Below are 72,089 nucleotides of genomic sequence, written 5' to 3' on the forward strand. Positions count from 1 at the left end.
TTTGTTGTATAATATTTCCTTGTAAAAGGGTTTTATACTCGAGTTTTCGGTTCTCGGATAAGTATTCGATTCCTAGTCACAATGTTCTCGTTTTATGTTCAGTATCTCGGTTCTCATTTTTTTTTTATTTTATTAGATTTAAATGAATAAACATATTTTAATTTTTCTTAAATAAACGAATTGCAAAACATTATTAAATTTAAACAAAATATTATATTTTGAAGGATCTACCGATTTTACTCCACAATCTACCGATTTTTTAAAAAAATTCTACCGATTTTATTTTTTTACGTTTGGGAACACTGTATATATATCTATATATATATATATATATATATATATATATATATATATATATATATATATATATATATATATATATATTGCACTGTTGCATACATATAGGTACATAAGCACCAGTTGTGGCCAATAATTTAATACTAATCAAAGTTCTGATTGACAGCCGTAGCATCGACCAAGTAATAGCTTACAAATATCTAGGGCATGAGATTCGCTTAGGCCGAGATAATCAGACAACTCAGATACAAAGAAGGATATGTCTCACGCTGGCTGCCTTTGGTAGACTGAATAACATTTTCAAGTCTATTATCCCAGTTTGTTTAAAAAGAAAGGTTTTTAACCAGTGCGTTTTACCGGTTCTTACATATGGTGCAGAAACACCGACTATGACAAAAAGAACAATAGATAGAATTAGAGTTACACAACGCGCTATGGAAAGATCAGTATTAGGTCTTACCATCAGAGATAAAGTACCAAACCTAGAAATAAGAAGAAGAACAGGAGTCACAGATGCAGTTAAAAAAATAGCCATGGCTAAATGGGCTTGAGCCTGACATGTTGCGAGATTAACGGATGATAGATGGACCAGAAAGATTCTGGAATTGCGACCAAGGCAAGAGGCATATCGAAGCAGAGGACGACCACCGACTAGATGGACGGATGATATCAAGCGCATCACCACAAACTGGATGCAAGAAGCGCAAGATAGAAATAGGTGGAAAATTTTACGGGAGGCCTACGTTCAGCAGTGAACAAATATAGGCTAATTGATTAATAAAATCAAAGGTAAATAGAGACTATTTTAATAAAGATGTAAATGGGCATCATGTAAAATGGGGGTGTACTCGTAATATAGGCGCCACCTGACGGACGTAACGGCGCTAGTTAAAAGCTTAAACAGGACTCATTATGCGCAATTTTTTTATCAAATTAACCCAAAATATTTTGTTTTAATTTGTTTTCCTTTGTTAGAAGTAAATATTTTTTTGTAATTTATTGTTTTGCTGTTTTTCTGAACATTAATGGCATTGTACCTTTTGTCAATAGCTCTAATTAAGATAAATATACAGCGCTAATCGGCTACAAATTAAAAATAATTGAAATGCCATTATTACTTTTAACGAGATAGGTTTTATTTTTATTAAAGGGTTTTACAGTTTTCCATGAACAGAGAGAAATATGTTGGCCCAAAGTGAATATCTCCTACTAGCAGCTTTTGTCATTTTTCAAGTTTGTTCACGTAATATAGTGAAAGCTCAAGATAAAGGTAGGTACTGTTTTTACAATTTAATTGTGAATAAATACAAATATTTGCATGGTCAGCTTTTGACTGTAAATGCTTTGTATTTTTTTTGTTTTAGTCTAATTTTGATTTTATTAAACTTTAATCTATTGAGCTTAGATTTTACATCTTCTGGTAGTGCCTATCAGTTTCGGATATTGTAGAGCATCATGGCAATCTGTATTTAGCAAACTGCTGCTCTAAAAAGATTAGTGATTGTTGTGTTAAACCGCGTACAAAATTTTTCAGCTAGACAATCTTGCGCCTTCTTGCTGTTTTTTCATTGTGGTTAACAACTAGTTTTCTTTTTACATTCTTAATAAAATGTCTTGGTTAGTAACGTGTTCGGTATAGGATATCATCATGATTCTACGATACAGCCACATTTCGAAAGCCTCAATTTTCTTACAGGTAGCGTCTGTGAGAGTCCACGACTTAACTCCGTACAACAGAATAGGAAAGATATAATATTGTAGTAACCTGATTTTTATGAGTACTGATAAATCACTTCATTTGAATAGCTTAGCAATTTTTTAAAATGCAGACCTTCCTTTTTCTATCCTACATTCTATTTCTAGCGAATGGTCCCAATTTGCGTTGACGTTCGTGTCATCCGCATATCTGATTTTAGTAATGCATTTTCCGTTAATTCTAATTCCGGCTTCAACAACATCATCCACTGCTTCTTTAAAGATTTCCTTAGAGCAGGGGTCGGCAACCACACTACAGGAAAGAGCTACTAAAAAGAATCCCAAGCACCAAAGATCTACCTTGTTTTAAAAACCTTTATTATAGACGTACACTTAAGAGAACAGGAAGTAAAAACTAAACATGGTGAAAACAAATACATCGGAATTTTGTTTTAATGGGAGGATTGACAGTCCATCACGTCTGTTAGTTTTTTAACATCCGGTTGGTAGTTTGTTATTCCTAGCCTAATACACGAGTCCAAATGTTTATCTGTTAGTCGGCTTCTGTATTTGTTTTTAATGAACTTCATGTTTGAAAACGTTGATTTACAAAGGTAGGTGGAACAAAACAGGGCACTAATTTTCAAAGCTACATTGACTAAAATTGGGTATTTTTGTTTGGACACTAGACACCAAAAGTTTTCCCTTTCGCCAACGCTCTTCAAACACAAATCATTCATCAGTGTGACTATTTCTAATTCAGTCTCTGATCTGCTTTCGCTGAAATGCTGCTCGATGGTTTGTGATAAGCTTTCTGCATGTACGGATTAAATACAAACTGGGCAATCGCTTCAATTTTGTTGAAGTCACTAAATCGTGTATCGAATTCATGTCTCAGTCTGGTCAACATTTCTATATGCCCCTCTTCTGTGTAAGGTTGAACGTTTACTACTTCTTTTTCGATTACTTCTTTTAAACAAGGAAAATGTTTTAAATTCCCTTCCAGTAGATTTGTTTCTCATAGTTCAAGTTTCGCAATGAATGACTTTACTTCGGAAATCATTCGAAGAATACTGTTTTCTTTACCCTGAAGCTGCAAATTTGGTTCATTCAGCTTTCCTGTGTCATCGGTCAACAATCCAAAATCTCTTAACCATGCGGGTTCTTCTAATGTTAAGTAGTCTGCAATTAGAGTTCGAAACTATCTTCTCTGCAAAGCATGAGCTCTTACTTGAAGTCACTGAGAAATAGATTAAGTTTACGCCCCATGATTCTCCTATTGGTTTACTATTTCTGATAAGTAATTTCAGTGGCGTAACGGTATAGTTCAAAGAATTATTACACAATTAAAAAAGTAGTAATATTTTTTCGCAAGCTTTAATACAAGTACTTTAGAGTGAGCACTGCGCCGCTAATAGTAGAACCATTGAAAAGATATGTCATTGTCATTAAGAAACTAGTCTTGTATGTACAAGATCGCTCGATAAAATTATAATCGAAATAATTCGTTATTAGTGTGTGTTTGTGTGTGTGTGTTTGTGTGTGTACTACGTGTGGTCCTCCATTGACCCCCTGATCAAATATTAATTATAAAAAGTTGGTGAAAGTTATTAGAAGTTTTGTAAAACTCTTAAAAACCCACCTATATGAGATTTCAGGGATAAAATTGGCCATTACTTAACTAGAAGTTGAAAAATATAGTCCTGCGGTCCCAAAAGGACCCCACGTCGTTGTTTAAGGGTTAATTGTGTTTTTTTTAAGTAAGGTTTTATAGTTGGTATAAATGTATGAATGGTAATATTTATATTTTTTAGATGAAGCCATTACAAAATACAAGTTAACATTTCTGAACGAAACGGTAAGTACTATTTTGTGTCTGTCACTCCAATATTTTTTTAATATGCTTATTAATTATGTATCAATCATTTTATTAGATTTTAAATATGAATTATCCGTACTCAAACAATTTCTGTATGTCAATTTCCGTTATTACAGAAATTTTAAACAAAAATTGATTAGATCTAGCAGTAATTTTTTCTTGCACTCATAGCAGAGGCGAAAGCTCTACAGATACACTATTACGTACATAGCGTTATCCAACCAGCTGCTTGAACGTATTACCAACATTTACAAAACTGATGGTATATGAAAAATTTCTAAAAATTTCTAAAAATTTCTAAAAATTTATAAAAATTTCTAAAAATTTATAAAAATTTCTAAAAATTTCTAAAAATTTCTTAAAATTTCTAAAAATTTCTAAAAATTTCTAAAAATTTCTAAAAATTTCTAAAAGTTTCAAAAAATTTCTAAAAATTTCTAAAAATTTCTATAAATTTCTAAAAATTTCTAAAAATTTCTAAAAATTTCTAAAAATTTCTAAAAATTTCTAAAAATTTCTAAAAATTTCTAAAATTTTTTTAAAATTGCTAAAAAATTCTAAAATTTCTAAAAATTCCTTTTTATTTAAAAACATTTTTAAATTTTAATCAATAATGTTGTCGAAGGAATCGAAAATCGAGTACCCAGCTCTGCTATTTTATGTGAATTGACGAAGGTATTCTATTACTTAAACATTAGTACATTCTTACTTAATATTTTATAAGATTAAAACACATAATTTAGTAAGCCTTTTACGTATGGTATTTTGTTCTCCTCACATCTCTTCTTGTAAGCATTTGTAGATAGGTTTTGGTGTTTTCCTAATTCCCTTTTTCAATCTTGTGGAATTCCTTGTGTATAATTTAATATGGATAAAAAAAAATTAAATATATATCTGAGGCCGTTCCTCATAAAATACCGGCCCGATAAAATACTCCGCAAAATATTTGGAGCTATAAACGACAACGGGCAGTGGCGCAGAAGATATAGTTTTGAATTGTATCAGCTCTTTGATGAGCCAGATGTCATAACGTTCATTAAAACACAGCTACTTAGATCTGGACACATAATACGAATGCCAGAAAATACGATTGCTAAAAAGCTAACCACAGGAACACCTGTAGGAAGAAGAAGCAAAGGCCGACCGCGAATTAGGTGGTTAGATGGAGTTGAAACCGACTTACGGATATTAAAAATCAGAAGATGGCAACATGTTGCCAGAAACCGAACAGAATGGCGGCGAATCTTAGAGCAGGCCAAGATCCACAGAGGATTGTCGAGCCAAAGATGATGATGATGGAAAAAAAATTAATAAAACGTTTATTGTTTAATAAAAACAGATTTCCTTTCACTCCTTCCAGAATTCCTACCGAAGAAATAGTTTCAAATGTGGAAGCGGCACTCCGCACAATTCCTAAAATTCCAGCCGACCGTATCCGCTTTGACGTCGCTAAATGTCTTGATACAGCCAAAATCCCTACTTCCAATATATCTCGTGAGGAATTCATAGCTCTCATAAATCTCCGTTCTCTTTCTGAGATAATAATCCTTCCTGCAGACAAAGGTAATGCCACAGTCATCCTGGATACTCCTTCCTACATAGAGAAAGTAAACGACTTACTTAGGGATACATCCTGTTATAACACAATTTCTCGAGACCCCACTCCTAGAGTCGAACGCGAAATTTCCCATGCCATCAAACAATCCGATCTTTCCGATGATGTTAAGAAGTCCATAGTTCGGAAAAACTCCATCTGCCCCAGAATTTACGGTCTTCCCAAAATCCATAAAGACAACGTACCTCTTCGTCCCATTGTGACTACGATTAACTCTCCTACCTACAAACTCGCAAAGTACTTGTCGAATCAGTTTAAGACCTATACTGGTCGTACCTCTTCTTATGTCCGAAATTCCACACATTTCATCACCTTAATCTCCTCCCTCACGGTCGATCCCCAAGACATTCTCGTCAGTTTCGATGTATCATCCCTATTTACTAATATCCCCATACATGACTCTCTAGTTGTTCTGCGAGATCACTTGACCAATGATAACAAGTCTTTGGTTTTGGCAGATCTTGCGGAAAAATGCCTCCTTTCAACATATTTTTCTTTTAGAGGCAATTTCTACAAACAAATATCTGGAACACCAATGGGTTCTCCCCTTTCCCCTGTCATTGCTGACATTTTCATGGAAGCCTTTGAGTCTTTAGCCCTAGAATCTTACCCCTTAAAACCAAAAGTCTGGTTCCGCTACGTTGATGATACATTTATCATCTGGCCCCATGGTCAACATACCCTTTCTCCCTTCCTAGATCATCTTAACTCACAACATCCGAGTATAAAATTCACAATGGAAGTAGAAAATAATCGGTCCCTTCCCTTTCTCGATGTGTTAGTCACCTCCAAGCCCAATGGCCGATTGGGTCACTCTGTTTATAGAAAAAAGACTCACACGAATCGTTACCTACATGCTTCATCACACCACCATCCTGCCCAAAAGAATTCTGTGATCAACTCTCTCATCCATCGGGCCATTTCGATTTCTGAACCTGACAACCTTAGAGAAGAACTTGGCCATCTGCAAAAAACCCTTGTCGCCAACGGTTACTCCAAGTCCACAATTCAAAATATTACACACCGACATCTACATCCCCCTTTACGCCCTAGGACGACAAATTCAGAATCTTCGGGTAATACTCCTGTGGCTTTTCTTCCGTATATTCGAAGTGTCACTGATAGGATTGGCAAAATTCTTCGCAAGGAAGGTATCAGGACTACTTTTCGACCACCCAAGAAAATCTCACAATATCTACCCTCTCCTAAGGACCCATTACCGCCCCTATCTTCCTGTGGTGTCTATTCTATTCCTTGTTCATGTGGACAAGTGTATATTGGCGAAACTGGTCGTTCCGTCAAAACTCGGATTCAAGAGCATCAAAGATGCATTCGATCAGGTCTTTTCTCCCATTCCGCAGTTGCAGAACACTGCCAAGAAACCGGTCATTCCATATTGTTCGAAAAAACTCATATCATTTCTAAGAGCCCCTTCTTTTATTCCAGGAAAATCCGCGAATCTCTAGAGATCCGAAAAAATCCACATAATATCAATCGAGAGGAAGGATACTACTTGTCTCCCATCTGGAATCCCAGTCTAGAGCCGCCGTCCGGTCCCGCTACCACGATGCAGCCACATGATTGGCCAGCGCGCGCTTCTTGACGTTCGCGCCACGGAGTGTGCCGATACGTCCCGACACGACAGGTCACCGCGACTATAAATAGAGCGGTAGCGGAGTAATCGTCGGATTCACTCCCTGCCTCTCGACGCGTTAGTGTTCTGAGCTGTTGGACGTGAATCCCTGTCCTGGCATTTGGTTTTCACCTCTGGCTGCGTTGAGTAGTTGAGTTACTGTGACCAAATGCCCATCTTGGTAGTTAGTATTCGCCTCTGGTTGCGTTGAGTAACTGAGTTATCGTTGCTAACTACCCATCTTCTTGTCTTTTGTTTCTTTTTTGTTCTCCTGAAGAAGCTACATACAATTGTAGCGAAACGTCGAGATGAACCCACTTTTGGGTCACTCACAAATGACACGGTCCAAACCCGGAAGACGAATAAACTATAATAAAAACAGATTTTTTATTCTTCAAATGTAGACTCTGTTCCGGAGTATTATCAGTTTAATGTTAAAGTATCATTTTTGAAGTATTTTTTATTTGATTTAAGCTTTTATTTTAGCTAAAAAGTAAAATTGGTTTTATTTGCCATTTTTTCAATATAAGAATCTTTGCTCATTTTTTGCTTTTTTCTAAGATAATTTTGCAATGCATATTAATCTTTAATGTACGACCTATTATTGATATTTTTAAGGAGTCCTCTCTAAGAAACGGTCAGAGAAAATGCGAGGAACTAGGAATGGAGTTAGTATCAATTAAGTCAAAGGAAAAGAACGATGCTATTTTCAAGCACGTTTCCAAGATAGGTAAGTAAAAGCATAATTTCTATGTAAGTAATACACAGGAGGGTAATATTCACGAATAACGTACACATTTTTATTTATTATACCATCAATAAATAAATAGTGAAACAGTTGAAATAAAGGTAAATGGAGTTTCCATTAACAACATTAGATATGCGGAAGACACTGTGATCTTAGCCGAAAATATTGAAGATCGTCAGAGACTGGTGACCAGAATAGCGGAGTATGGAAAAGAGTACGGTCTAACAATGAACGTCAAAAATACGAGAATTTAGAATAGAAAAGACTAGAACAAATTTTAACAAAACGAGGAGAGTGCTATGTATAAGGGATTTAAAATTTGAACTAAGAGTTAGGTTGGCGAGGTGCTATGTTTTTTCGACTTTATTTTATGGAATGGAATCCTGGACCTTGAATGCGACATTAATGAAAAAGCTGAAATCATTTTAACTGTGGGTATATAGAATAATTTTAAAAATAATATGGACAGAACACGTCACAAACAAAGAGGTTCTGAGAGAAGGATGACTAAAGAAATAGAAATTTTAAATACAATTAAAACAAGATAATTGGAATATCTCGGATATATTACACGTGGAGAGAAATACACCTGGAAAGATCCAAGAAAAGATAAACATAGGTGGGCGTAGAATGTCATGGCTGCGCAACCTGAGAGAGTGGTACGGATGTACATCAAATGAACTTTTCAGAGCAGCCCTCTCAAAAGTCCGAATAGCTATGATGATTGCCGACCTCCGCCGCGAAAATGGCACTTGAAGAAGAAAAAGATACCATTAAAAATAAAATTGTTAGCCACTTTTAGTCCATGATTAAAGAATAAGAAAAGGGCATAGTTAAGTCCATTGTTGGAATGATGTTTGAATTTTCCGCCAGTTCAGGTTTTCTGTAATTTCTTTCCATTTTGCTGTGGGACCATCTTTTGAAAATGACTGTAAATATGCCAACCAAACGTTGTCAGTGTCATCATCGATACAATAGACGTTTAGTTGTACTGTTCCAGTAATTTATTGTCCTGTTCTAGACCCTTTTATTGCTAATATAGGCAGTGTAATGGGATATCTGGTATTTTATTTAACCTTGGGGACCTTTTGGATGTTCTTATTGTTTACTCTTATATTTAATTGCATATTTCGTGTTCTGCTAACCACCATTACCTTCGTCTTGTCTATATTAATCTTCAAGTGCAGTCGTTCTTCTTCAGTGTTTATTCTATCTATTAGACGTTGTAGCGTTTTTTGGCTATCAGCTATTATGACTGTATCATCAGCATAGCGAAGATTACTAATAGTCTGTCCGTTGATTTTGATTCCATATCGTTTCAGAGTAAAGATTAAAAAGGAGGACTGACAGAACACAACCCTGTCGTACACCTTTTTCGATTGAGAAATATGATGTAGATTTTCGTTCGGAACGTAGATTGACCAACCCTAAGAAGAAGATTGTTTCCCTTAACAAGGATATCTTTAGGATTTTTTGTTGAAATGTTATTCACATTACAAATTTAAACCTATTTCTGTCCTTTTTTGTTTTAGATAACTCGAGCTGTTACTACACCGGAGCTGCAAGGCCAGCAGTAAATCAAGCATTTCTTTGGCCTGACAAAACTAGACTAGGCTTTAGGAATTTTGACAAGAATATGCCAAACAACGACGGTCAACCACTAATAAAGCCAACTATTATAGTAGTTGTAAAGAGCAACGGAACAGATTTGATTTGGAGAGATGCACCTTTTGTTGCTAAATGCAAACCTATATGTGAAAAGATGTCAGATAGAGAAATGGATCCTGGTAAGCAATAAAATGATATTTTCAGTAATTTAGTGAAGTGAAATCTAAAATATTTAACGTACAACATTTTTGCATTGAAGCATTTCGCGCAACACTTTGCGCGCAATCGATCTACTAAGCCTTCTTTATAGCCTTTGGGCCGTGGATGTTCTAGATGGGCAGTGATATTATATTTGGTCTTATATTGGGATTTATAGAATTAATTGTTTGTTTGCAAAATTTTTGTTAAATATATTATCGAAATATTTTAATTTACCTAAATTGTTTATTTAACTCCATTCAAAATTTTAATTGTCTACTGGCATAGGAATTTTAATCAATCTGTGCCTTATATGCAAAAAATAAATGCACACAATAGATTGTCAAAAAAAGGCATATCTATTAAAATGGATGTAAGAAAAACTTTACGTAAACAAACAAAAATAATAAAAATATTAAAAAGTCCTTTGACTTAAAAAAATCCTTTCTGGGTAATTCACAGAAGGTTTTCTGACTAAACAATACATTTTTAGTGCTGCTACTAAACTCAGTTGCTTAGTAGCAGCACTAGAGTCGAGCACCAAGTCCGTTTAGAGATTACGTCGTCTATCTTTTTTGTGGACTAAGGTGGAAATATTCCAAATCGACTAGGGAAGGTGTCCCTAGTACAGTGGGATTCAATTCGAAGATGGACTCATGCTAGAACATGGCCGTATGCACTGCAGACCAATCGCCTAACAACTAAAACCACCCCTTCTTCGGACAAGAAACCCCCGGACGAGTTCAATCGGTGAACAAAACATAGGCATGCCTTGCGCAGTCTATGAATTCGAGTGAAAAAACTAGAAGAAGATTCTTACCTAAAAATGATAAGAACCACTTAAAATAACATCTAGATATAGTATTGTAAAGAGACAAAAACATTAACAGACTATTAAAAAAGAGGGGCGGATTGTGGTTGTTCTGACCACTTCTTAGGAAGAATAAATTTGCAGTAGTAGGGAAAAAAGAAAAACGAGCTTACACATAAAAAAGCATCTTGAAATATAACAGCAGTACACTAAATTAGGAAAAAATCAGAAAAATATAAGCAGCACATTCAACTAAATTTGCGAAAAGTCGAATTGGATATAATAGTAGAAACAAACTCAAAAATAATGAAATCTACCCATATAAGTATCCACCGCTTGTGGCGGTCTACGGAGTGAGTTATACCGGCACGCAAGTCCCCACCTCTTGTAAATGCGATTCATCCTCCTGGTCGGCTTGGTTATCTGACCAACAAGTGATGAAATAAACAATAGAAAAGGCAAAAAATACATTCTTAGATATAAGTACAGAACTATAGAAGTTATAGTGTATTTTTATGTATGAGAGAGTAATAAAACAATAAATTATGTATGCAAATCCCTAAACTGTTGATACGGGTGACTCAATGAAAAACAGATATTTGTCAACAAGTTTACAGAAGTATATAGGAAAACAATTTTAAATTGAGTACGACCACCAGGTATAAAGGTTGGAGCAGAATAGAATACAATAGTTGTGAGGTTACTAATCCCTAAATAAGGTTTCCAGTATCGGAGTGATGGAGGTTAACAGGTACTAATGAATTTGCAAGAAATGTAAGATGTTTATTTTATTGGTTATATATAACCAATAAAAGTTTAATAAGTACCTACCTATTTGCAAAATAAAGTTTAATTCTTTAGATAAAATAAAACGTTTTATTTTATCTGAAATGAGTGCATTCCACGAAGTAAGAGTTTCAACAATCAAACATTTAATTCTTTAATTCCAGGAATCTACGACAGTAATTGACTAGATAATTAGGTACCTTCTAAACTTATTCCACAGAAAATGTGATAGTGGGTTTTTCCATTTTGTATATAGGAAGGTCCAAGTGGCGTATTCAAAATTCTTAACAGTTCACTAAAAGTAGGTACTTCAGTTGCAAGGTGCAGTTTATTGTGTATACTAGTGTTATGGAAAATTTGGAAGTGCCGTATAAACGCCGAAAAATTGGTCCTCTAACAGTTAATGAAAAAACATTAATATTTAATTGTTTTAAATCATTTACAGACAAACGTTTTGAGACCGTTGAGTTAGTTAGCAGTACACTTGGTGTTGGGAAATTTACGATTTACAGAGTTATTAAAGAAGAGAAATGTGGTAGTTTTCAAATGCTACGTAATGCTCCAGGGAAACCAAAATTTCAAATAGAATATCAATTTAAAGAAGGACTTCGACGGAAAGTGCATGAATTCTTCTTTAGACAAGAATTTCCAACATTGGATAAAGTTCTTGTCTCAGTTCGAGATGATAAGGATTACCCAGAAATGAGTCGAAGTACGTTATGGAAACTTTTAAAAGAAATTGGCTTCCGCTGGAAAAAGAATCCCAGAAAGTCTATTTTATTAGAAAGAAGCGATATTGTCATATGGAGAAGACATTTTCTAAGAACCATAAAGGAAATGAGAAACCAAAAAAGAAAAATATTTTATCTTGATGAAACATGGATCAACGAGGGTCATACTCCAAATAAATTTTGGCAGGATGAAACTGTTACAAGTCAAAGGCACGCTTTTGTAAGTTCTAATATAGTGTGTGATAAAAGAGGTCACTTTTGTTTACATACACATAACACTTTATAACACTGAAATAATTCATTTATTTTTTACAATTATTCAAAGTAGTTTTTCAATTAATCTTGAGCACGCCCATGGAGTGGTCGGAGCTACCAGTTAAAATTATGCTAATTACTCTCTCGTTCATAAAAATAAACTATAGGGAGGGCTTCAATGTGGATTGAAAATTGTACAATTTTCTGTGACAATAAAACATATTTCTGTTCTATTTTATTGTAGTATTTATGCACGTATTTGCAAACTGCTTCTTAATCTATGTGTAATGCAAATTATTACTAGATTTTGTATTGAGGGGTATAGAAGCAAAATCAATGTAAAGTCACGTCTATCAAAATTTTCAAGAAACGTGAAAAACTATTACAGAGGACTCCTGTGATATTTTTAGTTTTCTGTTTGATTTACTTGTATTCTAGTATAAGGTTTTATTAGAAGAATACAAAATAAAAAATATTTGAGCTGCAGTTTCGGTATAACATTGGTATTATTTATGGACGTGCCGGAATTTGCAACAAAATTTAGCAACTTTGAATTGGAAATTTCAGAAAACTTCGAAAAAACGTGTTTTTTTAAACTTCACTTAATAAATTATTATAAACATTAGATTCTTATTACTTAAAATATATTTATTTGTTTATATTTATATAATTATTGTTATAAATTAAAAATGACGTAAATTCATAAAAATGAACTTTTTTAACACAACAAATTTTACATCCCAGTTGTTTCTTCTGGAGAAAACTCTTCACATAACTCATTTGTCAATAGTTGTGAATCACTCTCGTCATTATTCAGAAAAAAATGTGTGGCATCTTTATCAACCTTCAAATCGAAATTTTATTGCCAATTAGTTCCATAATGCTTTTCTAATAATTTGCCAATACTCTGGGCATTCCTTTTGTCACTTACTCTGCCGGCTTCAAATTTGTCAGGATTAATCGAACGAATATGTTTTCCTTTCTTACAAAAGCCCTTTGGAACACCGATGGAAGTATTATAGTGGACTTTGCCCTGAACTGTAATTGTATGATCATTTTGCTTCAAAATCCTAAAGCGTTTGCACTGTTGACATTGAAAGTGCCAAGCTCATGGTGGTTTAATAATTTCTGATACTGAGGTTTTATCCTCAGCTCCCCGATTTGGTAATTTCAAAAGAGCTAAGTTTTTTTGACAATCCATTGAAAATACTTCTCTCTCGCTGCTGTTAGTGTTAAGAATTTTGTAAAATGCTTTTGCTTTAAGTTTATGTAATTGCTGTAAAACATTAAGTCCTTTTTTTTGCTCCGCATCTTTTTCTTTCCTTATCTCTTCCTTATATCTTAAGCCAATAGAGCATGCGTCTGTATTAGGTGTTCCAAAACCTATATTATAGTACGTTGCAAAATATAAATGAAAATAATGTTCCTTAACCATAAGAGAGCTATCCACTGATGTGACGTAAAGTTTAAAGAGTTGTCTTATATTAAGATCACATGGTAGATAAGTTCTTTTCTTGATTTGTCTCCTGCAGTAATGAGATTCCAGACATTTAAAACTCTTAGTTAATAAAATTACTCTAAGTAAAGAAAAATATTAAGACAAATATATGGAGGCATAAAAGAACAAGGTTTGTGGCGCAGGTGTTACAATTTTGAGTTGTATAGAAGATTTGGAGAACCTGACGTTGTAAGGTAGCATGCCCGGTAATCAGACGAGAGGAAGATGCCATAGTCAGAAAAGTTTTTGACCGAAGAGGGCCGATCGGACAACGAAGAAGAGGAAGACCGAGACTTAGGTACCAAGAAAACCTAGAAAATGATTTGAAGTCTATCGGAATTAGAGCATGGAGAAGAGTTGCCAGAGACAGGGGCGAATGGAGGATTATTCTGAAGAAGGCTTTGGCTCATAAAGAGCTGTAACGCCACTGCTGATGATGAATAAAATTACTCATAGCTAACTTTTTTTAATTATTTTTTTCTAGAACGCGGTCGCCCTCTCGTTTTTCTAATGTAGTTAATCCCTTAAAAAAACCACTTTACGACACTCTGAATTCTATCTTTTTTCACGCCCAAAATTTGCATAAAGGCTCTTCTTTATACACTAATCCATTCGCCACCTTGCTTTGGTAATCTATAATTTATTGATACCTGTTTTTAAGAAATTGTGCTGCTCACTTCTCTCTCTGCTCATCTTCTTCTTCTCTGCGGTGTCTTAGTCTCACAACATTTTAATGTAAATGCATCTTGTTTAAGTTTTAATGGAATTTTATAATATATTTCACGAACAAATTGCAGATCCCTTCTAGTTAATAAATTGCACTTCAATATTTTATTTTTATGAACATATCTTGGCTTTTCAGGCAAACCTTTAGATGAATATCTAAAAACAAAAAAAATGATTAGTTCGATGCAGTAAAACATTATCTACCTCTCTATGCTAACCTTTTTTTCATATCGACTACCCTTTTGTGTTTATCACGCTGTACAATTCTTTTCTAACTACATTCTGAAGTCGTTTTTTCTATAGAGATACCAATATTATCGTTATCCATTACAACAAAACAAAAGGAAATTTAAGTAAACCTACTTTGAATAATATCCAAACAACACTAAAAACATTACATGGTTAGAAGCTGCCACATGCCATTTCGCAGGAATGGCTAAGTCACGTGTCAGCCCAAACGTTTCGCCATTAGCAAGGCCGGACTTGGCAGTCTTTGCAACTAAATTTTTTTGGACCAGGCAGGTGTTGCAGCTTAAGCGTATTTTCTCGTTTAAATTACTCCAATTTAAGGTGGAATTTGCACCTAAATTATGTTTGAACTTATGTATATACACATACAGAACAAATTCCCGTATCAAACGCAGATTTCACAAAAATGTGACTTGGCGGGTTTTACTTTTATACCCCTCATATACTTTATATTTATAGAACAAACAGAAATAAATATTTTATGTTACAGGTCCGCCACCACCACCAAATCCTGACCATATCACGTTTACTGTGTTTTTTGTAAGTTTTTTACTTTTTTATAAAGACATTTATCTCAAAGGTTAAATATTTGTTCTTGAACAATACAATAATACTCCGAAAAACTTATTTTTTATGATTTAAGAAAGGAGATCATTTGACATCAGTTTCTCTTTAAAATAATTTCTTATTAGACTAGGCGGGATCTGTAGAATTTCAGACCATAATGGACATTTTCCATAGGAAGCTATTATTTTGCTGGAATCACTTCAGGATGTGCCCAATATCGATAATCATGATATATGCCCAAGTCGCAAACCCTGTGCTAAATTTTTTATTTAACAAAATCTGAAAAAAATTGAAAATTTCTCATTTTTTGCTCCTATTTTCGTTTATAATTCGGAAAATATTGATCCTAGTGAAAAAATTATAAGAAGTTAAAAGTTTGGTTATTCAATTTTACACAATATTTCGTTAGCTAATAATTTCGTTTGCATAATAATTTTGCAATCCAGCCTACTGGAAAAAAATCGCAAATTTTCAAATTTATAGTAGGCCCTAAATAAGGCCCTCAGATAGTTGCAATTTTTTTTACATATAAAAGAAGGCTCAAACTGTCAAACGCTTTTTGTAAAATTCAAATCGGTTTACTATGAGAGCCTAGAAATTTTTTTAAAGTTTTAAACATTTTTTAGGCTTATAAACAAATTGAATAACTTTACGAGCTTTAAACATATTAATTTCAAAATTAATACACTTAAAGATCATTAAAAGACGTTTCTTAAAAAAAACGATACATTCGGCTTACTGGTTGCCGAGATATTGAAGGTCAAGGTCAGACCTGAAGATTCTTGTCCTTCCAAAAAAAGAAAAATACTTTAAAAAATTATTGAGGATTGAGTCAAAATAAAGTTTATTTATAAAAAAAAATCCGTTTTTTTCGTTCGCCTTTGTTTTAACAATTTAAATTATTTATTAACAATTTATAAATACATATTTGTTTACTAAAAGTAACAAATTACTTCAATGTATAAATTGCAAGCTCAAGAAAAATGCATTAAAAAAAATGTAATTATTTGTTTAACATACAATTGTTTATTGCAAATTTCCCAATTTTGCAATTAAAAATGGTATTTAAAAATATGATATTTGAAATCCTTGTCGTCCGAGACATCGACTCATAAAAAAAGAGGAAAATTGGTTAACAAGAATCCGAGGTAATGCAATTTTTTGCGCGCGTTATGATTTTGAACTCGCCGATTCACATTTCGAGTGAGTGTCCCCCACCACCACCTCTCATGCATTCCGAGCGACATTTTACGCGAAAACGGTTTTTTATTTTTCTTTTTTATGGATGTTGCCATAAAGCGCATTACGTAAAACTTTTCATATAAAAAGTACTTGACAAGACGAGGGTATTTGTTTAAAAACGAGCCCTCTATCACTTATGGTTACACGGCAAATGTATGCCAACTTTGACCTTTATTATCTCGGCAACCCGTAAGCCAAATGTATCTTTTTTTTAAAGAAGCGTCTTTTAATGTTCTTTAAGTGTATAAATTTTGAAATTGATATGTTTAAAGCTCGTAAAGTTATTCAATTTGTTTATAAGCCTAAAAAATGCTTAAAACTTTAAAAAATGTTCTAGACTCTCCTAGTAAACCGATTTGAATTTTACAAAAAGCATTTGAAAGTTGAAGCCTTTTTTTATGTGTAAAAAAATTGGCATCAATTTGAGGGTGTTATTTAGGGCCTACAATAAATTTGAAAATTTGCGATTTTTTTTTCAGTAGGCTGGGTTGCAAAATTATTATGCAAAACCTATCCGACGGATCTTAACAAAATTTAGCGTCCGTTTTAAACATATTAAAAGGTTCTTCTAGGCGGAATATGGAGCTTATAGGTCAAGTTTAGAAAGTCGAAAACTTTTCTTCTTTTCCAATTACTGCTATTTTTTCAACAATAAACATTAAATTTTCAATTTCTAGCTAACAAAATATTGTGTAAAATTTAATACCGAAACTTTTAACTTCTTATAATTTTTTCTCTAGGATCAATATTTTCCGAATTATAAACGAAAATAGGAGCAAAAAAATGAGAAATTTTCAATTTTTTTCAGATTTTGTTAAATAAAAAATTTAGCACAGGGTTTGCGACTGGCGCATATCATGATTATCGATATTGGGCACATCCTGAAGTGATTTCAGCAAAAAAATAGCTTCCTATGGAAAATGTCCAATCCAAAACAGATCCCGCTTAGACTATATATAGCAATCTATAATAAACAAGTGCCTAATAACAATTTAGTTTCCAAGTAAGAAATATTCTTAAGATTCCAATAATTAGAAACTATTTTTCTTCTTCTTAGTTCAGGCGATGCGCTTTTATCTGTGATACTGGATCATAACACTTTTGTACTATACCCTATTTTTTTATTAAACTCCAAGTCGTTTGGCCTCAACGAAAGCCAAGAGTTTTATCATTGTCATAGAAGATCAATCTTCTAGTTCAATTCTCAGTTAACCAGTGAATTCCTGCCTTATACCACCCAGCCCATTACAATTGCATAGAATGTATATAGCAGTATTTATCAACATTTATATTATATAAATGTTGGATGTAGGATATTTTCCTAATCTAAATTTTTTCCTGGCGTGGTCTTTTATTTCTTTTGTTGTTTCCTTATCAGCCACTTCTAAACCTCTGTAGCATTTTAAGTAATGTCACAAAAGGTTTTTGGGCCTACAAAGGTTTGGTTCGAGCTTTGTTTAGCCAACAAATCTACCAGTTTATTTCCTTTCACTTTTATTACCCGGCATTTTTATTAAAGACACTTTATTATCTTTAGTCAGATTTTAAGTACATATTTGCAGTTCCTTCATCATTCCATTCTGGCTTTGCAACGCTGCTTGGGTCTTAACATCCTCAAGAATTTCTCACCAGTCGTCTATATCCATCGCTTTTCTCTGCCAAACACATATTACCATATTTCTTATGTCTTTATTCTTGTGTCTTCAAGTAGTGATTGCACAAGACCAAGACGACCTCAGCTACATGATGAAGAAACTACAAGAAGAATATACCAAGGCTGGCCTAGATATTAACCTCGCGAAAACAGAGTACCTATCTACAAGTGAAGAAGACATAGAAGATCTATAGATTGATGACAACGTAACAAACGATGACAAAGGAAAGGATAAATTCAAATACCTGGGGTTTATAATCACGAAAAAGGCAACAACAGAGGAAGAAATTACACAAAGATTAGGACAAACAAGAACAGCAATCCGACAACTTAACTCAGTATGGTGGGATAGACACCTAAATATGAAGACAAAAACGCAGATTTATAAAACATTAGTGCGAAGTATTATGACATATGGGGCTGAAAATTGGATCATAAACAAGAAAAACAGCAGTAAGATAGTAGCAACAGAGATGGAATGCCTGCGAAGATGCTGCAGAGTAACAAGAATGGATAGGAGAAGTAATGACGAAATAAAGCAAAGAACATCAATAGAAACAGACATACTAACATATATAGAACAAAAAAGACTAAAGTGGTATGGACATGTAAGAAGAACTAGCGACAGCAGATGGATAAAGAGAATAACCAAATGGAGCCCCATAGGAATTAGAAAAAGAGGACGACCCCGAAAATCCTGGAGGAACGAAGTAGACGACGCCATGAGTAAGAGAGGACTAAACGATGGAGAATGGAACAACAGAGAGAGATGGAAATGGTTGAGCGAGGGAAGGCAGTGAATACTGTAGAATCCCTAATATATATATATATATATATATATATATATATATATATATATATATATATATATATATCTACGGCATTAAGTGAACTCCGCCCATGTTAAAATTCAGGTTCAATTGAGCTCCGTGGTCAAGTGGATACCGATATACGGAGCTCACTTGACAATTCCGTAATATTGGTTCAGTCGATTCATCAGCATGTAGAGTTTAATAATTTATAAAAAATTTTTGGAGCCCGTAAATACCCCTGTATCATAAATGTATATCGCTTAGTTCACGTGTATATATTATAGGGGTCGTTCAGATCTTCTTCATTGTATATTTGAACCATACGTTTATCGGTTTAACTAAGCTCTAAGAGTTTGGCAACTGTGCGATTATACCGTATATTTTCAACATATACCCTGAACGGTTTATATGCGCTCCTTATTTTTATCTACTGTTTGTAGACAGTGGAATGTCATACGCATAACACTGTGTAATAGAGGATATCATATTACCTGGTATAACTACGTACTAAAATGTAACTGGTTCTTTAAAAAACAGGTATGAAGATACAAAAGAATTTGGGCTTATTATTGAATGGAATGTTCGCTTGCATAGAAAATTTTATTTTTTCTGTATTTTTAAAGATGTTGTTTTTTCATTTAATATAATTTTATTAGTTCAATGCCGAACTTGATGTTTTTTTTTAATTACAGAAATTTCGTAATATATTTTGTTTACGTGAGTGTCTTTGTACATTTTATGTAAGCAGCTGATTAATAAAAACTACTTTTATTTTATTCAATCTTCTGCGATATATTGTATAAAGCTTTTTTAATATTTTAGTTCTGGTCTTATTTGTGTACTACATGTGATATCTCGATAGAAGGTTATCTCAAAATAAATATGGTTAAGTGCTACAATAGATATTTTTGTGTTAAAATGGGTAGTAGTGTGCACAAAAAGAAAGAATGGTTAATTTGTCTAACAAGGTATATTCGGCAGCACAAGCATATAGTACAAGCGTCTATGTTTTAAGGGCGGAAGGACGTGCGCCTCATTTTTAGCTGAAGCTTGCGAATAATAATATTTCTGGTCCTCAATTTACCTTTTAGTTTTAAACAATAATCTATGACTGACCCGGTGTGATACAAACTATTTTGAAAACGTCTATGTTGAGGAAATTAAAGGAGCACCCACGAGTTTTTCAGGGGTTTTGGCTGAAAATTTATTCATAGTTTATTTTTATTGTGCAATAATAGGTGTCTCGTCTATATAATAGAAGTCCTAGTATCTACCGGTATGGATCGTTTGTTTGTGTAAATGTTATACAGTGTAGGTGCCTTTATGCTACCCCAAGCGAGACCGTTCTTCATCTGCTACTCTTACCAGTGAGTGATACAAAAAATATTTTCTTATGTTGGCATACGCAGACAATGTAAGTGAGCTTGTTATCTAAGGGGATATCATATAGTTTTTGGAGAAATATTCTGTAATTTAAGGTGTCGTAAGCGGCATTTAGATTGAAAAATACCACCCCTGATACCGGATATTTTTCGTACCCGTCTTTTTTTTGCCAGGTTTAAGCAAGGTAACAACTTTGGCTGGTCTCTAAATTTTGGCTATCTCCATAATTTGAATACAGTTGTTCATCATGCGGATAAGCCATTGTAGAGTGTTTTTGGTCCAGGTTTCGTAATAAGCTTTGTGCTCAGATCCTCAATGTCGGTAGTTGTATTATTTTTCATTAAATATGTAGATGGTGGATCCAAGCTCAACATCGTTAAAAGGTTCTCTCGGCTGACTGGTTTTGTCCTTTCTTACTTTAAGTTATTCTTTGCTTCTTTTGCGACAGAAATAGCATGTCTATATCTATGATGTGGTTTTCAGCGATCAGCTATATACCAAATACCCTAGGTTAGGCCCTATATGTGTTTCCTGCACCAGAGATAAGTTACATTCGTGTTTAGCTCATATGTCTGATAAGTTTAAGTAAAGTAAAGTTTCTTGATCTCTAGATATACCCTTAACAGTTATAGACATATGTTATTAGAACAGTTGGTTCTAACAAGGACCAATTTGACAAAATCATATTAAAGGGGTGACTGAAGAATTAGCCGATTAATTAATTAATCATTACCCGGGGTATGCCCGATTGCGGTGATCTTATTAGTACTTCAATCTTCCTTAACGCGCGTTCTTTGAATCCCATAAGTAATGCCTAATCTTTTACTTTTTATTAAAAATTTAAATTTTACATGCCGTGTATTACTTTTTGACGATATTTCGAATCAGATTTGTATAGTAATAATTTTAGGTATTAAAGAGCCTCTTTGTGAAAAATAAATAAGTTTGTGATATCGGTCGCAACTCATATCTAGATAATAACAAAATAAACAGTTAAAATAAGTGTAAACAATTTCAACTACATATATCGGTGCCACTGTTCAGGTGATGGGTTTATCACAGATTATCAAAGATTACATTTTAATTCAATGTTCTATTTATGTATTTTCAATATTAAAAAAATTGGGAGACATGTTTATGCTTTTATTTTTTTAAATTTATTCTATTTTCTTTTTAGAGTTCCGTCTTTTTTGAACGACCTGTGTTCTTTTTTTAATTGGGCACTTGTCCAAAGCTATGACAAATACTCTGTCCTCTACTATTCTACATTAATATGACTGATTCATTATTTTCTCTAAACACTCTGTCCTCTGCTATTCTACATTAATATGACTGATTTATTTTATCTTTCTTGCAGCAATTTTAATGTTTATCCTGTGTATCTTCTTCTTCTTCTTCTTCTATTTATATAGACATGACTTTCATTTTTTAATGTGCCTCCAGTAAGTTGCCGTTCCATCGTTTTCGTGATCTTCCTACTGATCGTCTTCTTACGGGTTGACCGTCTCTTGCCGTCTTTACTACTCTATTTGTTGTCATTCGGCTTATATGATCGTTCCATTCTACTCTTCTATTTCTTAACCAGTTCTTGATCTTCTCCATCTTGCATCTACGTCGTATATCTGTATTTCTAGCTCTGTCCCATAGTGTCTTACCATCAATTTTTCTAAGTGTTTTCATCTCTGCTGTTTCTAATATCCTTTTTGTTCTCTCTGTGTCAGGTCTTGTTTCTGCCGCGTATGTCATTGGTCTGATGACTGTTTTGTAAATTCTGCCTTTCGTTTCTTTCCCGATAGTTTGATTGCTTCATATTGTTTCATTTAGTCAGCCTGCGGCTCTGTTTGCTCTATTCAGTGGATCTTCCACTTCAGTTTTGAGCTTTCCGTAGCTAGATAATGTGATGGCTAGATATTTAAACTCCATCACTTGTTCTATTATCTAACCTTTCAGCTCCAATTAACATCTTAGTAAATTTGCTGTTGTATCCATGAATTTTGTCTCTTTTGGGGAAATTAACATGTTAAATTTTCTGGCAGCTATATGAAATTGGTGCAGCACACGTTGTAAATCATCTTCATTTTGAAAGAGTAGTATTGCGTCGTTTGCACAGCAATTTTAATTTGTTTTTCTTCCATTTGGTATCTTTTTTTAGTTCTTACTTTTTTATTATTTCATCCATAATCAGGTTGAACAATAGAGGACTCAGGAAATATCCCTGTCTTATCCCATTGTCAGCTTTATTAGGGTCGGTTGGTTCTTCTTCTGCTTTTACTTTTATTGTGTTATTTTGGTATATATTTTCGGTCGTTTTGATTTTTCCTAGAGGTATCTCTCTTGCGTACAATAAGTGGATAACGTTTTTTACTTTGTGTTTCTTCTGCATATCATTATTTCTTCTGTGTATTAAAAGTTAAATTTTGCTTATTATTAAGATTTCCTTAACGTGTTTATTAATTGTCTTGTTTCTGCAGTACGAATATATGTGTATCATGATAGATTGTAATGCATATTTCATTTGCGTTTGCGAATTACTTTTTCACTTCCTCAGCGATAGGTCTTTTTTTCCTCATCAATAACCTTATTCTATCCTCGCTCGATACAGCTATTCTAAGATATTTATATTTCACTATATGCTCTATCATTTGGTTTTTATCTCAAATTTGCACCTATGACGAAATTTATAATACATATCTAATATCTGGTGCTTTCATATGAAACTGGAATAAAACAATTGGTAGATAATATTTATTTGTTTTGAGTACACTTTTTTTAGAACCTAGTACATAAAGGAATAAATATTTTTCTGTTTAGTGTTTTCCAAGTCTGTAAAACATAAACAGGCTTAAATATTAGATTATACATTTATTAAGAATATTCAATATCGAAATTGAAGATTTTGTATCACAAAATATGAATAGGTTTTTACATTTTGTTTGACGTTTTAATCTTCTAATCGGAGTTCATTTTTCGAAAAACTATAAAATTGTGAGAACAAATTGCTATATAAAAGTATGAGGCAATATTCTCATGCTGTGAGCTTTGCTGCTCTGTTACTTGTATAACGCTTAAGCTATTTTTAATTTTTTGTCAATATTTTTGAGGTGTTTCCTTAAATGACCATGTTTAAGGTTAGTACGTTTGATTAAATGAAATTGACATTAATTTAATAGTTTCCATTTTATTAGTACTGATGGTATATAACTAGCATCTGTTGGTACTATATATCAATTTTAACATGTGGAAGTGAGAGCACTCTCTTGTTAGTATTTTCAGTGTAAATTATGTGGCAGCCGTAGCTCAGTGGCTGTGTTACTGGCTTAACAAGCTGGAGGGCCCGGGTTCGAATCCTGGCACCGACAAAATTTTCAATTTCTAATTTAACTGCGCTGCCACCGTGCTTCGGAGGGTACGTAAAGCCGTCGGTCCCGGCTACGAAAGTAGTCGTTAAGTCATGTTAGGGGCGCTTGCGCGACCTGAAAACCCTAACACTAGACCTTAGCCAGAAGGTTACACGAACTTACTTACTTACTAGTGTAAATTATGACGAAACCAGAAATAACCCATAATTCCCCCCGTGTGATCTTAGTATTTCCATTGATTGAATAATATAGGGTCTCCAATATTTCAGTCAACGGTATGTCAGAGTGGTTTTTATTAATTTTTATATATATTTGCAACATGAAGAAGAAAGTTCAGTATAGGCAGTTAAACAGCTAACCTGTCAATTTAAAAGTAAGAGCAAGTACCAACTTGCTGAAAAGCATACCCATACACAAAAGGGATGATAAAATGTACTGCACAAACTATAGCGGTATAAGCTATATATTAATTATTATTAGGATATACAGATTTTTTTCTAATAAACCTATAACGATTGAGTGAATAGGTGAACTATCAAATAGGAGACTATTAGTGTGGAATTAGAAATAAATCATTGATCAATTATTCACAATTAGGCAGTTAATGAGAAATGTTGGGAATACAAAAAAAAACATTAAACTAGTTATTTATAGATTTTGAACAAACACATGATATAATAATAAGAATAAAACTATGGAATACTATGGCATAACTAGGCTTAATTTAACAAGGAGTAACGTACAAGTAAAGTAATATTTCAAGGAAAATTATCGACTTATTTTCAAATGTACATTGACCTCAAACAGAAAGAAGACATTAGAAGAAAATGTAACGTAAAGTTTATAAATGAATTTACACAAAATAGAAAAAAAGAATGGAATAATCACATAATCAGAATGGAGGAGACCCGTGACGTCAAAATTGGAAGAGATAAGTCACGAATCGGCAGAAGAAGTATCGGACGATCACGCAAAAAATGAAGTGATAACCTTCCATAGAGGTATTATTCCACCAATGAACAAGTAAAATTGCTTATAAAGAGAAATAATAACAAGAAAAAAAAAGTAACATCTCTCAGATAAATAAGCGGAACAACAGAAACTGAGTATAAACGTGAAATTCCAAAATTAACATTAAATAAATTACCGCAAATCGTACGAACTGAAATAAGTGTTATTTTCTGCTCATATATATAATAAGAACTATATTTAAACCAAGTGACAGAAAAAAAATTATATATATATTTACTTCTAAATGATTAAGGTCTATAAAATTATTATTAAAGTTAAAGCTTATACAACGGAATACAACGCTTTATATACGGAAACAATAAAGAAATAGATATGTTTAGTGGTTATGAAACCGCGTGTCGTCTGCCATGAATTTTATTACAGAATCAAGTTACCAATACCATAAGACACCAAAATATTTTGTCTGAGTAATGACTTACTACGATAAAAAGAAATAGAATACTTTTATAATACACAACGTTATAACGTTGTGTAAACGCATGTTAATAACAATTGGTAATAAAGACATAAAGATACCCACTAGAAAGTTTAAAATTTCAAAACGACAGTAAAATAAAGTTCAAGTATATTATTTTCATTATTTGTTCAATACTGATGCCATCAATTTTTATTTTACATCTAGTTGGTTCTTTGCTGACTACTATTGTTTTAGTTTTCTGAGATGAAATTGTCATAATAAATTCATAATGCCAGGTATTTTATTTCCATTACCTATGTGGTTATTCCATTCTTTTTTTCTATTTTGTATCCATTCATTTATACACTATACGTTACATTTTCTTTTCGATTTCTCAGAGTATTTCCTGTAATTCTTCTCAGTACTCTCATCTCTGCCGCGTCCATTATTCTTTGCGTTGTGGCTGTGTCGGGTCTTGTTTCTGCTAATGCTATCAATTTCTATTTTACATCTGTGTTCCTTTGCTCACTACTATTGTTTTAGTTTTGTGAGATGGGATTGTCATATTAAATTCTTTTGCTCTTATGTTAAATTTGTGGACAAATCTTTGCAGACTATCTTCATCTTGGGCTATTAATATTGCGTCATCTGCGTAACGGAGTACTTTAATTTCTTTGTTTCCCATTCTGTATCTTCTTCGTTTGTTAACGCTTTTGATGATTTGATCCATGATCAAATTGAAGAGCATGGGGCTCAATCTCAACGAATCCCCTTGTCTTATTCTGCTGCCTATTTCTATAGGTTCTGTAAGTTGTCCCTCTATTCTGACTTCAATTTTGTTGTTTTGGTCGATGTTTTCGATAGTTTTTATAATATTTAGGAGAGCTTCTCTATTATACAGAAGATGGATTACATCTTTCAGTCTTACTCTGTAAAACGCTTTCTTTAGGTCAATCAGACACAGGAATGCTGGTCTATTATACTTCAGTGATTTCTCAGTAATTTGCTTTATCACGAATTTTGCATCTGTACACGATCTACCACTAAAAAAACATGGTTGTTCATCTGCTAAACTTATATTGTGATTAATTAGCACTTGTAAAATTTTAGTTGTAAGTTTTAGCGTAGTATTTAACAAGTTTATACCTCTGTAGTTTTTTGTCTGTTTTTATCTCCTTTTTTATACAGTAGAGTTAGTTCGCTCCTTCTCCATTCTTCCGGCATTTTATTGTGTTTTATAATTTTATTAATTAATATTGTTAATTGTTCTGTCATTGCTGCTCCACAATATTTCAGTATTCGTTTGGTATCTCGTCTTGACCTGCTGCTTTTCTGTTCCTCAGGTTTTCAAGTATTTTCCGAACTTCCTGTACATTTATATTAAGTTCTTTATATGTTGTAATTTCTGATGTTTCCGGTTCTAGCGTCGTTTGTTCTTCTCCTGTATATAGCTTTTTTAGGTAGTCAATCCACGTATCATTTTCTATGTATTTTAGTTCTATTAGTTACTTTACCTTCGTTCTTTGACGTCTGATGAAGCGCTATATTTCCTTTTGCAGACGAGAAAAATTATGTTCCATTTCTTTCGAAAAACGTTCCCAGTGACCATTTTTTATTTTCTTATAAGTGCATGTGTTTCGTTTCTAATTGTCTTGTAATTATGTTATGCCTCTTGTGTTTTGGTTGACATGTATTTCAGGTAAACTTTTTTGTTTTCTTTACATTTTTCCTTCACTTTACTTATATTTCTTTTACCGAGAACTTTCTTGGCCGAGGCTAAGATATTAGACTTAAGTATTGTTCAGCTTTCTTCGACTCCATCACTTTCTGTGATATATGTATTTCTGTTTTTTTCGGTTGTTCTTTTCTGGAATAGGTATCTTGTCGAGTCATCCTGTAAGCTTTCGACTTTTATCTTTGTGGTGTATTTCGGTGTTTTGTTATCACATATATGTTAGTGCTCTCTATTCAACAGAATATAGTCTATAATAGATCTTTGTCCTCTACTGTTTTCAAAAATGTATTTGTATTGTTCTTTGTGAGGGAAAAATGTATTATTATTACATACCTGGTTTTTGCTGCAGAGGTCCGTTAGAAGGTTTCCGTTTTCATTTCTGATATTTTCGTTATATCGCTGTTTTATCGCTGGAACTAAATCATTGCCAACACAGGCGTTAAAATCACCCATAATGATTATATATTTATCATTTGGGGTCTCGTTTATTACAGTCTGAAGGTGTTCCTAGAAGTTTTCCCTTGCGGTGGTATCTTTGTTGTTCTCTGGAAGTGAATTGCTACCACATTCAGAGGTTTAACATCCAGTATAATTTTTACACTTACTATTTTTATACTTGGTGTAAAAAATTTTTGTGTACTAACAGAGCGACTCCTTCTTTGGCTCTGGTTTCTTTGGCAACACCACTGTAAATCATGAGATGGTCATCTATAATAATTTGACCCTTTTCCTTTTTTCTTTGTATCTTTTAACGCACACATGTCTATATTTTTTTTCTACAAGCTCTTTTGTAATTTTCTGCTCTCTTGTAGAGACTTTACGTTCAAAGCACCGATGGGAAGTGTATTTCTCGTTTACCACAAATTCGTTGTCCTCTTTCTCCCGTTAGTCGTCGTAATGAAATCATTCCTGTCCCGAGGCATAATTCTGTTTCTATGAGCTGTATGGTTTTAAAGTCTATTAGTAGGGTGCTAAACTGGCTGTAGACCCCCTCCTCCTTTATTTGGGCTTGGAACCGGCAACAGTTCTGTCGAGCTACTCGATCTACCCAAAAAAACTGCAGGCGGATTTGAGATATGTTACTTAAGGATGTACTTATCTCTATTAATTCTTTGATCTGTTTTTTATTCTCTTTCAGATCTGTTTTGTATTAGGTAAATTCTTATTTTATTCCTTAGGTAAATTCTTATTTCAAAGCCTCCGGCGTACTTTCAGGTCTACATATTATATAAGTATTTTAGTTTTTTTTTTTTTTTCATTTTACTTTCACCTCTTTTTGTACTTACTTTACTTTCCGTGTCCGGAACACCAACAGCTTTAAATTTTGTATTTCCAATGGTTGGCTACATAAATGGCCCTGTCATTCGCTAAAAATAAATCTTCTTCTGTGTAGGTCTCTCTCATCTCTGTGCATGCTAGTAGATTTTTTGTGGTAACAAACTTTATAATCTTACCGAAGGGGCTTCTAATTTCAGAAACTGTTACACGATTACTCTATTTGATATACGTACATTTATGTACTAAATGTTTTAGTGCCAATGCATTTTAATAAAAAATTCTAATTAATAAAAACGGAAATTTTCGCTTTTCCAAGTTTATAATACACACTTTCTTATGTTTGAAAATATATAAAAGTAATATAAATTACCGCCTTGCTTATTAAAACTAAAAAGTAAAATAAAGGTATATGGCGGTTAACAATTTATATTTAACTACATAAATTAGCCAAATAGTCCTTAAATTCCTCCATGATTAGATTGATGGATATTTAAATAAATTTCAAGTTCCAGAATGTATCTGCTGTAAAATTTGAAAATCTACTACTAATACAATTATTGGCAACATCGCAGGAGTTTAGAAGTATATGCAATATCGTAAATACGGATCCCAAAAATGGTTTATCCTTTTGTGGAGTCCACTTAATCCTACGTGTTGGTCGGAGTCTACATAAAGCGCTACTTAGATAATAAAATACACGGTGTATATTCTACTGGAGTTAGTATAATACCGTTTTAGAACGGAGCTTACATTAACCGCTAGATGTATATATATATATATATATATATATATATATATATATATATATATATATATATATATATATATCTTATGTCTTCAACGATGTTATCAAGGAACCTTGTTCGGGGTCTTCCTCTTCTTCTCTGACCAATGAGTTTATCAAGGAGCGGTTTTCTAGCTGAGTCATGAGTTTTATTTTTGTATTTCTCTATATAATTGTGTTTTTAACACTTTTCTAGTTTGTCGGGTAAGCATCTTTCTGTAGGCTCTACCTAGACCTCTACCCAGTGCATAAAATGTGAAGGAATAGAATTAATTTCTTTAAAACTTTTGTTGATCTCTGACAAGCGACCGATTTAAGTACTTTCCGTGGATAGTCGATTAAGAAATTATGATCATGTTTATATTTAAGAATATATTTTTTTAGACAAAAGGACAAGATAGGATAACCCGAATATGTAATGCTGTAGCTGACGGAACACCTTTGTATATTAAAAATCAAAAACAAATGGATGAATTAAATGAAATATTGAAAGCCAACGGTAAGTATTATTAAATTTCTGATAATATTTTTGCCATACTATATTTTAGAAGTTTAGAACTGATAATTACAGGTATCTAAGATATACTTGTAAAACTTTTTAACAACATATTTATTATATGAAATAGAACTACCGAAAGATTGGCTGAAACCAATTGGGTTGGAGGATGTTTCCTACTGAATCATGACCTTCTTTATAATCAGTTTAGACAAATGCCAGGCAATACCTTTTAATATGTTAGATGATTTATTAGGCTTAACATCCTTATCGGTATTTGTCATTTTCAACTTAAGGGTATTTAAAACATATTTCAGGTAGCTTTTGGGGAAGGTTTCCTGATCCAAAATGGCGAATAGAAAATCCTCTGTTTTAGAGAAGGTCTTTACTGGTGTCAACCAATAACTAGACGATGTATTGTTGACATAGTCTTGTTGATTTCATTGAGATATCTTATTTTTATTGTAATTCATTTATATAGATAGTATAATTCATACATAGAGATCCACATCTACTATCTATGTGATTACATTACACTATAAATATCGCTTAAAAGAAGAGTTGATAGCATTGCTGTACAGAATGAGTAAACTTAAAGCTTAGTGGCATATTTGTCTGCCCTAAATACGTATCAAAATATAGTATAATATATATATATATATATATATATATATATATATATATATATATATATATATATATATATATCTACGGCATAAAGTGGACTCCGCCCATGTTAAAATTCAGGTTCAATCGAGCTCCGTGGTCAAGTGGGTACCGATATACGGAGCTCACTTGACCATTCCATAATATTGGTTCTGTCGATTCATCAACATGTAGAGTTTAATAATTTATAAAAATTTTTTGGAGCCCGTAAATACCCCTGTATCAAAAATGTATATCGTTTAGTTCACGTGTATATATTATAGGGGTCGTTGAGATCTTCTTCAATGTATAATTGAACCATAGGTTTATCGGTTTAAGTAAGCTCTGAGAGTTTGGCAACTGTGCGATTATACCTTATATTTTCAACATATATCCCGAGCGGTTCATATGGGCTCCTTATTTTTATCTACTGTTCGTAGACAGTGTAATGTCATACGCATTACACTGAGTAACAAAGGATATCTTATTACCTGGTATAACTACGTACTAAAAGGTAACTGGTTCTTTAAAAAACAGGTATAGATACAAAAGGATTTGGGCTTATTATTTAATGGAATGTTCGCTTGCATAGGAATCTTTATTTTTTCTGCATTTTTAAAAATGTTGTTTTTTTGTTTAATATAATTTTATTAGTTAAATGCCGAACTCGATGTTTTTTTTTAATTACAGAAATTTCATAATATATTTTGTTTACGTGAGTATGTCTTTGTACGTTTTATGTAAGCATCCGATTAATAAAAACTACTTTTATTTCATCCAATCTTCTGCGATATCTTGTATAAAGCTTTTTTATTATTTTAGTTCTGGTCTTATTTGTGTACTATATATGATATCTCGATAAAAGGTTATCTCAAAATAAATATGGTTAAGAGTTACAATAGATATTTTTGTGTTAAAATGGGTAGTAGTGTGCACAAAAAGAAAGAATTTGTCTAACAAGGTATATTCGGCAGCAGATGCATATAGTGCAAGCGTCTATGTTTTAAGGGCGGAAGGACGTGCACCTCAATTTTTGGCTGACAAGCATGCGAAAAATATTATTTCTGGTCCTCAATTTACGTTTTAGTTTTAAACAATGATCTGTGACTGACCCCGTGCGATACAAATTATTTTCAAGAAATTTATAGGAAGATTTTGGCTGAAAATTGATTCATAGTTTATTTTTATTGTGTAATAATAGGTGTATCGTCTATACAATAGAAGTTCTAGTATCTACCGGTATGGATCGTTCGTTTGTGTAAATGTTATACAGTGTAGGTGCCTTTATGCTACCCCAAGCGAGACCGTTCTTCATCTGCTATTCTTATCATTGAGTGATACAAAAAATATTCTATTGTGTAGGCATACGCAGACAATATAAGTGAGTTTGTTATCTAAGGGGATATCATATAGTTTTTGGAGAAATATTCTGTAATTAAAGGTGTCGTAAGCGGAATTTAGATTGAAAAATACCACCCCTGATACCCGATATTTTTCGTACCCGTCTTTGATTTAGTATTTGTGATGTAAGTGACCTTCCCTGTCTACAGCTACTTTTGTCTTTTAATTTAAGTTTTTCTTCTAATATCGGTGATATCATATTAACGATATTGTGCAAAAGTATTTTGAATAGCTGACAAAATAAAGATATTAGCCAATAGTTTTTGTGGTCGTTGGAGTGTTTGCCAGGCTTACACAAGGTAACAACTTTGGCTTGTCTCTATACTTTGGGTATCTCCTAATTTGAATACAGTTGTTCATCATCTGGATAAGTCATTGTAGTGTTTTTGGTCCAGATTTCGTAATAAGCTTTGTGCTCAGATCCTCAAGGTCGGTAGTTGTGTTATTTTTCATTAAATATGTAGATAGTGGATCCAAGCTCCACATCGTTAAAAGGTTCTCTCAGCTGACTGGTTTTGTCCTTTCTTACTTTCCGACAGAAATAGTATGTCTATATCTATAATGTGGTTTTCAGCGATCAGCTATATACCAAATACCCTAGGTTAGTCCCTATATGTGTTTCCTGTACTAGAAATTAGTCAGATTCGTGTTAACTCATCTGTCTGATAAATTTAAGTAAAGTAAAGTTTGTTGATTTTTAGATATACCCTTAACAGTTATAGACATATGTTATTAGAATAGTTGGTCCTAAAAAGGACCAATTTGACAAAATCATATTAAAGGGGTGACTGAAGAATTAGCCGATTAATTAATTAATCATTACCCGGGGTATGACCGATTGCGGTGGTCTTATTAGTACTCCAATTTTCCTAAAGGCTCGTTCTTTAAACGCCATAAGTAATGCGTAATCTTTTTATTAAAAATTTAAATTTTACATGCCGTGTATTACTTTTTGACGATATGTCGAATCAGATTTGTATAGTAATAATTTTAGGTTCTAAAGAGCCTCTTTGTGGAAAATTAATAAGTTTGTAATATCGGTCGCAACTCATATATAGATAATAAAAAAATATACAATTAAAATAAGTGTAAATAATTTCAATTACATACATCGGCGCCACTGTTCAGGTAATGGGTTTATCACAGATATCAAAGTTTACATTTTAATTCAATGTTCAAAGTAGGAAAAGACATGTTTATGCCTTTATTTTTTTAAATCTATTCTGTTTTCTTTCTAGAGTTCCGTCTTTTTTGAACGACCTGTGTTCTTTTTTCAATTGGGCACTTGTCCAAAGCTATGACAAATACTCTGTCCTCTGCTATTCTACATTAATATAACATTCATTATTTTCTCTAAACACTCTGTCTTCTGCTGTTCTACATTAATATGACTGATTTATTTTATCTTTCTTGCAGCTATTTTAATGCTTATCCTGTGTATCTTCTTCTTCTTTTTCTTTTTATATGGACATAACTCTGTCTGTTTTTTATTGTGCTTCCAGTAAGTTGCCTTTCCATCGTTTTCGTGGTCTTCCTACTGATCGTCTTCCTATGGGTTAACCGTCTCTTGTCGTCTTTATTGTTTTATTTGTTGTAATTCGGCTTATACGATCGTTCCGTTCTACTCTTCTATTTCTTAACCAGTTCTTGATGTTCTTCACCTTGCATCTACGTCGTATATCTGTACTTCTAGCTCTGTCCCATAGTGTCTTACCATCAATTTTTCTAAGTGTTTTTATCTCTGCTGTTTCACATCCTTTTTGTCCTCTCTGTATCAGGTCTTGTTTCTGGCGCGTATGTCATTATTGGTCTGATGACTGTTTTGTAAATTCTGCCTTTCGTTTCTTTTCTGATATTTTTATTTCTTCATAATGTTTCATTTAGGCAGCCTGTGGCTCTGTTTGCTCTATTCACTGGATCTTTCACTTCAGTTTTGAGCTTTCCCTAGCTAGATAATGTGATGCCTAGATATTTAAGCTCCAACCCTTGTTCTAATATCTGACCTTTTAGCTCCAATTAACATCTTAGTAAATTTGCGGTTGTAACCATGCATTTTGTCTCTTTTGGGGAAATTAACATGTTAAATTTTCTGGCGGTTATATGAAATTGGAGCAGCGTACGTTGTAAATCATCTTCACTTTGAAATAGTAGTATTGCGTCGTCTGCACAGCAGATTATTATTATATTATATATTATTTGTTTTTCTTCCATTTGGTATCCTTTTTTAGTTCTTACTTTTTTATTATTTCATCCATAATCAGGTTGAATAATAGGGGACTCAGGGAATATTCCTGTCTCATCCCATTGTCAGCTTCAATAGGGTCGGTTAGTTCTTCTTCTACTTTTACTTTGATTGTGTTGTTTTGGTATATATTCTCGATCGTTTTGATTTTTCCTAGAGGTATCTCTCTTGCGTACAATAAGTGGAAAACGTTTTTTAATTTGTGTATCTTCTGTATATCAGTATTTCTTCTGTGTATTAAAAGTTAAATTTTGGTTATTATTTCTTAAGATTCTCTTAACGTGTTTATTAATTGTCTTGTTTCATGTGTATCAAGATATGTGTATCATGATAGATTGTAATGCATATTTCATTTAATGTAATTAAGTGCTCTTTGCGTTTGCCAATTACTATCTCACTTTCTCAGTGATAGGTCTTTTTTTCCTCATCAATAACCTTATCCTCGCGCGATACAACTATTTTAACCCTCTATAGCCCCGTGTGTACTCAAGGCAACAAAGGAGTTTTTGATGCAGAAAACTTTTTTAAAACAATTTCCGACTCTAAGATACCCTCTGTTAATTTCAGGCAACATTTGGTTATACATTTTAATACACTCTATGAACCTATGAATATGGAAATGTTTAACAGTATGTCAAATGGACATGGCTGCCTTATTAGTTTGTATTTTCGATAGTGATTTATTGTTATAAATTGTGTACAATTTATATAAAAATATATACCGAGGCATTATATCAGCATTTATATATTGATTACCGTTGAAATTTGTTTATTTTATTGTGTTGTTTCAGTACTGTGATAAAAAACAGGTATGTTCCTTTGAATCCACACTGGACCATATTATTTTAAATTATTTTTTTAGGATGGATACAAAAACGTTCTACGGGAAAAGCAGTAAATATTCGAGGAATCCAAAGACTCTGACTTTGACAGTGATAATAAAAGAGTGATAATGAATTTTCCATAGGTACTCAGATATCAATCGATCCAGGATCAAATAAAATGGAAAATGAAGACGATTTGTACGAAGCAAATTTAGACCAGCTCAAATAGTTGACACTATATCTAGGAATCGCTGGGAAGAAATAGAAACTAAAATTCATTTCAATAATAACGAAAATATGCTCAACAATAATGATAAGTTATACAAAATTAGACCATTCATCAACGGTCCATTTCAAAATTTTCAGAGTATTTCAATGAGTGAAAAATTGTGTATTGATGAACAAATGATACCATTCGAAGGAGCACATTCTTTAAAACAATATATGAAGAATAAACCCAAAAAATGGGGATACAAGGCATTTGTTTTGCGTGATAGCAATGGTATTGTTTATAACTGGGATTTATATACCGGAACTGTTGAACATTCTCTTCATTTACCTAATGTAGACACCAACGGTAATGTAGTAATAAGATTGTGTGAGATAGTCGAACCAAACAAATACTATAAAGTATATTTTGACAACTGGTTTAATAGCATTCAGTTGCAGATTGAAATGGAAAAACGTGGACTGCAATGTTTGGGAACTGTTCGTCCAAACAGACTGCCTAATTGCCATTTTTCTAATGACAAGAATATGAAGAAACAGGGTAGAGGTACTGTAGAAGAAAAGCACGCTACAGTAGATGGCATAAGACTACCAGGGTTAAAGTTGTACGATAATAAACCGGTTCATTTGCTTAGTACATTTGTTGGTTCTGAGCCTACTTCGCTAGTCAAGAGGTGGGATAAGAAACAAAAATCAAGAATTATTGTATGCTGTCCAAATTCAGTGCAATTTTATAATAAATTTATGAGAGGTGTCGATCTTATGGATTCACTAATTGCTCTTTACCGAACAGACATAAAATCTAAAAAGTGGTATCTAAAAATATTTTTTCACCTTCTGGATTTAGCTCTTGTTAACAGCTGGTTGTTGTATCGTCGTGATTGTGATTACTTTGAAAGCAAAATCAGTTGCCTTTGTTACAGTTTAAGTCCCACTTATGTCGCGTACTGTTAGCAAGAACTGACCAGATCAAAAACAAAGGACGTCCCAGGCTCAGTGAAATTGAGAACGAAATTGTAAAAAAACGGAAGAGAGGACCTACTGCTATTGTACCACCGAAGGAAGTTAGGCTTGACCAAACCTTCGACTGGCCCGTATTTTCAAAAAAAGGGAAGATGCAAAAAACCAGGATACTGTAATACTTCTAAAGTAATGTGCGATAAATGTAAAGTTGCTTTATCTTTTACAACTACAAATATTTGTTTTTTTGATTGGCATAATAACTAAGTATATAACTTAATTCGTTAGTTTTTGCTGAACACAGTTGCCTGAGGGCAATACTCCCAAAACTCTCCCCAAACAAAATTTAAAAAATCTAAAAAAAATACTAGTTGTAAATGGATGGATATTTGAGCACATATACAAATTAAAACATTTTCTCTTAAGTTTTCAAAAAAAGTCGGGCAATAGAGGGCTAAGATATTTATATTTCACTATATGCTCTATCATTTGGTTTTCATTTCAAATTAGCACCTATGACGAAATTTATAATATCTAAGATCTAGTGCTTTCATATGAAACTGGAATAAAACACTTGGTAGATAATATTTATTCGTTTTGAGTACAGTTTTTTTAGAACCTAGTATATAAAAGAATAAATATTTGTCTGTTCAGTGTTTTCCAAGTCTGTAAAACATAAACAGGCTTAAATATTAGATTATACATTTATTAAGAATGTTCAATTTCTAAATTGAAGATTTTATATTTAAAAATATGAATAGGTTTTTACATTTTATTTGACGTTTTAATCTTTTAATTGGAGTTCATTTTTCGAAAAACTATAAAATTGTGAGAACAAATTGCTATGTAAAAGTACAAGGCACTATTCTCATGCTGTGAGCTTTGCTGCTCTGTTACTTTTATAACGCTTAAACTATTTTTAATTTATTGTTAATATTTTTGAGGCGGGTTTCCTTAAATGACCATTTTTAAGGTTAGTACGTTTGATTAAATGAAATTGACATTAATTTGATAGTTTCCATTTTATTAGTACTGATGGTATATGACTAGCATCTGTTGGTACTATATATCAATTTGAACGTGGAAGTAAGAGCACTCTCTTGTTAGTAATTTCAGTGTAAATTGTGACGAAACCAGAAATAACCCATAATATTCTCCCCGTGTGATCTTAGTATTTCCGTGGATTGAATAGTATAGGGTATCCAATATTTTAATCAACGGTATGTCAGAGTTTTAATAATTTTTATATATATTTGCAAAATGAAGAAGAAAGTTTAGTACAGGCAGTTAAACAGCTGATCTGTCAATTTAGAAGTATGAGCAAGTACCAACTTGCTGAAAAGCATACCATACACAAAAGGGGTAATAAAATGTACTGCACAAACTATAGCGATGTAAGCTATATATAAGCTATATATCTAATAATTATTAGGATATACAGTATTTTTTCTGATACACCTGGAACGATTGAGTGAATAGGTGAACTATCAAATAGGAGACTATTAGTGTGGAATTAGAAAAACTTATAAATCGTTGATCAATTATTCACTATTAGGCAGTTAATGAGAAATGTTGGGAATACAAAAAAAAAACATTAAACTAGTAATTTATAGATTTTAAACAAGCACTGATATAATCATAAGAATAAAACTATGAAATACCATGGCAGAACTAGGCTTACCTAATAAACTAAATAATTTAACAAGGAATAATATACAAGTAAAGACTTCAAGAAAACTGTCGACTTATTTTCAAATGTACTGCAAAGTTATTTAAAAAATGTGACCGAATTAGCGTAACACCTGTTTTGAAAACTGAATATTATGAGACGAATTGGGGATATTATATTACACAAACTAAACCGCTTGCCTACAAAAAATATTAGGAAAATACGATACGGTGAGAAAGACTAATGACTTTACAGCTAATTGCCACATAAGTATCAATGTAACTATAGCTCACAAAATGGGTTCAATTACATTGCAATTTTTAAATTTTTCGTGATAAAATGAAGTGATTGATTGTTGTTTTGAAAAGGTAAGTTGTTTTTTATTTTTGTATTCCTATCATCTGATATTGTAATATCAACAACGTTTTTCATAATATATTCTAAAATAACGAAATTAGTAATAACGAAAAAAAGTTTTATTAATTTCTTGTTAATATAATTATGTAGAAATTTAAATTTTTATCTTGTTCTTACTATAGTGCTAAAGCACAAAAATGTAGTCATAGTCTACCGTATTTTTTTCATAGTGGTCATAGTTTTTAATTGTAGTATAGCTTATGTGTTTATAATAACTAGCGCATAGAAAATAATAAAATTTTGTACCCTGTGCTTTATGTTTATTATCCTTTATTGTATTGGAACATCTAGAAGTATAGCAATACATTTTAATTGTTGAACAAAAGATAAAATAAAAACACTTTTTGTGGTGTGCCGCTTAACCATACACAAAATCGTACACAAATAGTCAAATGGTAGTAAAAGTCGATATAGACCGTCAGACGGCAGAGGTATCGCCGCGCTCGATGTCTATACTATGAAATGTTTGTCATACAGTTTTCGGATCAGATTTTTTAAAACATCAGATTACATCTTCTTTTTGCCTTTCTTTATTTAGGCTAACCGCTACTGTTTTTTTCTTCAGCGTTTCTTCTTAATCTACATTAATGTTATATTACAATTCTTTCTGGAACGAGCTATATTTTTTCTCAAATAACCATTTTGTGTGGTTTAGTCGCCTTAAGGTTTAGCATGCTTTGTCAGATGCTCTTTAAAATCCCTTTTAATATTAATATCGTTTGAGAAATTTTTCCCAGATACTTATATTTCGTTTTGATTTTCAATCTTCTTTTAATGTTAGTTTAAATGGTCTAATAGTGTGTTCGTACAGTTCAGTTATAAGCAAAATTAGGTGTTATTGTACACCTAATTCTTTTAGTATCAGTCATAAGTGTATCCATCTGACTCTGTGGAATGCTTTACGATAGTCTATAAAACAAATCCATAGTGGGATATTGAATTCCCTAGACTTTTATACTTTTGTTGGACTGTTATAATAATAGTTTTAAAATTAAATGTTTGGTGAAAATCTCTACGCGACTTTAATGCATTAAATATTTTAATTAAAAATCGACATATCTATTGAAATTAGACAGTAAAAAAGTATGTTATTAAAGATTGATTTATAAATTATTGTAGTTTAAATTTAACTACGCTATGAAACAAATATTGCATGTCATAAACTGCAGTAATCCAAAAATTATAAAGATCTCCCTATTGTTTGAGTTTTCTTTAATTAATAGGGTAACAAACATTATAATCCTACCGAAGGGGCCTCTAATTTCATAAACTGTTACACGATTACTCTATCCGATCTACGTACATTTATGAACTAAATGTTTTAGTGACAATGCCTTTTAATAAAAAATACTAATTAATAAAAATGGAAACTTAACTTTTCCAAGTTTATAATAGACACTTTCTTATGTTTAAAAATATATAAAATAAGTAATATAAATTACCGCCTTGTTTAAAACTAAAAAGTAAAATAAAGTTATGTGTCGGTTAACAATTTATATTTAACTACATTAGCCAAATAATCCTGAAATTCTTTCATGACTAAATTGATGGATATTTAAATAAATTTCAAGTGTTAAAAAATATACCTCCTGTAAAATTTGAAAATCTACTACTAATACAATTATTGGCAACATCTCAGGAGTTTAGAAATGTACGCAACATGGTAAATACGGATCCCAAAAATGGTTTATCCTATTGTGGAGTCCATTTAATGCTACATGTTGGTCGGAGTCTACATAAAGCGCTACTTAGATAATAATATACACGGTGTATATTCTACTGGAGTTAGTATAATACCGTTTTAGAACGGAGCTTACATTAACCGCTAGATGTATATATATATATATATATATATATATATATATATATATATATATATATATATATATATATATATATATATATATATAACTAAGGTACACTCGAAGAGTGGTGGGTTTTTCGGTCACAGTGGAGAAATAAAAGACAAAGAAGGTGGCTACTTCATCTATTTATTGAAGACGTTTCGTTTTCTGCTCATAAAGCATCATCAGTTCATCTAAAAAGAACAATATGAAACCAAACATCCATAGAGAAGTTAAAAAATGTGAGTTACCTTACAAAGACATGTAGCAGTCAATGATGTTAAAAATATGAAAAAGCTTACGAAACTGGACATTTAGAGTTAAAGTTGTAAAAAACAATTAATTAAAACTAGGTATAGTTTACAAATTAACAAAATTAGCACAGCAAAAGAACATGTGATAATCATACATGTATATAAAAAAGTTATTATAAAAATTTAAGTAAAAAACATTAAGGTTTATTTTATTGTGTAAAGAACTAGAAAGATCATGAGAATGCACTTCCAACAATTTATTTATAATTAATTAGATTTTAATTTTGACTTTAGGTAACATTATTAAATTATTTAAGATTAATATAGTATAAAGATAAAAATGAAGTTACCAGTCTTAGCTTACTGAATTTCGCAGGTAAATGAATTTACAGGTTAAACACCCACGCAAACAACGTGAAAATATATGGCCTTGAGGCCAAAATGACAGAACAGCAAGGCAAAATACCAACCTGTAATATAATAGAGCAGTACATTCATAGAATGTGATAAATTTGGTTGACAATTTGTCGTTAAAAAGCAAAAAAATGAAAGTAAAAGTTGGTTGAGATCACCATTTTCCCCCCAGTGATTGATTTGTTAACAAAGAACAAAGCATGTGAGGTCAATCCAAAATATCATATATTATAATATTTATGATGTCACTGGTTAGCCAGCCAACAGGTGAAGATTAATTCAACCTCCACAGTCCAAGGTTCATAACATTTGGAACTATAATGTAAAAAAAAAGATTCTGTAAATCTAAAGGAAGTAACTAAATTTTGTTCAATATTTTAAGTTAAAAATCATGAAATTTTTATTTCAAGATTTAAATCAGCAAACTAATTTCCAGAATCCTTTTGATACTGTTACTTATTCATTTTTCTTCAATACGTTTATGATTTATTAAAATTTCTATTAATTCGATATTTTTTAGATGATCGATATTTTTATTATCTTCCAATGAAGAGACAAAATAATAACTCTCCGTACATGTGGGACGATGGTACAGAAGTAACTTGGATGCCGAATTCGGTCGGCAAAAAAAACAAAAAAAATTTGTGTATGTGGGTTAAATATAGACCGGCTAAGAATGCTACTGTGTGGGAAGATGCCAACTGCTGGCAGATAAAACCTACAATGTGTGTTCCGAAATATACGTCACTTTCCAAAGACGGAACTACAACAGAAGCTGCGATTACTACAAATCTCCCAACCTCAGAACCTTCATCAGAACCTGCAGCGACCGAACCGTCTCAAAACTCAGTGCCTGCAACGACTAGTGCGTCACCAGAGGTTGTACAGACTGAAGTAAGTAAAGAATTTTATTCATATATTATCTTCTGTTTTCTTCTAATTACTTTAATCTCTCGGTCCTTTTTGACTTTCCTTAAATTATAATTATTATCTTCTTCTTCTTCAAGTGCCATCTTCGTTCCGAAGGTTGGCAATCATCAGGGCTATACGTAATTTCGAAACTGCTGACCGAAACAATTCGTTGCTGCTACAGCTATACCATTCCCGTAGATTCTTTAGCCAGGAGTTTCGTCATGGACCTTTTTCCTGCTATTTTCCCTTGCATAATTATTCGAAGCAGTTCATATCTTTCGCCTCTTGTAATGTGTCCCAAGTATTGCAGTTTTCGTTTTTTGATCGTAAATATGACTTTCTTTTCTTTATTCATTCTTCTCAAGACCTCGACATTTGTGACTCTCTCGGTCCATGATATTCTCAGGATTCTGCGATACATCCACAGTTCAAATGCCTCTAATTTTTTGGTATCAATCTTTTTCAACGTCCATGACTCCATTCCGTAGAACAGCACAGAAAGTACGTAACATCTCATCAGGCGAAGTTTCATTTCAAGGCTCAAATCTTTTCCGCAGAACACTCTCTTCATTTTAGTGAATATGGATCTGGCTTTTCCTATTCCTATTTTGATTTCTGCTGAGCTTTCGTTGTCTTCATTATATAATTTATATAATTAATTAATTATATAATTATTATAGTTTAGTTATTAATCCTAGATGGGAGCATAGTTGGGCTTAAAGACCAAATATCTAGGCGTCATTTTAGATATTTTATTTATTTGGGAAAGCATAAAAAATAATTGTCAAGGCTACAAAAGTCATATTTTATTTTGCGTGCATAAACTTTGCAGAAAAAATTAAACATGTAATCAAAGTATCCAAAGTTCTCACAATCAATTCCCATTTTTTTTTATTTAAATGATTCATCTGAATGTTCTCATCGTAATATATAAAATATTTATTCGTTGTTTTTTAACATTATTATCTATGAAATTCACACAGTTCCATAGTCAGGACTGTCTTTCCTTGTTTATCTTTCTTCATCTCATCAAATTTAAAGTACTTATTAGTTTTACATTTTTAAACTGAATGTTACTATCTTTTGACAGTCACCGCCTGTTTCCAATCCGTCTGGTGAAGATACTACTATATCAGGAAGCGTATCAGCTGATGAATCTGGTCCGACTGATTCCCAAAATGGAACAACCTCAGAATTAGAAGGAACTGGAACACCAAATATTCAACCAGAAACTCCTCCTCCTGGTGGAGATGCTAGCATATCAGGAAGCATATCAGCTGATGGATCTGGTTCGACTGATTCCAAAAATGGAACAACCTCAAAATTAGAAGGAGCTGGAACACCAAATATTCCACCAGAAACTGCTACTGGTGGAGATGCTAGCATATCAGGAAGCGTATCAGCTGGTGGTTCTGGTTCGACCGATTCCCAAAATGGAGCTATAATACCAAGTGTACCACCAAAAACTCCACTTGACGGAGATGCTGGTATATCAGAAACATCGGCTAATGTTTCTGGTTCAACCGGTTTCGAAAATGAAGCTGTTATACCAAATGTGCCACCAAAAATTCCTCTTGGCGGAGATGATGGTATATCAGGAAGCTTATCAGCTAATGGTTCTGGTTCAACCGGTTCCGAAAATGGAGCTGTAATACCAAATGTGCCACAAAAAATACCTCTTGGCGGAGATGGTGGTATATCAGGAAGCTTATCAGCTAATGGTTCGGGTTCTACCGGTTCCCAAAATGGAGCTGTAATACCAAATGTGCCACAAAAAATACCTCTTGGCGGAGATGGTGGTATATCAGGAAGCTTATCAGCTAATGGTTCTGGTTCAACCGGTTCCGAAAATGGAGCTGTAATACCAAATGTGCCACAAAAAATACCTCTTGGCGGAGATGGTGGTATATCAGGAAGCTTATCAGCTAATGGTTCGGGTTCAACCGGTTCCGAAAATGGAGCTGTAATACCAAATGTGCCAAAAAAAATACCTCTTGGCGGGGATGGTGGTATATCAGGAAGCTTATCAGCTAATGGTTCTGGTTCAACCGGTTCCGAAAATGGAGCTGTAATACCAAATGTGCCACAAAAAATACCTCTTGGCGTAGATGGTGGTATATCAGGAAGCTTATCAGCTAATGGTTCGGGTTCTACCGGTTCCCAAAATGGAGCTGTAATACCAAATGTTGCACCAAAAATTCCTCTTGGCGGAGATGTTAGTATATCAGGAAGCGTATCAACTGGTGGTTCTGGTTCTACCGGTTTCCAAAATGGAGCTGTAATACCAAAAGTGCCACCACCAAAAATTCCTCTTAGTGGAGATACTGGTATAACAGGAAGCGTATCAGCTGGTGGTTCCGGTTCGATCAATTCTCTAAATAAAGGATCATCAGGCAGTGTACCACCAGGTCCAGTAGGTACTCCAACCTCGCCCGCTTTGAACCGTCAATTAGCAGGTAATGCTAAACTTAGCTAGCTCTGTGTGGTATGTATATAGTGTTTAAGCTAGTTCTTTTATTTTGTTTAACTGATAACACATTTTTAGGTGGTTACAAAACAGCAGGTGCAGGACAAAATGGAAAATCAAAACAATGCAAATGCAGAAATAAGAAAAATAAAAAAACATAATATATAATTACAAATATTGCATTGTCCTAATCCTTCAACAATAAAACTGATTTGATTAGATTTTTTCGTTTTTATTGTGCTTTTTTGTTAATTTCTGTAAAAGAAAAAGCCTAAAAAGAATATTTTCTGGCACCAGTGTAAAGCTTAGCTATCATACTGTTAAAGATCTTGAAGTGACATATAATAATCTAAAAAATACTAATAAGAAACTCAACATGCATAACCAAAACAGAATCTAAACCAAAAAAATTCAAAAGTCTCTTACAATGTAAAAAAAGTCCAGACCAAATTAGAGATGAAGATGAAATTACAGATGAAAACATTGATGGCTAAAATTAGAATATGCTGTTACGAATTATAGTAGTGAAGCATCAGAACCAAAAAACATTTGGTAAGATCAAGTAAGCGCATTGAAAAAAAAAATTTTTGTTGCGCTTACATTAAATTGAACTTAAATAATTTACTTTCACTGTAAAATAAAAAAAAAACGATTTAGTATCCAAGTTTAATTATCAAATAATTTTTTTGTAGTCCCTTATATTCATAAGATGTTCTATCAATACACGCTTAGTTACAGCATCTCATAACAGTTTTCGTGGTATTTTACTTGCCCATTGTTTTCTACTTTTAGGCAGAAAAGGCGTTATCTATTCGTTCCTTTGTTTTGTTTATTATAACCTTAGCAACTGAGATCTATCATTCTATATCCAATGAGCATTGTATGTCATTTTGGACGCGTAAAACGGCAGTTATTTCGACTAAATGTTTCATAAACCATTTTTGATGGTACTTCTGTGAACCCATGAGATGGACATCATTTTGTTTTGATTACTTTTTTGACGTGACAACGTCTTAAATTAGGTTGTGGCTCGGAGTCACTCATGAAAAAGTGTAACGCCCGCTCACGTCTGTTACGATGAGTCACCGAACGAGAGAGAGGCCCGCCGGACCGGCGAATGCCTTGCGTCTCTCTCCCACTCAAACATGATCGGTCCGCTGGTGCGATGCTATTTCTCCTATCATCGTCCTATCCTCAACAAAATCACTCAAATAGAAATTAGTTAAGTTTAAGTTTACATGTACAATGTTTTAGTAAACAAAATATATTTCTATAGTTAAAATTTGTGCAATTCTTATTTTCATTCAATTCCTTGTTCCTATTGTGCAATTTAATAATATTCATATCAATAAATATTCTACCGAGAAAAAGACGTTGTCACGTAAAATCTTCGCCCGTAAAACCGACTTTACAGGCAACCGATTTTTTTTTTCTGTTAATGGAAACTCTTGAAAAATTTAGGAAAAAAAGAGTACAACAGGTAGAAAACAAATTAACAGATCAAGAAATATAAGAATGAAGTGGTTGGATAATCCCATATATATGAAAATAAGTACCAAGAAGAAAAGCGTACAACAAGAAATATCATTAGATGGAAGAAAAGTGAGTACTATGAAAATTAAGCAATAAGAAGAAAAGTACAGCCAACCAAAGGCAAAGTTCTTTCAAGAAATACAGAACGTAAAAGATAGGTATGAAGCGCAAAAAATGTAATTAAAGACAAACATGGAAACATTTTAACAGATAACCAAAAGCTAATAAAGCGATGTTATGATAATTTTGAAGAGCTTTCTTAAATTTGAATTAGTCATATAGAGAAAATAGTGGTAGTTGAGGTGATGTCGCCAACATTAGACCAAGTTTGTGAACGTATAGAGAAGGTAAAAAAGAATCCTGGCTGCCATAAAATACTAGCTGAACAGATTAAAAAGATAGAAGTTAAACTTACAAAAAGCATAGATGATATAATTTTGTAAGTATGGAAAAAGGAAAAAATTCCTGAAAACTGGTCACAGGCAGTTATAGTTCCGGTGAACAAGAAAGGCAACAAAATGGAGCGTAATAATTTAACTTAACAACCACAAATCTTTTCAGAGTAGAAGTGTGAAAAATAAGGCTGCCATGATAATCGACAGCATCCGAGACGGATACGTACTGCAAGAACAAGAATAGTACACTCCTTACAGTACGGCTCTTGGCCAGTACAGAAAAATGTAAATGGATATGGAGTAATACTTCATTTTACTTGTATTGGTGGTGTGTTGTCTATAGCGTGCAGAAGATGATGCTTCTTCAACGTAATAAAAATTATAATAAAATTATAGCATCTCATAAGGTAAAATATTCTGGAAGCAAAATGAGCATCCGTTCGGATTTCTGGGTGAGGACTATTTTAAGGGGATCACCATTACAGGTTAGAAAAATTAGGTAAGGATCTTTGAGTCTTACAGATAAAAGTATAAAGTTTATATACGCACCTAAAAGAAAAAGAAGAAAAAAAGGACTCACAGAAAAAAGAAGCAAACAAAACAAAATTAGCAATAATTACAAATAAATCTCTTACATAGGGAGATATATAACAAAAAAGAGGATTTAAGCAAAACACAACTGCCTTAGAGAATCTGCAAACTTGCCCAGATACGTCACTAAGCGGTTCCTATTTAGAGACCCAAAACAAATAAGGGTAGTGGATGTGATAAAGGAAAAAGAAAGAACAGAATTCGCTGAGTTAAAAGACCACCGGATCCTGCAAAAGATATTAAGATATGATTTGTACTATAGATAAAAGCACAGACGACCCAAACAATAAACATTATTAAACATAAAATAAAGTCTAGGTAGTCATAGCTCTATCAATAGAAGATAACGAACTTGCCATTAGCAAGGCAGTGTATTTACTAATATTGATCACTAAGGCTAAAGTTCAAGGCACAAAAAATACCGATAAAACCTAAAAAATGGACCCACACCGAAAAGAGGGGTCCATATCCTCGAGCGCCGAGTCACCGAACTAGGCGTACTGCACACCGAAGCCCAAGAAAGCACCAGAGATAGCGGAAATAAAGCACCCTACGCTGACCTGCATTATTCGGGGTAGGATTTGGTGTGAGAGGCCTTGCACGCAGGACTCCCACATGACAAGCACTTTGCTGATAACACAGCCTTATAGCGCATCAGAGTGCTATTGGGGGGAAGTCAATGATCTGGAGCAGGGGATGGAGTGGAATGATTAATGATAACATGAGTTAATCCTTCTCGCTTCAATGAATTATTTTATAACCCTAATGGCATACTTAAGATGTGTGCGAGTCTTTGAGACTAGCTTAAACTTTTGCTGGCTTGGCACTCGTTGCGGCTACTAATTGAATACTGATCTACTCAAAGGTAAATGAATATCTTTTTAACATACAGCTGTGAGGTATGGCCACTGAAAGAAAGAACACTGTCAACGCTGAAAGCGACGGAAATGGATTTTTGGAGAAGAGCCGCAGGAAGATCTAGAAGAGAAAGGATTACCAACGAACGCATTAGAGAAATAATGGGAATCAAACGAACAATCACAGATGACCTAACAACAAAACAACTTATCTGGTTCGGACACTTACAAAGAATGGACGAACAACGAATGCCAAAAGAAATACTAAAGTGGCAACCAGAAGGAAAGAGAAAACGAGGTAGACCGAGGAAAAGTTGGAGCGAAGGAATAAATAAAGAACTGAGAGAGAGGGCCATAGAAGAAGATCTATGGAACAACCGGTCTAAGTGGCGATTGGAAGTCGGAAAACGGCGGAGAACGTTATAAACCGACAAGTAGTAGTAGTAGTAGTACGACGACGTGTACCACCAGTGGTACATGCTGTATAATATTTGTAGCCGTCGTGTACCACTGGTGGTACATGGCAATATATTGAGTTCACGTTCTATACAATCAACCAGATTTAAGTAAACCTTGCAATATTTAGTCCTCGGCAATATACAAGGTATAAGTACATCAGTGTACCACCAGTGACGCACTCAATTGTTATTATGGTCAGAACGTGACAATAAAGAGCGGATACCAAAAATAATAATTATTTTTATTTTCCAATTTAAAAATACTAAAATTAAAATATTTCTGAACAAAAATAAAAACTAATAGGATAACAAATATTGAACATAAAAAAACTTATATTATTCTTATATTTCTTAAAACTAATTAACATTTTTTTTCTGGCATAAGCTCTACGGGCAGCTTCCTGTAATTTTTCGTAACAAGAGACACACTTTTTGCGATTGTTACGCACGTTTCCCCCGTATTTTACCAGCTTATGAATAGTCATACTGCTACAAGACTTTTTTCGTGTTGATTGTACTGCTTCCATAGTTTCAGAAATGTCCGACAATAACTCACGTGCAACTAGTTCTCTAAATTCCAACATGTGAAGTTTTTCGTTTGGGTTAACGTCATTGAAAATGATCCATGCGCTTACTATAGCTGTGTCCAAAACAACCCCCACAAATATTTTTTTATACAATTTTAGACTTTTTCTTAAACAGATATAATACGCAGACATTTGATCTGACACATCTACCCCGTTTTAGCTTTTTTGTAAGCAATTAAAGTAAAAGGTTTGAGAATGTGCTCTCCTCTTCGATTTTGCTTTAAAATCGCCTGTAGATCACATATGTGGCTTGGAACAGTGCTTATCATTAAAACGGTACATTTGTCTACCCACTTTACCACACGTGCGCCGTTCTGATTTTGTTCGCCGTAAATCTCTCCTTTTCGTAATTTTTTTTTGAGTAACTGATTTTGGAACTCCTCGTTTATTTGATTCTAACGTACCGCACACGTACGTTTTAGCTTCTAGAAGAAAGCTGAACGCTAGTATAGAAGTTATCTATATATAACGTTCGGCTCTCATTCAGTAATCCTTTCAGTAAGTCCATACAGATGTCGTAAGTGTCTCCATAAGATTCGGATTATTTTTCCCTGCATATATTCTAAGGTCATAAGCGGAACCCTCTGTTGTGCAAATTTTGTAAAGTTTTATTCCGTATTTGTGGGATTTAGCAGGCAAATACTGTCGAAAGGCTAGTCGGTCTCTCCAAGGCACTATCGTCTCATCTATTACAATTTATTTGCCAGGAAAAATTGTCTTTTTAAATTGATTACAAATGAGATTGACAATATTTTTCACTTTACCCAATCGATCACTACTGACAGCAGGATTTTCATTATTCACAAACATACACAAAGTGTAAAAATTTCAACAGTATATCGAATCGGTCACGTGTCATAATTTGTTGAATAAGTTTGTTACCAAATATTTCACTGCTACGCCAGTATAAGCGCATTTTGGGGAAATGATTTATGCTCGTAATTTGAATCATGCCGATGAGTTTTTTTTATTTCATTACGGTTTGTTTCTTTTCACTTCCGGTACATTGAACAGAGGCGCAATACATGGGATCTCAAATATTGCTCCGCAAAACGATTTGTCTCTGAAACAATCGCATCAAGTACTTCTTCTGGCACAAACTGTCTTAAAATATCACCCATGAATCCATGAAACCATATCAAAATGGTTTCAATAGGTTTATAGTATCTACAATTACACCACTCTGTCCAGAGAACTGAAAACTTACATGGGTCATTTTCTTCACCACGATTCTGCATAAATATTTCATTATCTGAGTGAGCAGTCACTGCATCAACTTCTTCATCAGAGTTTTGGTTAGATGGCTCGACGTTTGATTCCTCTTGCCCACTATCACTGGGAACATAAGATTATTCTGATTCTGCGAAGAAATCAGATTCTTCCGAAGAGGTAACAGAAATAACAGCTGAAGTTGAAGGATACACTAGTAGCTCTATGATCTGAGATAATGTTGCTGAAGGTTTAACACAGGAGACCAACGCAACTATTTTGTTCCTCTAGAGAACATTTCTACTGGCTACTCTGGAACAAAAAGCTATTTTATAGATGCATTTTTCCGTGTACCACCGGTGGTACATGTTAGCTCCAGTAAATAATTATTTATTACAACCGTCATGTACCACCGGTGGTATACGTTTCAAACTTCTCTTTCTTCTTGACTGTCACTTTCTTTACCACGATTCTGCATAAATATGTCATTATCTGAATGAGCAGTCACTGCATCTATTCTTCATCACAGTTTTGGTTAGATAGCTCGACGTCTGATTCCTCTTGCCCACTATCACTGGGAACATAAGATTGTTCTGAATCTGTGAAGGGATCAGATTCTTCCGAAGAGATAACAGAAATAAAACCTGAAGTTGAAGGATACACTAGTGGCTCTATGTTCTGGGATGATGTTGCTTAAGGGAGACCAACGCAACAATTTTTTTCCTCTAGAGGGCATTTCTACTGGCTACTCTGGAACAAAAAGCTATTTTATAGACGCATTCTTCCGTGTACCACCGGTGGTACATGTCGGCTACATTAAATAATCATTCATTATAGCTGTCATGTATCACCGGTGGTATACGTTTCAAATGTCATTCAAATGTAAAAAAATATTAGTTAATACAGTTAATATAACATAATAAAGTTAATACAAATTTTTTGTGCAATTTAAATCTAGTTACACATAAATAAATGAAAAGTTGGTCTTGGCTCTGACTAATGACAGCGTTTTGAGGTGCCGTCGCCAAGGTGTTAATAAAGGGATCCGTGGACTTTTAGGCGGCACCCAATTTAACGTGTTATTACAGGTTTAAACATTACTCATTATAAGTATTTTTTTTTTCAAAATATCATAAAATATATTATTTTAATTTATTTTCGTTTTGTTAGAAGTACATATTGTGTTTATTGTTTTAGTATTTGCTTAAACCTTAATGATAACACACGTGCCTTTGTCAAAAGTTCTAATTAAGATAAATATACAGCGATTATTAACTGCAAGTTGAAAACAATTAAAGAACCGTCATTATTTTTAATGAGATTATTGCGTTAAAGGGTTTTACAATTTTTCATGTGCAGAGAAAAATATGTTGGACCGAAGTAAATGTCACTTACTATTAGTTTTTGTCACTTTTCAAATTTGTTTATATAATATAGTCAAAGCTCAAGTTGATGGTAGGTACTTATTTATAATATATTGGTAATAAGTCTATTTTTGAACAACAGTACAAATATTTGACGGATCAGCGTTTAGGTGTAAATTATATATATATTCTTTTTGTATATACATTTTTATTTCAACATCTCATAAAGTCATTAAAAGAATTATATTGTTATATATATAGTGATATAGTGTAAAATACCTTTATTAATTTAACCTTTCGCTACCGAAGGGCCAAGTTGTTTTGTAGTTGACGGAGGGGATACATTATGTCCCCATGCATTTTTATAGATTAAATATTAACATAATGCAATAATTTTATTTAAAACATAATTAAAACAAATTCAAGTATTTTTTATTAAATATAAGTAACAATAAAAAAATATATGGTGTCTTGAAAAAATTAATTATCGTTTTTTTTATTAGCTTTACATTTTCTACATATTGTTTGAATTGTTGTGGTTGTTTGGTGTTCAGCACAAACAAAGAATTTACAAGAATTGCACGTTTTTCTGCTTTTGTGGTCCTTCTTGCCTGGACAAAGTAAACACCGCCCTAAGGATTTCAAGATGGTGGCGTCGTTTTCGCGATTCTCCCTTGGTGGCGGTGGGCATAATTCGTACATCGCGTTTATAATTCGCTTATGGAATTTTTGTGGACTGTGTAGTCGCCTATCAACATGGGGTTTTATAAGTTCTTGACCCAGGTTTAGTAAAAATTCTCTGCGTCTGTGAGAAGCTTCATACGCACGAATGGAATTCTTTGTCGTCCACAGTACGTATGCATTCAGACCTGCAATATCTAGAAGATTTTGAAACAAAACAAATGGCCATCTCTTAGAGGCTCTTTTACAAGAATATTCATTTACCATCTTGTCCATAGTAGCTACGGCATCTTTTGTAGAATTGTAATGTAAGATTATGTCTGGCTTATAGTCCGTCTCTTCTCCGCTAATTTTACCGTCGTTATGTTCTGTACTCAATAAAATTACTGCCTAATTCTTTTTAGGAACGTAAGACGCCAGTGTTATTTCCTTCTTCTTCTTCTCGTGCCACTCCTAGCGGAGATTGCAAATCATCATGGCCACTGCGACTTTGTTAGCAGCGCGCCTAAAAAGTTCAATCGAACTACACCCGAACCATTCACGTAGATTACGAAGCCACGATATTTTTCTTCTTCCCACACTTCTTTTGCCCTTAATTTTGCCCCGCATGATATTTCTTAAAAGTTCGTACTTTTCACCTCTCACAATGTGCCCCAAGTATTCCATCTTTCTAGTTTTTATCTCATTTAGAATTTCGCATCTTTTGTCTAAAGTTTGGAGTACTTGCGTGTTAGTGACGCGGTCCATCCATGATATTCTGAGAATGCGCCTATAGCACCACATCTCGAAAGCTTCGATGTTTTTTGTGGTCAACTGTTTTAGTGTCCAAGCCTCTACTCCATACAACAGGGTAGAAAAGACATAACACCGCAGCATTCGTATTCGTAACTTTATATTGATATCACGATTGCAAAAGAGTTTGCGCATTCTATTAAAGACTGATCTAGCGATTTCTATTCTACATCTAATCTCTTTTGTTTGATCAGTATCGTCTGTGATCCAAGCACCTAGATATTTATAACAGGACACACGCTCAATCGTTGTATTGTCTATTACAAGATTAGCTCTGATGTTCTTTGATTTCGTGATTACCATAAATTTAGTTTTTTTCAAATTAATTTTCAAGCCGTAACTGTTACAGTATATATTGAGACTTTGAACGAGATGTTGTAGTTCTACTAGCGTTCCCGTTAGGAGAACCGTATCGTCAGCATACATTATATTGTTGATCGTCTCACCATTTATTATCAGACCAAGATCTTCTTCCTCGAGTGCTTGTTCACAAATAGCTTCACTATACAGATTAAATAAAAGTGGCGACAAGATGCATCCCTGCCGGACTCCTCGACGGATTTGAATTTCTTCTGTTAGCCTACCCTCAACCTTCACATTTGCTGTTTGATTCCAATATAGGTTGCATATAATTCGAATATCTCGGCTGTCTATATTTTTCTTTATTAGAATTTGTCTTAGTGGTTCATGTTGTAATTTGTCAAAGGCCTTTTCGAAATCAATAAAGCAGGTGTAAATTTCTTGGTTTATGTCTAAGCATCTCTGTGAGAAAACGTTCATTGCAAACAGAGCCTCCCTTGTACCCAGCCCTTTTCTGAATCCCATCTGAGTGTTACTGATGTCTACGTCTAATTTCCTATAGATCCTATTATGGATTATTTTCAGGAACAGTTTTAGAGCATGACTCATCAAGGCTATCGTACGATATTCGCTGCATTCCCTTGTATTTGCCTTTTTTGCCTTAGTGAAGGCAAAAACTGAGGACTTTTTTGTCTAGAAATATTGGGTAGTAGGGCTGGAGGGATATCCTGCTTGTTTTTTCGATCTAGGAGTTGTTTTGCCAAGGGAACACTGGTAAAGAAATTATTAGTAGTGATGCCATAACCAGTTTTGAGAAATGAGACCAAATCAAGTACTACTCTTTTGCCCTGGTCTTTTTCTGGTTTGTTATCATCTTTTCCAGTATAAATCTAAAGGTTAGCAGCATAGGTGAAAGTTGCATCAACTAGAGCCCATATTTTGATGCCATACTTGGCTGGTTTTGATTTAATGTAGACTCTTAATGGACACTTACCTCTAAAACTTACAAGTTGTTCATCAACAGTTAGATGAGAGTGGCACTTAAAACTTTCTTTACAGTGTTCTACAAACTTTGTAAACACTTCCCTAAAAGCTGCTCTAGTTTGTCAGAACTTCTACGTTCTTCTCTAGTGTTCAAATCATCGAATCGCATAAGTGAAATTAAATCTAGAAATCGGTCGCGTGACATGGCAGCCGGAAAAATAGATCGACTGTACAAAGGGTTTTGACACCACAAAAAGTGCACTGGTTCCCTATTGGCTTTTAGCGCACACGCCGTAATCAAGAGTCCCAAGACCGCATAAATTTCCACTGAATCAGTGGGCAACCGGGCTCTTGTTTTATTAGGATTTTTCCCATTCCAATCCTGAAAGTATTTCTCCGCTTTCTGGTTTGTACATTTGACGATGATCTCTACAATTTTCTCGTCTACAAATAATTTGAAGCAATCACTAATTTTAGCGACATTTTTAGATTTTTCTGTAAGCCCTGGTTTTTTGAGCAAGTTTTTTGTGCGACATCTAGTTTGTCGTAAAGGACGATTTTTCCAAACTGTACCATTCTTGGAAATAAATGTGGAACCTACTGCCCCCAAAACTGGTTTATCAGAATCATTACTGTCGCTCTCAGATGGCTAAAATATAATAAACTCAAGATATAAATATCGTACATAAAACAAAAATAAAAATTACCTGCAGAATTTCAGGCTCATATTTCGCTACTTCTAAATTATCATCTAATTCTGAATCATCCGATAAACTATCTCTTTCAGAAAGGCAAAACGTCTGGTTAGTCAGTGGCGTCGACCGCAATGAACTGTACCGCGGTTGACGGAGGGGGTACAACTTGTACCCCAAGCACAGTGCTGCACTTTTCATAGGTAAAAATATGTCAAATTGAAAACAAATGGTTGGATATGCTTCTACACATCCCAATGAAGAAGTAACTAGAACAGTTAAACAAAATTCCAATATTTTTAAAAATTATTCATGAAAAATCGAATTTGGGGTACAATATGTACCCCCTCCGGTAGCGGAAGGTTAAAATAATAGACAACAACAGTTTATTACTTTGGCTTACTACTAATTACTTCACTTCCAATATTTAAGAAAATTCAGTGTCAGAAAAAACGCAATCTGCAAACATGCTCCTAGTATCACCAGACACTCTGGCTACAGATAAACCAGACACATTGGAAAAAACTAGTATATCAGAAGGCGTAATAGCTGATGGTTCTGGTTCGACTAATAGTGGATCAAAATCAAAATCAGAAGGAGATTCTCCTCTAGAAATTAAACCTAATTTAGCGGGAAACAAGTTCCCAGAAGCAACTGTTTCCGGAGGATCCAATAGTATGTCTACAGGTCCAGTAGTGTTTCCTACATCGGCCGGTTTAAGCACTGTATTAGATAAAATAGCACAGAACAATAGAAAATCCTTAGATGTTTCGGGTATGCATATAGTGTTTAAGCAAGTTCTTTTATCTTGTTTAACTGTTAACGTGTTTTTAGGTGGTTCAACAGTAGGTGAAAAACAAGAAGGTAAATCAAAACGTTGCAACTGCAAAAATAAGAAGAATAAAAAAATATAATTTTAATTTTAAATCTGAAATTGTCTTAATCTTTAATATTAAAAATGATTTACTTGAATTTGTTGTGTTTTCATTTCTGGATGTAATAAAAAAATATGTTTTAGAAATATAACGTTGATTTTAAAAACTTTGAAGACGGTAATAAATAGACTTCGGCAAATATGCAAATAAAAATGTAGAAAATATGCGCATAAATATGCACGTGTTTACCCGAAAATATGCAAATATTTTACAAAATATGCATACAAATAAATAAAAAAATCGTAAAATAGTAACAATTTTATTTAAAAAAAAAGTGTACATAACTAAATATTTCCTACTATTCATTAAGATTTACATTTATTTTAAGTAACTACATCATTTTTAAGTATGAATAAACTTATTTAGAATTATGGTAACAATAAATGACCAAGTGGTGTTCAAAATTTTCTAACAAAAACTTGTGGCTTCTGTCTGAGTACATAGAGCATTTTTCAAACTAACCAAAACATTTGGTTGTAAATTAATTGTTTCCGAAATATTTCCAGCTAGAACACTGACTACTTCAGAAAGAATATGGTAACCTTTATTTTTTTCCATAGTAGCTTCAAATTTTTTTAAAATATCTTTTCCAATATTACCTCTAACGTTCCGACTACATGACGCAAATTCTTTTATTAATGCTGTACTTTCGAACAATGACAGTTTTGGTGATTCTAACTGAGTAATTGTTTTTTGAACAAAACTAAAATTTGATTTTATAAATGAAAGTTCTTGTTGAAGTAAGTTACTCTGAAAAGTTTGTTTAGAATCCAAAAGAGATTGGGAACTTTCATCTGTTAACGTATCAATTATGTTCTTTATTTTAACAAAATGATCTGCATAAAAATTAGCTGCTTCTAACCATGTTCCCCATCGCGTTAAAATAGGTTGTGGTGGAAGAGGAATGTTAGGTAGCATTTCTTTATAAAGTTGAATTCTTATAGGAGATTTAAGAAATACTTTTTTGACACTAGATATCATGGTATTTATAAGAGGAAACTTTTTTCGTATTTCCTCTGCCACTCTGTTTAATCCATGCGCTACACAAGTAACATGTATTAAATCTGGGAAAAATATTTTTAAATTTTGTCCTGCTTTCACCATATAAGGAGCAGCATCCGATAAAAAAAGCAGTAATTTATTAGAAGGAATAGTTGTCGGAAGAAAAAAAGTTGCTAATGTTTCTTGTATAAAACGCGAAATTGTTAAAGCATTTGTTTTCTCAAGTTGCTGGCATGAAATAAGATGAGATTTTGGTAAGGTATCTTCTTTAAGAACACCAATCAATAAATGAGCAATATACTTTCCTGAGGAATCAGTGGTTTCATCTACAGATATGTAAAAATAATTATCTGCAATTTCTTCCTTAATATTAATTAACACCGACGAGTATAGCCCGTTCACATTATTTCTTCTTAGAGACTGATCACTTGGAACATTAAGTTTGCAATATTTTTTTAGAAACGAACTAAAATTTACATTTGCTAATTTTGAAAGCGGTATGTTTGCAGACACTAATGCGCGACACAAGTCTTCATTAAAAGTTTCTTGCTCATCTAATTTTTTTGAAGTAGATTGGAAACATTTAGCCATTGAAGTTTGATGTTTTCCTCCTATTTTTCCTTTTTTTGCAATGTGTGAAGCAGTTCTCACATGTTGGTCTATCTGAAATTTCTTCTCACATGCTATCTATAAATAAAAATAAAAACCTTTATTTTAACCCAACCTTTAAAATATAAAAATATACAAGGTGTTTTTGGTTAATCAAATAACGGGTTTGGAAAAAAAACACTCGCTAAGTGTTTTAAATGCAGTATTAATCCACAAATTAGTTTTTGTTACTAACCATTAGTACATCATAAACTTATTTTAAAATTCAACAAAAGTTTTTTTTTGTTAATTCAATTACAATAAAAATTATTGTGTTTTAGAATAGCTGACTTCATAAAAAAAAGTAAAGGTGAAAATTTTTTCTAAATACACACCATTGTATTGTACCATGGACAATTTTTTCTCACTAAAGGAAGCTATTTTTCATTTAAAAACAACCTACGAATACTAAATTTCAAGTAAATACGTTTATTGGTTTTAAAATTATTGTTGTTATTAACTAAAAGAATTTAATTTTTTTTAATTTTAACACCCTGTATATCGAAAAGTAAATAAGTTTGACCCCTCATTAACTATATCGTTTTGTTCAATTTTTCGAGAAGTATCTACAGTCAAACGTTGTAAGTGTCATTTGGAAACACCCTGTATGTATGAAATATTAGATATTTAATAGAAAATATTAGATACTTACAGTTTTGCCACAGACTGAACAGTAGATTTTTCCCATATCCATAGACAGCTCTTTATAAGGTTTAATCCAAGTTGAAGCACTGGTTGTTTTAGGCATTATAAAATCACAATCTTCATTTTTGTTACGCACAACGAGTGTTTACGCTTTGAATATCAAAACAAAAATGATTTACAAATCTGAGCATCAAATTAGAAACGTTTAGGTACCTAATTCAATAAACTGGGAGATTTTGGAAAATCCCTAAATTAGGAACAAAACTATTAGCCGTTTACCTGCTGTTAAGATACAATAAATTGTAGATAGATTTGGGGATTAGATCATAAAATGCAAATGAGCGAACCCTTAGCGATTATCCAATAACTGAATGCCTCAGTGACCTAGGCTTTCTAAGAATGTTGAGGGCTACTTAAATTGATCTTCTTTGAAATTGTAAATGTTTTGTACCTGTAGAGATTACGTACTTAGATCATTTCTTGATTAAAATGACTACAAAATTTTATACAAGAATTGAAATAAATTGGTATGTTTAAAAATTTTCAAATACAGTATAAAAATCTGAACTTTTATGCACTTTATGCGAACTTTTATACAAATATGCCAAAATATGAAATATTTGCATAAAATATGCACAATATGCAAAATATGCAATATGCATATTTGCCGAAGTCTAGTAATAAAGTATAACAGCAAGTTAAACAACATTTAAAAATAATCAGATAGGTCACCAAAAGCAGGCTAACATCCCAAAAATAAAGCAAAGAGAATGGACATCAGAATAAATTTTAATTCTTATAGAGAAGACGACTCTTTAAGTCTAAACGCTCCAATAAGTATAAAGTAAGTATTGATGGACAGTTATATCTGTTTTAATCATATTATTCAACTGTTCGTTATTGATATTTTATGGACTTTACGGTCAATATTTTTTTATATTTTATGTATTAGTCATGTTGTAACTGATTGACTAGTGTATACCATAAAAAAACTTCCAAACGCAACCAATTATACATATTCTGCACTACGTGTGGCCTAACTTTTACAAGAATACTCTGTCAAATGTATTATATTTTTGCAAAATTTTGGAATGTGCTTAATTCGTAAAACAATTTTAACATTTGTGTAACAGTAAGATAAAAAGACAAACACATTATAATTATATTTTAATATGTTTTAGATCTAGCTTTAGAGATATTAATCATAAAGGGTTTAGAGCATTCCGTATAATAATTATGGGTAACCAATCTCATCCAGTAGTTTCCTTCATCGCATCAAAGTTCTCGAGCAAGTAAACAATTCCACATTAACCCCAATCTCTTATCTTAATATCACCCTATGTTCAATCCACAAATAGTAAATCAGTATCAGCACAAGCAGATTCCAAGTGTATATTTACCGACGATGACATTGAGGTTCCAATCAATTTTGTTTGTTCTAGCGTTCTCCTGCAAATACAGGGGCAAATAGCACGGGAGCAATGCAACCCTCTAATTTGATACAAACATCTAATGCAAGACATTGAGCATTGGTACATGTCGCTGCGTAAGGTACGTGACAAAGTTTATATACGAATCAATAATACGGGGTTGGATCAAATTTGTAATCGTTTTTTTTTAATATTTTGGGTTGCATGTGGGTGATATTCGTATTTTATAACATTACTGGGACAATTTTATGTCCTACAGAATAATATAATTGTAAAGTATGATATAATTAAATCTTCTAAATGGATTAACCCTTATCCGTGCAACACATTTTACTTACGTAACCTGGCAACTCGGGACCGTTGCCCACCACTGTTCTTGAATGTACTATTCACATTTACAATCCACAAGGAATCTACGTTCCTATATTTGGCTGTATACCATATATTAAAAAATTAATTAAAATCCTTTGTAAAAGGTATATATTTAAAAACCCAAACGGGCTGTGTTAGACAAAACGTTTTCCATCATCGGTGTCTAGGAGTACATGAATGTAGCCACGAAATATATGGCTAAAAACCCGTTAGCAAATAATTAGTTACATTTGTTTGACATTATATCTTATAAATTATTAGGATGTTAAAGTTACCGTTGGATTAGGTAACTAATAAACGTATGAAAAGTCGATAGCATCTTGGTGCAAGTTTCCATGTTTATTAATGTCTCTAACTATTGCGCAATATGTTGCAGTATTGCGTAGTTAGCCGTTACGCTCTTATTGTGGCATTGTCTTGAAAAAGACAATGCCTTTATGGTTTATTTACTTTTGTAGAAATAAAACACAGGTTTTCTAAGAAGAAAAAAAACTCAGCTTCAGAGTCTTAGAAAATACGCAGAGCCCTTCGAGCAAAGTGCTCTAGGGAGCTACCCTAGACGGGTAAAACCATACTGACTTGAAATCCGAAAATGTCCCATATTTAAAGATAAATTAACTTTTATATGAAACTTTTTCATTTCTCAACCAATTAAATTTAATTATAAGTTCCAGAAGGAAGGGCGATGCACATCGAGATGCGTGATTGGTGGCACCTGATGACATCCCCCTTGCTTTGGAGGACTCTGAGGCTGATAAAAAGAGCTGATTTTATTAAAAAACTTAAAAAAACAATTTTTTTACAATTCACATATAGGAAAGAAAAAATGCATAAAATATATTAAAAATGGATATGTCCATATTGTCAAATTTACTTACAGTTCTCTAACATACACTACACCCGCGTAGCACGCACTTGCACTGCACAAAACACTCACAAGCGGTGGTCGGTGTTGTTGACAGCATCTGCAGGTCCATCCTCGGTGATGTGCTCGTTCTACGGTGGCTTCGTCCTCTCTAGCTATACGTTTTCCATCTGCATGTCGCCTTTGTGTCGTAGGCGAGTTTGCCCCAGCCTCCGTGGTGACTCTGGACCATATAATGGTAGGGCGGGCAGTGACTGGCTACTCCGGGGACATCCATCGCATCCGGTACTTAGCATCAAGTAGGCTGGCTCGTCGAAGATATGGCACATCGACGGTTTCAGGGCTGCAGAAGGTGGATATCGGCATGTTAGTTTGGTGTACCAACATCCGATGCTTCTCCCCGCTGTTTTCTTAAGTGGTTTTGATGCAGGCGTCGTGTTGGAACTTTTGCGATTTTCGATCGCTGGAGCATGAGAACTCTGACATCTCGGAGTCGTGGTAGAGTTCGTTAAATAGTTGGGCGCCATGTCGTCTCCGGTGTAATTAATAAACGTATGAAAAGTCGATAGCATCTTGGTGCAAGTTTCCATGTTTATTAATGTCTCTAACTAATGCGCAATATGTTGCAGTATTGCGTAGTTAGCCGTTACGCTCTTATTGTGGCATTGTCTTGAAAAAGACAATGCCTTTATGGTTTATTTACTTTTGTAGGAATAAAACACAGGTTTTCTAAGAAGAAAAAAAACTCAGCTTTAGAGTCTTAGAAAATTCGCAGAGCCCTTCGAGCAAAGTGCTCTAGGGAGCTACCCTAGACGGGTAAAACCATACTGACTTGAGATCCGAAAATGTCCCATATTTAAATATAAATTAACTTTTATATGAAACTTTTTCATTTCTCAACCAATTAAATTTAATTATAAGTTCCAGCAGGAAGGGCGATGCACATCGAGGTGCGTGATTGGTGGCACCTGATAACATGACTCCACGTTGAAGTTGCAAGTCCTGAGACGGTGTGTCTACGAGGACTTTTGCTCCAGTTGCTCCCATTAAGTCCTCGTAGACACACCGTCTCAGGACTTGCAACTTCAACGTGGAGTCATATGTAGCCATGTTTAAGTTTGCTTCTTTTGATCTTCGTCTAACTGTTTGTGAACTCACATTAACTTGTCTAACATTTAATAGCTCATTTCTGAGGTGCATCGATGTCAATGAACGATTTCGTGTAGAATTAAGAACCAAAAAACGGTCATCAATTGCGGTTGTGCACCTTGAGCGTTCTTGACCAGGCCTTCGTACAAAATTTCCTGTTTCGCGGTACCTTTTTAGAGTATTTGAAACTATATATTTAGTTCTACTGAGATGTTGTGCGATACCTTTTTGTGCATATCCTTTCTCGTACAAAATTTCAATATGTGCAACTTTGACTTCATCGCAGTGCCGAATTGGTGGGATACTTGTTTTAAACTTAGTTAAATCAAAACAATATTTAATTGAACTTAATAAATTAAAATAAAAATTACCGAATAAGTATGGTTTTGACTTTACGTGAAGTAGGATTTTTATGATAAAATGTACGAATGACACTAACTACGGAATAAAAGTCGAAAATAAACATCAAAATATTTCAAACCAGTTGAGTACATCTGTCTATATAAGTTTTATCAGTAATCTAAAATTATTTTGAAATAATAGTGACTACAAAAAAATTGGAAAATTTCAAAATATTCGATATTTTTGTCCATGAGTGTATAATTGGAGTAGTCACTTGGGTACTTAGATAAGTACCTTAACCCTTAATAAGATAACGGGAACATATTTCCCACTTTACTTTGCCGCCAAATTTCGATTGTCGCTGTCAATACACAGAATGTTGAATTTTGTGATATTACGTATTCATTTCATGGATAAATACACCAACTATTCTGACAGTTATTCCATGGATCTGATTTTTAGTTGACAATCGACAACTAGATTTTTATAGGTTATGATATTTCTTGTCGCTAAAAGTTGATTTTTGTTACAATTTTGCAAATTATTTGGTGAATCGGCTCCAAAAATTCTGGTAAGTACAAAGTTATTGTATTATTGATATATATATATATATATATATATATATATATATATATATATATATATTGTTTGGTCAAGCTAAATACATTGTAATTTGTTATACAAATTTATGAAAAGATAGTTATTTTTGTCTTTGAAGTTGGTGGGAAAATTATTCTCCTTATCCAATTCCATAAAAAAAAACGCAAAAGTCATGCACCAGAGACAATAAAATTTCTGTTATATTTTAGGATTATGAATTCAATAAGGGGATTATCAGAACGTGAACTCCTTGCTGCCTTAGAAGAAGATTGGTCTGATGTTGATCTCGACACTGATGATGATGATGACATTTTTATACCATCCCCATCTACTTCTGTTTGCGGTAAGTCCGATGGAGATGTTATTGATAGCAGAATTGGGCAATTGCTTGGTAAATCTGATGAAATTGTTCCTTCTACAACCGTTGATGTAAATTCCACAACTGAAAGAACATCTGAGAATGACCCACAAGAAAAAGTGTTTTGGTAGAACAGAGTCCAGTGGTTACGCTAACTAATTTTACTGGACAATGGACCTCTGAAACAGATGTACCAGAAATACCAAAATTTGAGCCTGTGTTACAGTCAAATGTTCAATTCACCCATAAAAGTCAACCAATATTTTATTTTAAGAATTTCTTCCCTTGTGATCTAATAGAACAAATTGTTGCTCAAACGAATTTATATGCTGTACAAAAAGACAGCAAAAATTACAAAAACACTAGCCAAGAAGAAATAAGGGCATTGCTAGGTGTTTTTATTTTAATGGGACTGCACCCTGTACCAGACAAAGATTTATATTGGTCAAGTGATCCTTTTTATAATAATCCTGTTATCTCCAAAGGTTTTACAATAACCAGGTTCAAAAAATTAATAGAAAATATCCATCTAAATGACAATTCAGCAGCTGCAGAGAGAGGTTCACCTAACTTTGATATACTGTATAAGATAAGACCATTTATAGATAGACTAAATGAAGTTTTTAAAGAACAAGCCAAACCTGGAAGTCGATTTCCTATTGATGAATGTATGGTGAAATTTAAAGGACGTAGTTCTATCAAACAGTATATGCCCAAGAAGCCGATTAAGCGTGGTTATAAAATTTGGGCAAAGTGTGATGCTATTACTGGGTATCTGTACCAGTTTATTATCTATACTGGAAAAACTGAAGGCATTGAAAATGATGGCTTGGGATACAAGGTTGTAACTGAATTATGCCAAGATATACCACACAAATCTTTTTGGTTGTTTTTGATAACTTTTTTACGAGTTGCAAACTGTTGGAAGATTTATATGCTAAACAGCTGTATGCTATAGGTACAGTTAGACCTAATCGCAAAGGTTTGCCCGATTTCATGAGGAAAAAGCAAACCAAAAATGAAAAACTTCGAAAGAATGAATTCTATTGTTTGAGCAGTGGCCCTATAACAGCAATAAAGTTGTTGGATACCAAAGAAGTCACGGTTATTACAACTGCTAATCAACCACATGAAGTAATTATGATAGAACGTACACAAAGAGATGGCACAAAGAAAGATATAATGTGCCCAAAAGTTATTGCAGATTATACACTAAACATGGGAGGCGTTGATCACTTTGACCACTTTAGGGCATCATATCTCATAAGCAGGAAGTCTAGAAAATCGTGGATGAGATTGTTCTTCTTTCTTTTAGATGCAAGTGTAATTAATGCATATATTATGTACACAAGAATTCATGATCAAAAAAATACTTCTCACAAGGATTTTAGGCTTCGCCTTGGAAGAGCTCTCATAGGTGACTTTACAGTAAAGGCATCTCGACCTGTGATATTTAAAAATAAAAAAACGGGCAACTTTGGTGTTCCAGACGAAATTCGGCTGAGAAATGTAGGACCACATTTACCAGATGTTCAAAAAAATTATACAAGATGCAGATTTTGCTCAACAAAAAAAGAAGAAAAACGAACGAACATTATATGTAGTTATTGTCAAGTAGCTTTATGCCCAAAACAATGTTTTAAATCATTCCACACTGCTGTAGTTGAGACCTAAATTAGTTTTGTCACCCATATATGCATTTTTGTATTTTTTAATTAATAAATTGTTTCACAAACTGTATAAGGGTAATTAATTTCCCACCTACAAAATTTTTTTAAAGAACAACGGGAAAATAGTTCCCACCACTATTTTTTTATTACTTTTTCGAATTATTTTATATTTCAACAAAAATATGTTTTATTTACCTCCTTTAGATACCAAAAGTATATAAACAAACAAATTAATTCTCCTTATATCCCATGTCTTATTAAAAGGGGGTTAAAAGGAAGGAATTTGAAACGGTCAGGGAATCCGATATAATTATTGCGAAAATTCTAACAAATTCTCACTGAATTTACTATAGCTCATTTAAAGATTTATCACCGGTATATATCAAATATTAAAATTTCAACAGCAGTGACAACTACATCACTGAATATAAACGCTATTACGTATAAACAAACTATTAACTTTTTTATCGTTTAAGCGACACCGCCTGAGTCTACTACAACATTGATTAACCATCATGATCAGAAGTAAATCTTTAAAGGCCCAAGTGAGTAAACCCGATGGAAATGTTGTTTGTACACCGGAAATTGAACTTGGCGCTTACTTCAGACTTTAGTGGCACTCGCAGGAAAGGATTTATTTTAAATCTGATACTTTGTTTTAAAAGTCTTTATTTGAAGGGCTTATCCCAGAAATCTAATTCTGTGTTTTCAAGGAAGTACTTGGGAAATCTTAAAATTAGGTTTTGTTTAATTATTGTATAAGATCTTAAGTAATTCGAAAAATATTCTATTTTGATAAACTATGGACAAAAAAGGAAGGTTTTATAAAACTAAAGAAATTTAAAAAATTACTAAAACTGTCAAAAATGTTGATTTATAATACTTCCAACCGTATTTGTTAAAATGGTTTGGAAAAAACAATTTTTTTCGCTTTTATTCTGGTCACAGTGGTATAGAGATAAGGGTTACTCGTTATACTTCTACTTGTTATGTATTTGCGATTAGTTTATTTTCAAACCCTTGCCTTTCAAAAACTCGCCATTTATTTCGTGATGGTAGTCGCCTGAATCTTCTTTTGCTATAGTTTATTTTTATGAACGAGAGAGTAATTAGCATAATTTTAACTGGTAGCTCCGACCACTCCATGGGCGTGCTCAAGATTAATTGAAAAATTACTTTGAATAATTGTAAAAAATAAATGAATTATTTCAGTGTTATAAAGTGTTATGTGTATGTAAACAAAAGTGACCTCTTTTATCACACACTATATTAGAACTGACTGGCCTACATTAAAAAGGGTTTTAAAAAATTCACATTTTTTTTAATTTTTAAAAATTACAAAAGAGAAAAAGAGTTTTTAAAACCGTCTAAGGTATGTTAAATAGATGAATAAAAATATTAATATAAAACTTACAGCTACTTGTTACAAATCCAAATCAAATTCAGAAGATGAACTTTCAGAACCAAGATTTATAATAACTGGCTCGATCATTTTATCAGTAATATTGTCCAGCTTCCACATTTTTTCCTCTTCTTTAATAATGTGATTTACTGCCTTTTCCCAGTTTTCAGGTTTTACATTATTTACGGCCTCCAAAAATAACTGTTTAACATCATGAATTTTAAAAGTGGTATTTTTCTTGAAACTTCACTCTTTATCTGTGCCCATACCAGTTCAATCGGGTTTAATTCACAATGATATGGTGGGGATCTAAGTACTGTCATTCCAAGATTTTTGGCAAGTTCATCAATTTCGTATTTTTTAAATTTTTCTTTATGAAGGGCACACAACGAATAAAGTTCCTTTCTTATAGATCCGGGATGGTACGTAATATTTTTTGAACTCAGCCAATTCTGCAAGTCTTTTTTTAACCACTTGGTTGTGGGCAGTCCTTCTATAAGTCTGGAGTGATAACTTGCATTATTCATTACTATTGCACAGTTCTTAGGAAGAAGATCTATCATTTATTCGAACCATTCTTGAAAGACATCAGCGTTCATGTCTTCATGGTAGTCACCGGTACGAGTTGATTCAAAAGTTAATAAACCACCTTCAACAAAACCGTCTGAACTGCCAATGTGTACTATTATCAGCCTGCGTCCCTTTCCTGATGGTGGGTTTAAACCAGTAGATAAGTTATTTACAAAAGCGTGCCTTTGACTTGTAACAGTTTTATCCTGCCAAAATTTATTTGGTGTATGACCCTCGTTGATCCATGTTTCATCAAGATAAAATATTTTTCTTTTTTGGTTTCTCATTTCCTTTATGGTTCTTAGAAAATGTCTTCTCCATATGACAATATCGCTTCTTTCTAATAAAATAGACTTTCTGGGATTCTTTTTCCATTGGAAGCCTATTTCTTTTAAACGTTTCCATAACGTACTTCGACTCATTTCTGGGTAATCCTTATCATCTCGAACTGAGACAAGAACTTTATCCAATGTTGGAAATTCTTGTCTAAAGAAAAATTCATGCACTTTCCGTCGAAGTTCTTCTTTAAAATGATATTCTATTTGAAATTTTGGTTTCCCTGGAGCATTACGTGGCATTTGAAAACTACCACATTTCTCTTCTTTAATAACTCTGTAAATCGTAGATTTCCCAACACCAAGTGTACTGCTAACTAACTCAACGGTCTCATCAACACTTTCACATAAACGTTTGTCTGTAAATGATTTAAAACAATTAAATATTAATGTTTTTTTCATTAACTGTTAGAGGACCAATTTTTCGGCGTTTTCCAAATTTTCCATAACACTGGTATACACAATAAACTGCACCTTGCAACTGAAGTACCTACTTTTAGTGAACTGTTAAGAATTTTAAATACGCCACTTGGACCTTCCTACAAAATGGAAAAACCCACTATCACATTTTCTGTGGAATAAGTTTAGAAGGTAATTATCTAGTCAATTACTGTCGTAGATTCCTGGAATTAAAGAATTAAATGTTTGATTGTTGAAACCCTTACTTAGTGGAATGCACTCATTTCAGATAAAATAAAACGTTTTATTTTATCTAAAGAATTAAACTTTATTTTGCAAATAGGTAGGTACTTATTAAACTTTTATTGGTTATATATAACCAATAAAATAAACATCTTACATTTCTTGCAAATTCATTAGTACCTGTTAACCTCCATCACTCCGACACTGGCAACCTTATTTAAGGATTAGTAACCCTCAAAACTATTGTATTCTATTCTGCTCCAACCTTTATACCTGGTGGTCATACTTAATTTAAAATTGTTTTCCTATATACTTCTGTAAACTTGTTGACAAATATCTGTTTTTCATTGAGTCACCCGTATCAACAGTTTAGGGATTTGCATACATAATTTATTGTTTTATTTCTCTCTCATACATAAAAATACACTATAAAAATAGACATTCTGAATTTTTTTAAAACCTCTACCGGATCCAATATGTCAAGACGAATCTCGGACCTCTTTGTTTTGGATCTTTTAGATCAATAGTCAAGCCTTCCAAAAATTCATTCTTATAACTGATTATGGTTGAATCCATCCATAACTTATTCACTGTATGTCCGATGTTTACCCAACTTTTATCCAAATAGAAATATTATATCCTTACGATCTATAATTATGTATTTTTCTGAGAAATTCATGAATCCAATGTATTGTCAGGAAGCTTCATTATTACTGCTTTCTTTCCTCTTTTTTCACAAATAAAATCTCTCGCAATAGTTGTTTCGAGAGAACTTTTGGAAAATTTAGGCAAATGTTCGTGCAAACTAACGGCATCTAGGATAGCTTTGGTTGTGAGATGTATGTCCTTTAAAAAAATTTTATTTGGACAAGTCTTCTCAACTGGCTCCTCATATTTTCATCTCAGATACACTCCCGATTGGTTTCCTTCTTGGTCCATTGATTGTGTTTGGGAACTTTGAGTAAATCTCCATTATGATTTAATTCTTTCTGACGAATTTTCCAGACTATGCTGTTGCTAATACCTAATGCTATGCATGTTGTAAAAACAACTTTGTTAGAATTAGATCAGAATTTGTACTAAATCTAAGATTTGTCCTTGTTTGAAACTGTTCACCTCTAAATGCTCCATGTTTTTAATAAGTAGATAAAAAACTTAAAAAAATAAATTGTACTTATTTTTTGACAGGTTGACGTCTTTTCTCGAATGCACACACAAAACTGTTAAACCGTTTATACATACATACAACTATAGTTATATAAACTGCCATTTTGCCAATAAGCCATTTTTTTATTTATTAATTTATTTCAATACTTACTCGGGAAACAATTTGTAGATACTATTATCAGGAATACTCTAAATGGTTATTTAATTCCAACAATATTGATATTTCTATTTCATTATTGTTTACTTACCAATGGGTCAATATCCACAAAAAAAAGAATAACCAAAAAAGCAGAAATACGTATATCACAGAAAGTGATGTAGTCAAAGAAGGCTGGGCAAAAATAAAGTCTAATACCTTAGCCTCGTAAAGAACGGAGGTAAAAGAACTAATAGAACCAAAACACATAGACAAGGATACGTGGATTTACTACCTAAAAAAGCTATATGCAGAGGAAGAACAAACGACGCTAGAACCGGAAACATCAGAAAATACAAGAAATGAAGAACTTAATATAAATGTACCGGAAGTTCGGAAAATATTTGAAAACAGGAAGAAAAGAAAATCAGCAGGTAAAGACAGGATACCAAATGAGTTACTAAAATATTGTGGAGCAGCAATGACAGAAAAATAAACAACATTAATTATTAAAATTATAAAACACAGTAAAATACAGGAAGAATGAAGAACGAGCGGACTAATTCTACTATAAAAAACAGCCAGAAAACTAGAGAGGTATTAACTTGTTAAATACTACGCTAAAACTTACAACTAAAATTTTACAAGTGCTAATAAATCAGAGGATAAGTTAAGCAGATGAAAAACAGGGTTTTCGTAGTAAAAGATCGTGTACAGATGCAATATCCGTTAAAAAGCAAATTACTGAGAAATCACTAGTGTCTGATTGACCTAAAGAAAGCGTTTGACAGAGTAAGGCTCAAAAATGTAATCCATCTTCTATATAATAGATAAGCTCCCCCTAATTATCATGAAAACTATCGAAAACATCTACTTAAACAAAAAAATGGAAGTCAGAATAGATAGACAACCTTCAGAACTTATAGAAATAGGCAACGAAATAAGGCAGGGGGATTCATTAATTTCATTAATCCACCAATAAACAAGCAGAATCGCTTAAAAAGAGGAAGAAGAAGAAGAAGAAGAAGAAGAAGAAGAAGAGGAATATACCAATGGGAATATATCACATTAAGATGACATTTACCTCTATTTTCGTCCTGCGTGGATTGACTTGAAATTTTAACAGAAGGTAGGTAATAGCCTAAGGATCAAAATCTATATCGAACCAAAGTGCGCCAAAGCCTTGGGGGTGGTTGCCACCCCATCTCGGGGGTGAAAATTTTTTTTACGTTTTAACCACATGTTTCGATTAAAAAAGTGATTCTAAACAAAAAATGTTGTATACATTTTTTTTGTAAAACTGATATATTTCAAGTTATTCGCGATTGAAAGTAACAACTTTTAGACGAAAAAATCGACGTTTTTAATCGATTTTTTGCGAATAACTCGAAAATGGTGCATTTTGTCAAAAAAATTGTAGAGAACAAATTTGTAGCTTTTAAAAAGACAAATATAATTCATTTTTTAAAATGTTTTTGCGATATAATAGGAACCGAAATACGGCCTATCAATGTTCAGCGGTTTTCTTCAAATGCCAAATTTGAAAGATTCAAAGTCAAATATAGGGAAAATGATGCATTTTTGGAAGAAAACTCATAGAACCTTTTTTAAAGAGCATAAATAGACCTATCATAAAAAAAGACTCTAGCTCAAAAATTGTGTGAGTTATGATGAAAATAAGGTCAATACCTCATTTTTTTACGAAAAAATCGATGAAAACAACCCCCTAACTACGCCCATAATTAAATTCGATCTTCACCCTTCTGCAATTCTCTTTTTACCTGTATTGTTAATACGTCCAAGAAGTTTGACCCATTTAAAATGCTTAGTTTTAGAAAAAGTACAGCTTAAAGCGAGAAACGATTTACCTACAATTTCATATTTTTTACCCTTCTTTTTTTTAAATATCCCCGAAAATACTGAATATATGAAAAAAATAAAATGTACTAAATTGTAGCTTTTTTAATGACTAAAATTTTCCTTTTTTTTAGATTTGTTGTACAATGAATATTTGGCGAGATATAGCCGTTTAAAGCATCGATTTGCGATCAAGCACCATCTTTTTCGAGCCCTTTAAACTCACTCCATTTAAAAACCAAGGGTTCCAAAAATTTAATTCACAGATCCTTGTAGCTCTTAAAAACCTCTACAAAATCGTTTTTGAAGAAACCCTCTATCGTTAAAAATGAAGGAAATACGTTAAAAAAACCAATTAATTTTTTTTTCCGGAAAATTCCATTAGTATAGTACAGTACATTTCGGAGCATAATAATCTACAAAACCGGTATATTAGGTAGTGGAGCGTTATACATTCGAAATTTTAAGCATTCTTATTTTGAAATCCTATACAACAGAATAAAACATCTGCTTTTCTCGAGCAGATGCGGTACGAACAGTTCATCAAAGCTACAACGAAAAACTGTGCGGTTAAGCTATCATCCCTTCTGCCCACCGTTCATGCCTTAGATGAGCATTCAAAAAAATGCTATTACCAAATTTTAACAGTGGCTCGGCAATGAAAATATCAGAGCAATAGATTGGGGATGGTATTCCAAAGATGGTTTGTTATTACCTGTACGCATGAACAAACAACCTGCACCCGATGAACTTTTGAAAATTATTTTTTGCCAATGCAAAAAAGGATGCGGCGTTTCATGTGGGTGCAGAAAAGTTGGTTTATATTGTAACTCTACTTGTTCTGGGTGCTCAGGTAAAGGGTGCAATAACAGTCCACCAATAATTGAAGAAGATGAGGATGACATAGATCACGATGAAGATGTAATTGATGATGAATAAAATTAATATTATAATTGTTTTACCTATAAATGTAAATATTTTCAACTATTTATGTAAATGTATAAATATGGTGCCTTTTTATGTTGATAATTTTTTTTGCATTTAATTCTACTTTTTTCAATTTATATCTATTAAATTAGTTTATAAAAACTGCAATGTTGTAAAGGGTGATTTTCAAAAGTTGAAAAGTTGCAAAATTTTGGCAAAAAATTGTTTTTACGTATAGCACTCATAACAATTGATTTTTAAGGATTGAAAATTTATGAAATTGTATTTTAAAGCATAAAAAAATCAATATTTAACTAATCCCAACCAAATTTCACTCATCTTAAGTTTTGTAATGTTATTTTACAATTTTTGAAAATTAGGGGTAGTTTTCACCCCTAAGAACAATCAGGGTTCATCGGAATGATATAAACTATAAAGCATAGGGTGAGTTGAGCTTAAATCCAAATTTTTATCCAAATCGATCTAAGGCGAAATCATTTTTTTAGAATTAGTAATTTTTTTACATTAATCTCTAACGAAGGTTGCTTTTTAAGGGTTGAAATATGATGAAACTCTATTCAAAAGTATAAAATAATAATTATTTAACTAATTCAAACCAAATCTTACCCATATTCAGGTTTAATATGTTATTTTAAAAATTTTGACAATTAGGGGTAGTTTTTACCCCTAAAACCCTTTAGCGCACTTCGGTTCGGTATAGATTTTGATCCTTGGGCTATCACCTACCTTCTGTTAAAATTTCAACCATGCAGGACGAAAAAATTGCGAGGTTTTAACTTTTTTCGAGCTTCATTTCCTGAACTAATATATAAATTTAATAATTTATTT

At 33.0% G+C, this 72,089-nt stretch overlaps 2 protein-coding genes across 3 annotated transcripts; both read left to right on the plus strand.

Moving 5' to 3' along the window:
• Positions 1-1,419: 1,419 nt before the first annotated feature.
• Positions 1,420-43,962, plus strand: LOC140442931 (uncharacterized). 2 transcript variants are annotated; one of them, XM_072533893.1, is made up of 9 exons: positions 1,420-1,567; positions 3,807-3,850; positions 7,738-7,849; positions 9,400-9,654; positions 15,220-15,269; positions 29,357-29,471; positions 40,887-41,260; positions 42,369-43,763; positions 43,824-43,962. In XM_072533893.1, the coding sequence occupies exons 1-8, from the start codon at positions 1,480-1,482 to the stop codon at positions 43,752-43,754; spliced, it is 2,424 nt and encodes an 807-aa protein (XP_072389994.1). In that variant the 5' UTR covers positions 1,420-1,479; the 3' UTR covers positions 43,755-43,763; positions 43,824-43,962. The 2 variants fall into 2 exon arrangements, with proteins under 2 accessions (XP_072389994.1, XP_072389993.1); XM_072533892.1 differs by having other exon boundaries at positions 42,369-43,734; positions 43,824-43,960.
• A 6,640-nt stretch (positions 43,963-50,602) lies between these two features.
• Positions 50,603-55,148, plus strand: LOC140442932 (uncharacterized). The gene is made up of 3 exons (XM_072533894.1): positions 50,603-50,830; positions 54,621-54,962; positions 55,023-55,148. Exons 1-3 carry the CDS (start codon positions 50,743-50,745, stop codon positions 55,100-55,102), a joined length of 510 nt encoding a protein of 169 aa, XP_072389995.1. The 5' UTR covers positions 50,603-50,742; the 3' UTR covers positions 55,103-55,148.
• The last annotated feature ends 16,941 nt before the right edge of the window (positions 55,149-72,089 follow it).

This window comes from Diabrotica undecimpunctata, chromosome 6 (assembly GCF_040954645.1).
Source record: "Diabrotica undecimpunctata isolate CICGRU chromosome 6, icDiaUnde3, whole genome shotgun sequence".
Classification (NCBI taxonomy): domain Eukaryota; kingdom Metazoa; phylum Arthropoda; class Insecta; order Coleoptera; family Chrysomelidae; genus Diabrotica; species Diabrotica undecimpunctata.

Bases quoted from the DNA above. Each gene is read 5' to 3' on its own strand.
- LOC140442931 (XM_072533892.1), top strand. From the start codon at position 1,480: ATGTTGGCCCAAAGTGAATATCTCCTACTAGCAGCTTTTGTCATTTTT. The intron at 1,568-3,806 runs GTAGGTACTGTT...TATATTTTTTAG, and splicing joins AGTGAAAGCTCAAGATAAAG to ATGAAGCCATTACAAAATAC. The intron at 29,472-40,886 runs GTAAGTATTATT...GATATTTTTTAG, and splicing joins TGAAATATTGAAAGCCAACG to ATGATCGATATTTTTATTAT.
- LOC140442932 (XM_072533894.1), top strand. From the start codon at position 50,743: ATGTTGGACCGAAGTAAATGTCACTTACTATTAGTTTTTGTCACTTTT. The intron at 50,831-54,620 runs GTAGGTACTTAT...CCAATATTTAAG, and splicing joins AGTCAAAGCTCAAGTTGATG to AAAATTCAGTGTCAGAAAAA. The intron at 54,963-55,022 runs GTATGCATATAG...ACGTGTTTTTAG, and splicing joins AAAATCCTTAGATGTTTCGG to GTGGTTCAACAGTAGGTGAA.